Source organism: Dendrobates tinctorius, unplaced genomic scaffold, assembly GCF_039654945.1.
Source record: "Dendrobates tinctorius isolate UK_male_01 unplaced genomic scaffold, ASM3965494v1 ptg000009l, whole genome shotgun sequence".
In the NCBI taxonomy this organism is placed as follows: Eukaryota; Metazoa; Chordata; class Amphibia; order Anura; family Dendrobatidae; genus Dendrobates; species Dendrobates tinctorius.
In genome coordinates, this window is record NW_027361677.1 from 1,312,145 (window position 1) to 1,384,233 (window position 72,089).

The 72,089-nt window shown below is 44.6% G+C and overlaps 1 long non-coding RNA gene across 1 annotated transcript; it reads left to right on the forward strand.

The window, feature by feature from the left end:
• Positions 1 to 21,397: 21,397 nt before the first annotated feature.
• Positions 21,398 to 59,962, forward strand: LOC141095390 (uncharacterized). The gene is made up of 3 exons (XR_012233374.1): positions 21,398 to 21,488; positions 44,832 to 45,363; positions 58,511 to 59,962. It is a non-coding gene; the product is annotated as an uncharacterized lncRNA (long non-coding RNA).
• The last annotated feature ends 12,127 nt before the right edge of the window (positions 59,963 to 72,089 follow it).

Genomic DNA, 72,089 nt, shown 5'->3' on the forward strand with positions numbered 1-72,089 from the left:
TGCATACTTCAGAGCCGCAGGACCTGAAGCATGTGACTGCTGGGGGCGTGGCTGAAACTCCAGAGAGCAAGGAGCTGCAAGAGAACTCCTAGCAGGGTAACTGCGAGACAAAGTTACCAAGGGGCATAGACAGGGAGAATAGTCAGACGTAGCCAATGAGTCAACACACAGAGATAGCTGTAAGGTACAAGAGGGGCGAGCAGAGAGTAGTCAGGTCACAGGCAATGAGTCATACACAGAGGTAATAACGCAGTACAGAATCAGCAGGCAAACTCACAACGGGAAACAGAGCTGGGTCAGAACCATATAAACAAGCTATAGCAACAAACAGGCACAGGCACACAGGGGTCAGCACACTAGGCCAAAGGCAAAAGTATAACTGGCAGGGATTGAAGCTTCCCAGGGGTTTAAGAAGCTCTCCCAGAACCATAAAGAGGCCACAATCATTAATCCCAGGTGTGCAGGTCAAAACCTGCACCGAGCTCCAGACATTAACCCCTGACGTGCAGCTCAAAAACCTGCCCTGGGATCATGACACTATGATGGAATGGTCTGCTGATGTCATGTCGTGTTTGGTGAGCTCTTGATGTGCCTAAACAATGGAACCCCCCACAAGTGACCCCATTTTGGAAACAAGACCCCTCAAGTAATGTATTTAGATGCGTGTTGAGCACAAAGAATCCCCAAGTGCCACACAGAATTTTACAACGTTGATCTGTGAAAATGAAAACAAAATATTTTCCCCTCAAAACTGTTGTTTTAGCCTCATTTTTTGATTTTCACAAGGATAGCAGGAGAAAAGGGACACCAAAATTTGTTGTTCAATTTCTTCAGAGTACACCGATACCCCATATGTGGTCAAAAACTTCATTTGAGGCATAGTGCAAAGTTTAGAATGGATGAAGAGACATATTGGAGTTCAGACTTTGTTGGGATGGCTTGAGAGTGCCATCTCACATTAGCAGAGCCCCTGAGGTGCCAAAACAACAGAAACCCCACATATGTGAGCTCCTTTTACAAACTACACCCCCCTAGTGAATTCATCTAAGGGTGCAGTGATCATATTGACACCACATGAGCGTCACAGGATTTTATACAATTGGGCAGTGAAGAAAGAATAATTACATTTTTACCACTGAAATTATGTTTTGTCCCAAGTATTTAATTTCTCTAAGGGCTAATAGGAAAAAATGTACCTTAGTCTGTTGCAAAAATTTCTCCTGAGTGCACCAATGCCATTCATGTAAACGGGAATTACTTTTCAGGCATAGTGTAAAGCTCAGAAGGGAAGAAGTGCCATATTATTGTGCAGATTTTACTGTTATCGTTTGAGGGAGCCATGACCCCAATGGGCAGTGAAGAAAAAAATAATTACTTTATTACCACCACAAAAAAAATTTTAGCCCCAGATTTTACATTTTATATGTTTTTCCCAAAATATTATCTCAGAGTAGTTACCATTAGCAGCTGACATATCATGGGATCTGAGCTGTGAAGCCAAAATGAGATTCATAAAGCATAGTCAGACTTGCTGAGATCACAGCAGGCAGAGTTCCCACTACATGGTGTTTAAGCAGAAGGTCAGGCAGACTGAGTGCAATCAAAAGACTAGAAGAAGGTCAGGGCAGGAATGAGACAAGAATCAAGTTCAGGGTAAAAGCCTAAACAGAACGACTATGCTGCAAATTGCCTTCATATAGACAAGAACTATAGAAACTCATGATATAGGCATTGGGGCAGGGTGTGACATCTGTCAGAGGCCAAGGGCTTAAAAAGGCTACCCAGGACAGATTTGATACAAGCCACTTCATCTGGCAGATTCCTGAGAAACCCTGACCATCCTTTAACATCTGTAGAGGGATCTGATCTTACCCTGGGGTCCAGAGGATTGCTTCCACTGAAGTGTTGCAGTCTGGAAGATTGAACTAGAGGTGCAGGAAGGGTCGCCAAGCAGGGTCAAAACCAAGAAGTCATGTCAAGAATAAAATCAGGAGACAGGTGAGTAATGAAAATACTATCTGGAGTCACAACATGGGAAATACAAAACAGACCACAGGAGCTAAGTCACAGATCCTAGTGTTTGGCATCAAGTTTCCCCCACTGCACAGGGGGAATCTCAAGCCATGTCCTCTGCAGTCTCCCATTTTTCTGCAGCAGCAGAGGTTCCTGCTCAGCAGAGATGTCAGTCCCAGCGTCTTGGTCAGGCTGATGCTATGTGTTTGGTGGTTGCTGCTGCTGCCCCAGGTTCAGCTATAGCGTCCAGCATTAGTCAGCGGCAAGCAGACACTCCTGGGACTAAGTCCTGCTTTTCCCCACCTGAGCATGCCTGTGAGACGACCGCTCATTGGTGGTCGGAGGTAACTTACTCAGGTCCTCAAGCAGCTAGGATTGAGCCATCAGCAAGGTCCCGGAAGGCTGCAGTTATAATAGGATCGCACGGCCGCACAGGTAGGAGGCAGAGTCATGGCCTAGCTTCAGCGCCAAGTAGTGGCTTTGCCTGTACGCCATTGTGTACTTGGTCTGTACTCCACAGTAGCCAGTATCTATTAGTGGCATTCACAGGTGCGACGCCGTGCACCTAGTGAGTCTAGAGAGGCTCTTACCCCGTGTCCTTGGGGCAGAGTCTTGTGACCGCACACTAGCACTGACTCAGCTATGCCCTGTGATAGTCAACAGGGTACGGCATCTGTGTTATGCGGTACCGTGGCTCTGTGAAGCAACAGAGTCCTTTGCTACGACATACTGGGTGGCTTTATTAAACAAATATACCAAAAATAACACTAAAATTAGTACTGCATTATACACAAAAAAATGAACACCATAGGGAGGTGCCTATCCCTACACTGACCTGTGTACCCCTACCTAGCAGCAGAGGTTGGAGCCCTAGGACCTGCGCATTGGCCCCCCCACTCCTCAACGGCTCTCCCTGCTACCCCTATAAGGCCCTGTGGTGGTAGGGGTGTGATAAGGTGTTAAATAGGTAGGTGAGAAAGAGGAGAAATATTTGAATGGAATATGCTTGTGTTGTCTTCACAGATGATCTTCTATGATAAGCTGCTTTGGATAATTTCAGCTTAAATGGTTAATCCTCTTCTCTAAAGGGGCCTTTACACATAGTGATATCCCTAGCATGCGTTCCATTGTGAAGGCCATTGTACAGTGTGAGGGGTACTGTGAGGGTCATTATACTGTGGGGTTATCGTACTGTATATAACGCAGCTAAGGGCTCACTATAATATGTAGAGAGGAGCTGTGGGCCCACCATACTATGTATAGGGAAGCTGTGGCCCCCATCATACACTATATAGTTGAGCTGTGGGGACATCATACTCTGTATAAGGGAATTGAAGTCTCACCATTTTATGTATAGAGGAGCTGTACATTAGGGGACTGAGTGGACATTATTCAATACTAGCTGAAGAGCCCGGCGCTGCCCGGGCATAGTAACTAACGACGGTTAGTTATAACAAATTATAATGATTATATCTATATATATATAAATCTGAGTGTACAGCCCCACCCACTCAGCATAGCCATATTCACTGCAATATCCCACATCATCCTGTCAGCCAGAGTCACCGGACTACTACCCCTAATATCCCACATCATCCCGTCAGCCAGAGCCACTGGACTACTACCCCTAATATCCCACATCATCCCGTCAGCCAGAGCCACCGGACTACTACCCCTAATATCCCACATCATCCCGTCAGCCAGAGCCACCGGACTACTACAAATAATATCCCACATCACCCCGTCAGCCAGAGCCACCAGACTACTACAAATAATATCCCACATCATCCCATAAAAGCCACCGGACTACTGCCCCTAACATCATACATCATCCCGTCAGCCAGAGCCACCGGACTACTACCACTAAAATCCCACATCATCCCGTCGCCAGAGCCACCGGACTACTACCCCTAATATCCCACATCATCCCGTCAGCCAGAGCCACAGGACTACTACCACTAATATCCCACATCATCCCGTCAGCCAGAGCCACCGGACTACTACCCCTAATATCCCACATCATCCCGTCAGCCAGAGCCACCGGACTACTACCCCTAATATCCCACATCGTCCCGTCAGCCAGAGCCACTGGACTACTACCCCTAATATCCCACATCATCCCGTCAGCCAGAGCCACTGGACTACTACCCCTAATATCCCACATCATCCCGTCAGCCAGAGCCACCGGACTACTACCCCTAATATCCCACATCATCCCGTCAGCCAGAGCCACCGGACTACTACAAATAATATCCCACATCACCCCGTCAGCCAGAGCCACCAGACTACTACAAATAATATCCCACATCATCCCATAAAAGCCACCGGACTACTACCCCTAACATCATACATCATCCCGTCAGCCAGAGCCACCGGACTACTACCACTAAAATCCCACATCATCCCGTCAGCCAGAGCCACCGGACTACTACCCCTAATATCCCACATCATCCCGTCAGCCAGAGCCACAGGACTACTACCACTAATATCCCACATCATCCCGTCAGCCAGAGCCACCGGACTACTACCCCTAATATCCCACATCATCCCGTCAGCCAGAGCCACCGGACTACTACCCCTAATATCCCACATCATCCCGTCAGCCAGAGCCACAGGACTACTACCCCTAATATCCCACATCATCCCGTCAGCCAGAGCCACAGGACTACTACCCCTAATATCCCACATCATCCCGTCAGCCAGAGCCACCGGACTACTACCCCTAATATCCCACATCATCCCGTCAGCCAGAGCCACCGGACTACTACCCCTAATATCCCACATCATCCCGTCAGCCAGAGCCACCGGACTACTACCCCTAATATCCCACATCATCCCGTCAGCCAGAGCCACCGGACTACTACCCCCAATATCCCACATCGTCCCGTCAGCCAGAGCCACCGGACTACTACCCCTAATATCCCACATCATCCCGTCAGCCAGAGCCACCGGACTACTACCCCTAATATCCCACATCATCCCGTCAGCCAGAGCCACCGGACTACTACCCCTAATATCCCACATCATCCCGTCAGCCAGAGCCACCGGACTACTACCCCTAATATCCCACATCATCCCATCAGCCAGAGCCACCGGACTGCTACCACTAATATCCCACATCATCCCATCAAAGCCACCAGACTACTACCCCTAATATCCCACATCATCCCGTCAGCCAGAGCCACCGGACTACTACCACTAATATCCCACATCATCCCGTCACAGCCGCCAGACTATTACCCTTAATATCCCACATCATCCCGTCAGCCAGAGCCACCGGACTACTACCCCTAATATCCAACATCATCCCGTCAGCCAGAGCCACTGGACTACTACCACTAATATCCCACATCATCCCGTCACAGCCACCGGACTACTACCCTTAATATCCCACTTCATCCCATCAGCCAGAGCCATCGGACTACTGCACTTAATATCCCACATCGTAACTTCCATACCGGGTATCCATTTAAGAGGGAAGATGTGCCTATTGGATGGAGGATGTGTGATGGGGATATGGGTAGGGAGGGGATGATTCATTTCTGTTATGTGCCCTCTGCTCCTTTCTGGGGGCAGAAAATGGCTGGGAGCTTATGTTCCCGGGGATATTAGATTTCTCCCAACATGGCAGTGTCTGCTGAGGTGTTGTCGTGGAGTCATAGCAACCAATCACAGCTCAGCTTCTTTTAAACAGCTCTGGTGAAATAAAAGATGCTTTGTGATTGGTTGGTGATATACACACACATACATACATTCACTTTTATATATATATAGATTCAGTGGGCATTTAAGCAGCATTGTTATAGGGACACTCAAAGTTTTGTTGCCTTCAAAGGAGCAAAATATTGACACTCCCTCTAGGACATTTACACAGGGCATTAATATTTTCTAGGGGGCAATTTTACCATCTATAGGGCACAAATGAGGCATTATTACAGTGGTGGGTATTACAATGGACAGCAGTAAGAGCAGCACTGTTTTTATGTCATGCAACAGGTGCAGTAATAGGGACACATACAGTAGCAGCAGCTCAGCATTGGGGTATAAGCAAGATGAATAGATTGTGCAGGTTGAGAATAGATAGGGACAGTGCTGGAAATGTGAGATGTCAAATGTACCTTTGCTGTAATCTCTGCAGTTGAATCCTGGCTGGAAGAAGTTGTCACATTGGTCTTGGTCTGGGCCATATGGAAAAGACGTGAAAAATGAAAGACTCCATCAGAAAGAACGCCATCTGTAAGTTACTATATATAACTGTTCTGTAACCACTTGTATGTTCTCCAGGACTAGTATCTACCAATATCTGGTCTTCGTATGGAAGTAATATCTGCGTTGTTCTTTGTGTAGAGATTTATTTTTAGTAACAGCAAAGTCATCTGCTGAGGTTCCCCTATACTCACGATCAGGGTGTGTTATCATAGTTGTAATCAGAGTTGGGAGCCCAGTGAAATGTTTTGCCACCTGTCATGATCCATGCTGGATCATGACAGATAAAAGCACATGTAAGGGTGGTTTCACATTAGCGCTTTTTAAGCGCACCCACGGCCGGGGGTAGCTCCGCCCCCGAGCCGGCTCTCTGCCCGGCGTGCCCGCCCCTTGCTTGTAGCGCCGCCTCCTAGCGCACAGCGGTGCCTGCGATCGGCGCACCCTATCTTTAGCATAGGGTGCGCAGTTCGTGCGCAGGTCGCGCGCTAGTTGCGCTTTGACCTGCGCTGCGCACTTTTGACGGTGCGCCGTGCGCGCCAAAATCAAACTTTTCAGATTTTGGCGCGCACGGCGCACCGTCAAAAGTGCGCAGCGCCGCAGGTCAAAGCGCAACTAGCGCACGGCCTGCGCACGATCTGCGCACCCTATGCTAAAGATAGGGTGCGCCGATCGCAGGCGCCGCTGTGCGCTAGGAGGCGGCGCTACAAGCAAGGGGCGGGCACGCCGGGCAGAGAGCCGGCTCGGGGGCGGAGCTACCCCCCGCCGTGCGTGCGCTTAAAAAGCGCTAATGTGAAACCACCCTAACCTTTTTTTTTCCCTTAAGCTGTGTGCTTAAGTTTGCTTTTGCCCCCGGTGGCCATTAGGATTATTACACAGTGGTGTCTTTTGTTCTAGTTTGACCCCAGTGGTGGTGAGCGTCATTGCACTCTGGTTTCTTTAGTTTAGTGCATGTGATTATAAAGCAGGTGTGATTGCTCTGGCTCTGCTATAAAAGAGTGTCAGGTGTTGCAATCACTGTTGGTGATAGTGTTCATTTCAACCATCCTTGGTGGAGGAAGGATCTAGAGAGAGGTCCTGGCAGCTCAGTAAGAGCCCTGGTGAGGAAGGAATCAGAGGGGATTTCCTTGCAGCTCTGACAGAGCTTGGTGGCAGCTATTCAGGAGGAAAGCTGCATTCTGGTGGTGGACTGTGTTGCTGGGAGCAAGAGCAACAGAGCAAAGCTAAGTGGTGTTTCCCTGTTTGTATTTTTCCCTGGTGTGTATTAGTACAGTGGTGGGGCCAGTGCCTGCACCTCCCAGCTCCCTAGCAAGGGATAAGTGTAGGGTGTGCTAGGGTGACAGGTATCCTGATCGGCGCCCGGTGCGGAACCGGCCTAGGGAACATTAGGAGTGTGAGGGACACTGACTCAGGGAGTGCAGGAGGTCTCCACATCCTTGTTGCCTATCACAAGGCCCACCATTGTAACTATTTCCCCCTTCCCCCGTGTCTTGTTGTTTTAGTTACCGGCCTGCGGGCCGTGTCACACAGGACAGTTTCACGTGCCGTGTCTTGTTGTTTCAGTTACCGGCCTGCTGGTCGCGTCACACAGGATGGGTCCACGTGACGTTATCACCAACCATAACTTTTTTTTTCCCTCTGGTGAGCCATGGGCCAAGTTCAGACCAGTGAGCAGTTGTTGCTGGCCCTCACTGAGATTAGTGAGGAGTTGAATGATGCGGTTCAGCAGCACCTGCAGCGGAATTATGGGTCTGAGGCCTATCCTCTACCTCAACTAGAGGGTCCATATACGGCTTTGGCAAGGATGTGCCGTGGAGTCCTTGCTGGGGAGCAGGACTTGCTTATACAGGCGGACGTACCCAGGCAGGTGGGTGGAGTCGCTGTCACCCCATGGTGCTGCCTAATGTTTCCCAAGGTGAAGGGGTACGTCCCTGTAGTGAGCAGACTAATGATTTAGTCCTGGGCACTGACGCCGAAAATTTGGTTATATCAGAAAAGCCGTGCCCCCCTGGTCGTGTGGAGGTAAATGACCTGGGAGTTTATATTTCCTCCTCGCCCTCAGAAGGTACTATGTCAGCAGAGGTGATGGTTGGCGAGATACCTGAGGGCATACTGGTGCTTGTTAACAGTGGAGCAGAAGTCAGTCTGGTGGATGCTCAGTTTGTCCAGACTCATGGTCTGAGGTGTGAGACGCCGGACAAACCCTTAAGCGTCCAGGCCATTAACTCTGTCCCACTGAGCCAGGGGGGTTAAACCAAGTCGTAGAGGACATTGTGCTGTATAGTGAGCATCATGACGAGTCCCAGTTATACTGCGTCTTGGAGGGAAATCCAGCACCTATCGTTGTGGGCCCCTCTTGGTCTAAAAAACACACCCCGGTCTTAGATTGGCGGACCAGGGAATAGTCAGCTGGGAGCAGTTGTGTGAGGGCTGCTGCCTAGGGGCTACTGTCCCTGCCGTCTCTCTTCAAGCATCCCCTTCCTGTCCAGTGGGAGCAGCGGAGGTGCTGCAGGAGAGTGGGGGAAAGTCTCAAACCCTCGCCATTAGCCAACCCTGGGAGGCGCAGACCTCGTGGTGGAAGTGGTTGGAGGGTGGTGTACCCCGTGGGGAATTGCGGGGTTGTGAGTGTAGTGACACAGGGGGAAGCCTCTGTTGTCAGTTCCTGAAAGAGTTCACCCTATTTTGACAAACGAATGTGTGGCAATAAACGTTCAGGTCCGGACCTGTGTGTGAACGAGCATGTATGGGTGGCCACCAAAAACATCCAGTGGAAGTGTGTTGCTGGGGTCTGGAATTCTCAGGTGATTGGGCGGTATCTGGTGTCGGCTATCCAGGGCCCAGAGTCTTACCAGCTCGAGTTACTCCCAAACATGCACATACACAACTCGTTCCCTACGTCGGCGTTTTGGAGAAGTGTGGTGCCTCCAGAACATACATTGCCAATACCAGCGGTGCTCGTTTGTAATAAAACTGAAGTTCAGGTAGTGACTGGGGTGAACTCTGGACCTGGGTGTCCCCGCTGTACATGTTCCTGATGAGGAGCGGTCTTGAGGGTCCAGAGGCCCCTCATTAAGGGGAAGGTACTGTCATGATCTATGCTGGATCATGACAGATAAAAGCACATGTACCTTTTTTTTTCCTTAAGCTGTGTGCTTAAGTTTGCTTTTGCCCCCGGTGGCCATTAGGATTATTACACAGTGGTGTCTTTTGTTCTAGTTTGACCCCGGTGGTGGTGAGCGACATTGCACTCTGGTTTCTTTAGTTTAGTGCATGTTATTATAAAGCAGGTGTGATTGCTCTGGCTCTGCTATAAAAGAGTGTCAGGTGTTGCTATCACTGTTGGTGATAGTGTTCATTTCAACCATCCTTGGTGGAGGAAGGATCTGGAGAGGGGTCCTGGCAGCTCAGTCAGAGCCCTGGTGTGGAAGGAGTCAGAGGGGATTTCCTTGCAGCTCTGACAGAGCTTGATGGCAGCCAGAGGCGTAGCTAGGGTTTTGGTTCGAGGGGGGGCAAGACTTCTGAGTGGGCCCCTAACCAGAGAACCTCAGCAGATGACCGTGCTGTTGACAAAAATAATCTATATAATATATATATATTCCATTATTGCGGCGTCAGCGTGGCCCCCTAGTGCGTGCCGTAAAAATGGAAGGGGGAGCGTCACATGACGCTCCCTCTCCCATCATTACCCTATTCCTCTGACATACAGTGGGTGCGCGATGTGTCGCGTCCCCGCTGTGTGCCGGTCTGACTGCAGCGCAGCTCCTGACATCAGAGCAGAGCCGTCGCCGAAATCAGCGTGGGAGCGAGTAGAGGTGAGTATAATTTTTTTTTTAAATTTATATATTGAGTCCTGGTTGCTTGATTATGATACCCCGTATGGGGGGGAGGCAGCATAATACCCGTATGAGGGGGCAGCATGATATACCCCATATGAGGAGGGGGCAGCATGATACCCCGTATGATGGGGGCAGCATGATACCCCATATGAGGGGGGTAGTATGATTCCCTGTATGAGGAGGGGGCAGCATGATACCCCGTATGATGGGGGGCAGCATGATACCCTGTATGAGGGGGGTAGTACGATACCCCACATGAGGGGGGGCAGCATGATACCCCATATAAGGGGGGCAGCATGATACCCCATATAAGGGAGGGCAGCATGATACTCCATGAGGGGTGCAGCATGATACTCTATGAGGGGGGCTGCATTATATTCTGAAGGGGCTACATTATAATCTTTGGGGGGGCTGAATTATACCATATGAAGGGGGATACATTATAGAGAAAAAGAAAGAACAGAGATAGAAAGAACAGAGAGAGAGAAAGAGAGGAAAGAAAGAACAGAGAGAGCGAAAGAAAGAAAGAACAGAGAGAAAGAAAGAGAGAACAGAGAGAGAAAGGAAGAACAGAGAGAGTGAAAGAAATAACAGAGAGGGAAAGAAATAACAGAGAGAGAGAAAGAAAGATTAGAGAGAGAAAGAAAGATTACAGAGAAAGAAAGAGGGGAGAGAAAGAAGGAACAGAGAGAGAGAAAGAACAGAGAAAAAGAAAGAAAGAACAGAGAGAGAAAGAAAGATTAGAGAGAAAGAGGGGAAAGAAAGAAAGAACAGAGCAAAAGAAAGAACAGAGAGAGTAAGGAAGAGGGGAAAGAAAGAACAGAGAGAGAGAAAGAAAGAAAGAATAGAGAGAGAAAGAAACAGAGAGAAAGAAAGAAAGAAAGATTCTATAAAGATACTATAGCAGCCCGGCTCCCATTGTAGTACCCACCTGAGCCTCCCAATGCAGGACATATCATGATCCGCTCATATGCTCGACATCACCGAGTCCAAGGCAATCCCGCTGTCGGAGACGGTGATGGATCTGAAGCATTCCCTGAGGTGCCTCCATGGTTCCGTCACAATCTACTCCCGAAATTACCTCATTTCTGGTCAGCTTCCAGCACGTCACTTCCGGTGGAACGTCACGTGCAAATTTTAAAGTGCTCCTCGGGGCTCTGCCATGTACTCCTGTGTCCGCGAGAAAAGTAAGCTCCAGACCGGGGCAGACTCTCTCCCAAAATCGAGACGGTTGGGAGGTATGAATGCTCCCCACCATACACCTCATACACACATGGTTCCACTTTTCTATGCCTCGTACATACACGGCTCCACTCCATACACTTCGCACACACACGGCTCCACTCAGTACACATATGGTTTCACTCCGTAAACCTTGCACACATGCGGCTCTGCTCCGTACACTTTATACACACGCGGTCACGCTCTGTAAACCTCGTACACACGTGGCTTTGCTCCGTACACCTCATACACACATGGCTCCGCTCCGTACACCTCGTACACACGCGGCTCCACTCCTCCGTACACCTCGCACACACACGGCTCCGCTCCGTACACCTTGCACACACGCAGCTCCGCTCCGTACACCTCGCGAGCATGGCTCCACTCAGTACACACATGGCTTCACTCTGTAAACCTTGTACACATGCGGCTCTGCTCCGTACAGCTTGTACACATGTGGCCATGCTCCATACACCTCATACACACATGGCTCCATAAACCTCGTACACACGCGGCTCTGCTCTATACACCTCGTACACACGCAGCTCTGCTCCATACACCCCATACACACGCGGCTTTGCTCCGTACACCTCGTACACATGCGGCTCTGCTCCGTACACCTCGTACACATGCGGCTCTGCTCCATACACCTCCTACACACACGGCTCTGCTACATCCACCCTGTAAAGTTGTCCTTACCCCACACAGAAACTTCCCTTCATCCAGCACCATGACAACCAGCACGGCAGAGTCCTGCATACAGAGAGCCCCCTGATCATGTGACCTCGACTTCTCCTCTTCTGTGACCTCATCACAGGTCCTGTGGCAGCCGGAGAAGACAACAAACGGTAGCAGTGGCAGAGCAGGGAGATGATCGATTGTCCCTCTCTGCCGCAGATACAGTAATTACAGTGTAAATCTGGGTGGGCCCCCTCAGAGCACGGGGCCCAGGGCGACCGCCCCCTCTGCCCCCCCCCCCGTGTGCTACGCTACTGGTGGCAGCTATTCAGGAGGAAAGCTGCATTCTGGTGGTGGACTCTGTTGCTGGGAGCAAGAGCAACAGAGCAAAGCTAAGTGGTGTTTCCCTGTTTGAATTTTTCCCTGGTGTGTATTAGTACAGTGGTGGTGCCAGTGCCTGCACCACCCAGCTCCCTAGCAAGGGATAAGTGTAGGGTGTGCTAGGGTGACAGGTATCCTGATCGGCGCCTGGTGTGGAACCGGCCTAGGGAACATTAGGAGTGTGAGGGACACTGACTCAGGGGAGTGCAGGAGGTCTCCACGTCCCCGTTCCCTATAGCAGGGCCCACCGCTGTAACTGTTTCCCCTTCCCTCGTGTCATGTTGTTTTAGTTACCGGCCTGCGGGCCGTGTCACACAGGACAGTTTCACGTGCCGTGTCGTCTTATTGTTTCAGTTACAGGCCTGCTGGTCGCGTCACACAGGATGGGTCCACGTGACACCACCCTTGAGCTGAGCTACTAGCTACACCTCTGGACTGTCTTCTGGGATTAATAAATAAGGGAGCCCCAGTCACAGCTCCTAGCCGAAAGCTATTGTCATACCAGCTCACTGCAGCGAAACACAACAATATAGCCACGCGTTCCAGAAGTAACAGTAGGTTTATTGAGGTGCCGCATAGCGGCCAAGATGGGGGTTGCAGCAGTATGTTCAGACATGGATGTGACACAGTCTTTTGAGTATCCTGGATCAGCTGAGCATTGGTTGGGGAATATGTACTGAGAAGCACACTGACTATTTAAGATACCTTGAGTCAACACGCATAAGCCCTAGGGGCAGCACCAGAGGCCGTAACCATCAGGGGAATAACAGCAGTGAGAAAACCACCGCCGAATTGGGAACCAGCAGCAGTGGTCGTAGCCACAGCAGTAACCAGCATGACCCTAGAATTACCATTGGCTCCGTGTACATGAGGCTTTATATTTATTTAACAGTTGTAACACTGTAGCCTTTTATCAGTGGTTTTCATGGCTTTTTCCCTAGTGCTATGTAAATAGACCAAACTCAGAGTTTCGGGAAACTGGCTTTCTTTTTTCTGTTTTTCTTGTTCTCATTTATTTCCCCTAACATTGTAAACTGAAGTCAATGTACAACATGTTAATTGTTGCTTCAGCCTGTCTATGTCTGCCCTTACTGTATCTCTAAGTATAAATGTAACCTAAAATAGTACGGACCATTTTTAGAATTTCTGGTTAACCGAGAACTTTTCTTACACTGTTTTCTTTCATTTTGTATATTTACGCTTCAATATTTCGGTCCCGGTACAGCTATTATTAGTGTCTGGTGGTTTTGTGCCATTTACTTTTTATCTGTTCTACATCGATATATATATTTTTGTTCTTTTTTGCAATTTTAATGTTGTTTTTTCTTTATTTACAAAAGTACGAAAAGTTGATGGAATTTTATTATATGTTTCTTAATTTATAAATGTTTTATATTGATGCTACTGTATATCAAAATCTTAATTTTTTTATCCAACATGTTGTATAAAACAAATATGTGATTAAGGATTCTGGACGAGAACTGTTTATGACTTTTAACACCGGATTGCCCTCTTGCTAAGATGTACAGTTAATGTGTGAGAAATGGGAATGCTTTTCCTTGTTTTAAAACAAGCTCATTAAATATCCTTTTTCTGCCTCCTCGGACAAAAAAAAATAAGTGGCAATTCACACAGTTTAACAACATCCACCCATTGCCTCCCCTTCCAGCCAAAACAGCTATAAAATGATAAAATTAAAGTTTTTTTATTTTTTTTGTGACCACTAGTCAATGGGCTCCTCCGCGTTCAATAATGTCCTCCTCTTAGCATGTCAAAGCTTTCCATAGTTCGCTAATGGCTCAGTGTCACTTCTACTGAAGACCCATTATCACAGAACTGCCCCTTCACACAAGCTTTTCAAACGTCACCGATTCACTTCATTCTTTTGCTCTCTCTAGTTGAAATCCAGTGAAAAGCTTTCACTAGCTGTCAACTCTCGAAAAGGGCCACGGCAGCCTCCAACTGCTATATAATTCAGGAGGACTCTTTCTCATTTTAATTGGCTGCCTAATTGGAATGTTTATGGGTTCGGTTGAAAAGGCCATGGGGGAGACATTATGTGCTTAGCATTCCTGCCTGCTGTAATTGATTGTTAACCCCTCAATTGCTCGGCTTGGTAGTAAAATAGTCTTCTTAACTATATTATATCAACTGCAGTGAGTGGCAATTTGCAATATAATTGAAGAGCCGTTCATTCCCCTCCTACCGGTGTAAGTTTATCCACGAGGCCTGCTCTTCAGATAACTCCAACTTGAGGAGATCACGTAACCTTGTGACAGGAGCTAAAGAAGTACGTAAGATGCAATTATACGTATACACTACATGGGCAATAGTATTAGGATACACACATCTTAATCATTAAATTCAGGTTCTTCACTTAGTCTCGTTGGCACAGGTGTATAAAATCCAGCTTCTCGACATGCCTTCTAACAGAAGTGACACGATGGAGTGCTGTAAAGGAACTTGTCCTGTAATAGGAAGCCACGCTTCTTCTCTACAAAATATTCCACTATCATCTGTGAGTTGTATTATTAAAATCTAGAAGAATTTAGGAACCTCGACAACTTAGCAATGACATGGAGACTATGTAAAGTTTACAGAGCGCAGTCACCGAGCGCTGAGGAGCAAAGGACAGAAAAGTCATCAACGTTCTGTTGCCTTCATAACTGCAGAGCGCATACCTCCTCTGGTATTAACATCAGCACACAAACTGATGGTTAAAAGCTTCATGGCATGGATTTCCATGGCCGAGCAGATTATTGCAAGCCTTACAGTGCCAAGTACATTGCTAAGCATTGGATTGAGTGGTGTAAAGCAGTTGCTACTGGACTCTGGAGCAGCAGAAATGTGTTCTTTGGAGCAACAATTTTTCTGCATGTTTAGGTGCAGACGACCGTTTTTTCTCTATTCGAGAAAATTGTTCTGATTTATGCTAATCACACTCTGGTCAGAGTTTCCAATTTTCTTGGAGGTGGAGAAAAGAATTCTCCATCTTCTCATTATTTGTCAGTCAATGAAAATCAGATGGCACTCAGATGTCAGCCAAGTGTGGTACAATTTTTTTGTCAGACCCATAGATATGAATGGGCGAGTTCCTTCTGAATCTCAGAGGCAAATCGTGCATGCTGCAATTTTTTTCTTGTACCATTCTGTCCAAGGAAAAAATCAGACATGCACAAAGTTGCCTGTGTGCATTTTTTCAGCTGTAAGGCTAAGTGGAGGAGGAAAAATGCTGTGTTGTTCAGGAATTGGCTTAGGCCCCTTAGTTCAAGTAAAAGAAAAATTGTAATTTCCAACTTTGTGGTAACTCTTCGAGGAAGGCCCTTTTCTGGTCAATTATTACTGTGCACAAAGCAAGGTCAATGGTTGGAAGAATATGTATGAAGAACTTGATAGGCTGCACTGAGCCTGAAAGCCAACCCTATCCAACACTTTTGAGATTAATTAAAATGGACATAACTTCTTGATTGCACAAATGTGGAAAAGTGGAAGCTGTTTTAGCTTCAAAGGAGAAACAACTCCATGGAGTATTTATGGGCAATGATGAGCGAACCCATGGCTGATTGGGTTCCCTGGGCTTGGGGGACTTTTTAAAAAGTCCGATTCGGGACCCGAACTTGATCTCAGACTTCGAACCCCATTCAAGTCAATTTGAATCCAAACATCAGTGCTGTAAAATAGTCAGAGTAATGACTAGAGGGCTGCAAAAGGAAGCTAAATGGGGTAAGAGTAGGACAATTGTTCTGCAAACAAAAGGATAGGAAAATGACAAGAAGATTTGCTAGACTGGTTAACAGGAAACTGTACCTAACAGTAAAAATCAGTGTTCAAGGTTGGGTAACAGACACTAGGTGTCAGTATGGACCCGGAACTATTTTGTTCGGGTTCGCTCATCCCTATTTATGAATGGCCATAAAAACTTCTGTAGATAATTTGTGTATACTTTTGTCCATAAAGTGGGTATAAATATATATTGCGTGGGTTTCAGCTCTCTAGTAGCCATTGGATACGGACATGCACAGGGTTTTAACACTAGAACTACCGGAGGGGTCATTTTGACCCTTTTGCTATTTCTTTTTCCTATAATTTCTAAAATTTTAACAAATGAGTTCTGATTTTTTGTGACTTTTATTTATTCATGGTAGTGTATATTTTAGGACACAAAAATGAATTGTAACTTTTTCTGGGGCCCGGATTTTACAATTCATACCTATAAGTACTGAAGGGGTCAATTTGACCCCATACATAAAAGTAGTAGTAGGCAAGTAACCTAATATTACTGAGTGCAGAAAATCACAGTGCTTCTCCCTAGTTGTAGAGTGTAATTGTATCTTTGTATATCAGGGATGATTCAGCATTTTGTTTTGTCTAAACTTGTCTGACCATGTTTGATCCATGTCTCTTGTAGCGATTTCTGTCTGCACTTCAGTAGCAAACATTACAGCTGAAGCTACAACTCTGCATGTTTGTACAGTGTCGTTTTATTACTTCTGCGATCATACAAGTCCCTTTTTGCGACGTATATTTGAAGCATGAGTAAGCAGAGGGGTCTGACAAGTGATGAAATTTTGAAATGTCTTCAGAATTTATCTGAAAATGAATCAGAAGAAGAGGCCCATCATCCGCAATGTCTGAACCACAAACAAAAGGACAAGAAATCCGCAAGCGTCGAAAATGTGGAGTTGGAATATGCAACGAAAACAAAACAACTAAAACTTGCGCAAGCTGTAACAAACCAGTTTGTGGAAAATGCACTGGGAAAGTGGAAGAAAGTACTGTTTGTGTTAACTGTTGGACACCGCATGCTATGACCATGTAAAAGGAAAATGCGTGCTGTACTTGATCTTAACACTGTTCCTACTAAGTTAAAATAAATGTTCTTTAATTTGTTAGCAACAAAAAAGTTATTTTTACTCCAGAGTCAGTACTTTTGAATGGGGGTCAAAATGACCCCTAATGGTAGGTATAGGTATTATGAAACATGCGGTAGTTCTAGTGTTAATATCAAAAACAAAATAAACTTTATTGTCCTTAATAAACCTTTTGGCTCAAAATGGAAACAGCCTTTCTTCAGCAGAAATTAATAACTTTCAGTCCCTTCCTTGGGTAAGGCAAAATAAATCAAATGGTCACACAACTAACCTCTCAGAATATAACACTAGATACATTTCTCCAGCCTCAGCTCAACTACTACACTACTGATCTAGTCCAGCTGCCTATTGTTAAGGCCCCGTCACACACAGCAATCTCACTATCGAGATCGCTGATTTTGTGACACCACAGCGATCTCGCCAGCGAGATCGCTGTGTGTGACGGGGATCAGTGACCGGCCCCCCTGCAGGTTATCGCTGATCGTGCAGCATCAGCCTGGGTCGGTTTTCGATCGCTGTTCTCCCGCTGCCCAGCACACATCGCTGCGTGTGGCAGCGAGAGACCAGAGATCAGCGACACTGGTTTCCGCGCGGCTCCTGGATACCCCCTGTTTACCTTGGAAACCGGCGTACACGCTGGTTTCCAAGGTAAACATCGGGTATCTAGGAGTCACTCGGCTCTTAGATACCCGATGTTTACCTTGGAAACCAGCGTGTACACCGGTTTCCAAGGTAAACAGTGGGTATCCAGGAGTTGCGCGGCTCCTGAATACCCGATGTTTACATTAGAAACCAGCGTCCAGCGTCGCTGGTCCTGATCGCTGGGGCTGTCTTGTGACAGCTCACCAGCGATCAGCCTAACGATGTCCCAGTGATCCCATCATGTTGGATCGCTGGTGCGATCGCTGGGACATCATTATGTGTAACGAGGGCTTTAGGCTTCTAAGACCTGGACTGGAGTATGGGAGTGACCTTTCCCACCCAGGCTCTTTTGGCTCCTCCTATATCCCTGACCCAGAATCCAGTCAAAATAAAACCTTCTTGGTAACCTTTTGATACTGGTGCACCTTCTCCCGTGACTTACATCACTGAGGTAAGCCACCTGGGTGACACAAACCTGCCTTCAAGAACCGTGCTTACTGCATTCTTACAATATTATAGAGAGCAAACCAGCATGTATGTAGATAAATAGATACATAAAATACTCAAATGGAATTGTATATCAATTCATTATGATTTAAATCGGGATTTCCATGGGGTTATATGCACATGACGGACTGCTCACAGATAGCACACTGCCAATGTCCTATTGCACATGAGTGAGCAGTATGCCTTAGTCCTACCAATTTTGAGAATGAGACAGTGCTGGTTATAAGTTTATGGTAGCTGCTTGATACCATGAGAACATTAAAAAAAAATTAGTAATTAATATTCAACATCCTTAATTTCTCTAAAGTTGGGGGGCAGTTGGATACACATGGAATTTTGAGAAAATGTATCTAGTGTCTATGGTTTACTTTAGAAGCAAAGGTAGAATCAATTCCATATTAATGCGCATGATTGTGGAATTCTAGAAAGCTCCTTGTCAATTGATTTATGCTGCCAAAACCTGCCTGTCCGCATGGTTGCAACCAAGTAGGTTCTTCCTTGAAACGCTCTGATGTTTCAGAGAAAACGTTGATTGAAGAGTCAACAGGGGAATATATCGAGAGCCCGGACTAGACTGTTACCCTTCTAGGCCGAATTTTCCCAGCACTTCTCTAGTTGAATGACCGGTCAAGTGCTTCAAACTTTGGTTTCTCTGATATGCTCCAGATTTTCAGAGAAAGCTATACCCAGCAAGTCTCTGATTCATGATGCCCATGGTTTGGGCAACATGAATTGACCAACACGTTCCCTTTAAATTGCATGTGCATTGCACTGCATTCAACATTGTATTTATGTTTTCTTGGAGTGTTACATTTGTGATTTTTCATCACTTTAGTGCTTCTTTCATGTTTCTAAGTTGCAATCAGTAATTCGAATGCAAACACATTTCTTCATGTCATTCACTTGAGCAAAACTCTGTTGCGCTTTTTCGGTAACACGTGGGAGTTTCTGAAAGCTCTTAGAGTAGATGATAGCCTTATGTCCTTTCTTCTCCTCTATTTGGATCTTGTCAGCTATAAAAACATTCACCCTCTTAGGAAAGGAGATAAGGCCTATAAAATCCACTAGTTTGACAGACATGATTCATCCTCTGAACTGAAGGGTTGACTATCATGTGTGGATGAATAGTTTCATTTGACAGGGAAGCAATAAAAATATCTCTCTTGGCAGTGACAGCATGAGCAGGTAAAAATGCTGCTATAGACTTGCGTAACGGAGAGATAGATTTTGTTCTTATATGTATTTTTTTTACGTTTGTGAATTCTATAGAGGAAAATATCATAGCTACATTTACATTCCATTCAAATTTCAATGTGTTTGGATCGATGACACCGACCTTGTGGGAGAGTAGGATTTATTGAGTTTGGACATTGCTGAACTTTAAATCATTCAAAATTTCCTAAAAATAAGAGATATAACAGTCCCTTTCCCACTGATTGCAACCATAGACAGAGAATGCATGCCATAAGCGCTGAGAACATCACCGTCATAGGGCACCAAAAACTGCTCTACGGCCTTGAGTCCTCCTCTTCATTGTTGACTTTTGACCCGTCATCCCTTGCCTACAGAATTAGAACTGCATAAGCAGTGCTTAGTTATTGGGGTTTGATTTACAGTTTGATGGTAGTAGCTGATATGTACCGCTAAAGGTGTCGATCATGAAAAGGTTTGCTGAACCCATACATCTTGGAGAAACTTGACAAGTATACTCTTTTTTCGTCCCCTCCTTCTTCATTAATCATAATCTAACAAAGCAGTTGGGAGCCTACTGTCCAATCTGTGTATGAACATGCTGCTTCTACATCTGCCTTGGTCACTATGAGGAGCCGCACTAATTCAGAAAATGCTGCTGGCGACGACAGTGTGTGGCTGTTAAACTATAGGATTCCTGGAACTGGTTGTCTCTTTCCAGCTCACCTCTGTTTTGGTGCAGTGTGCTATTTTTCTGATGTAAATAGCTCTTTGCCAGCAGCCATTGGTGGGGCTCCACCCGATATAAGCCCCAGCAGGTCTCTGGTTGTCGGTGGTAAGTATTTCCTTATCTGGTCCACACTTCTGTGCACCACTCTTGAGGTTCTTGGCCCATTTACTGACAACTCTTATGACTGATGATTTTGTCCTCTTTCCAAACGTCCTGGTTTTGACCCAGCAACTTGATTTTACTGCCAACCCATTCCATCATCCAGCAGCTACTCTAGAGTCTCAACCCAGGATCCCTGCATAAGTCAAAAACCCTGTTCATTGGTTAAAGACAAAAGGCCAGGGCTTTGTTGGGACCTGACAGCCAGATTATCTAACACAAAACCTGGAAGCACAAATTAGGGCTTCCAAAAGATCAAAGTATGTCCATGGAAGCCTTATTTAGCCTCATAGGTGACAACAGACATAACCACCTTACACCTACATACACATAGGATAGTTGTCCACCCTCCTAATGAGTTGAAAGTTCTAAAATGGAGGTGAGGATTTGCTAAAATGGACTAATTATAGTCAAGAGATTTGGTAGAGGTAAACTTCTCATGTAGTCTTGTGAATAGCAGTTGACCCATGCTTAAGGCCCCCATACATGGTAGATTATTGATGGCCAAACCTTGACAGTTTTTGTGGGACTGGTCAAATACCTAATGTACAGTACATGGTGGCTCATGACTTTTGTCTGGCAGATGATGTCAAAGGAAATAAGGATCAGGCATGTAGAATTTAAAAACCAAAACGTACTTCTCTTCTCTGGGAAAATAAAAGCTGCCTGGTGGCGACTTGCCTCATTCTCCCCAATAAAGCTTATGGGAGGTTAAAAGAGATAGATGTCAGCTGAACAAATATTTAGGTGGCAGTTAGGATCTAGGTGAACATTATTTGCCACTTTCTGCCTGTTTTTTCGCACCTTTCCTCCAATTGTTGTATTCTTCTGGAAATAGAAATATGTTTGCATTAATGGCATTACACACCTGTAAAGAAAGATAAAGGCCATACATAGCAACAATAGGAAAAATGAAAAACTGCAATTACCACATCCTGAGATTTAAAAGTCCTTTTTTCCTAAAAACAGGACATCTATGCTGTATGCAAGGAGTATGCGGGAGAGAGAAATGGATAATGGACGCTTCGCTCTTTCACAGCACTACTATGAGTCCAGGTCAAGTCTATGTTTACTTCTACATCTTCTTTATTGTCCCAAAGCATCTACATTGAAAAATTAAGCATCTTTACCAATGTTTTTCAATCCAAATTTCATATTATTTTGTTACATATGTATGATATAATCGGAGATGTGTCCTTCCGTTTGAAGCTGCCGGCACTTGCCAGGAGGTCGGTTGGAGCAGCGTCAGTTGGAGCAGCAGCTGCTTCACGGGTGTGGGGGGGAGTAGAGACAGCGAGAAAGAGAGAGAGAGATAAAGAGAGACTCTTCCATTTTCTTGAAGTATTCAAACAGACCGTTAACAGTGTGCACTTGCTGGGCATGGTCGTGGCTTGCGCTGACTGAGGCACCATTTAATTCAACTGTCAAATAAATTGTATTGTTAAATGAACTTTATTCTCACCACCAGCATTTGGTTTCAGACACAGGGCAGTGCCAGTTCAGTCACCACTCTGAGTATACAGAGCAGCCGCTGTAACCATGAGCCCCAGCCCTGACTGGCACTGGCTCTACATTAATGCCATTTGGTAAATTCAAAAAAGTTCATTTTTTTCTCATTAATGTACACTCTGCACCCCATCTTGACTAAAAGAAAACAGAAATGAGGAAATTTTTGCAAATTTATTAAAATTTATTATAAAATAAAAACTGAAATCTCACATGGTCTTAAGAATGGTCACAGAGTTGTTCTGAAGCCACTGCTTTGTCATTTTAGCGATGTGCTTAGGGTCATTGTCTTGTAGATCCCTGTAGTCTGATACCCCTAAATAAAATCCTGAGTGACTAATTGCCTCCAGAAGTGACATTATTAGTAAATCGAGTTCACATGTGTATAATTTATTCTCGGTATAACTACATGTGTTCTATGAAGACCTCAGAGGTTGGTTTGAGAAGATTAGGGATCAAACAGCATAATAAGAAAATAAGGAACACACCAGACAGGTCAGGGATAAAGTTGTAGAGAAAAGTAAAGCAGGGTTACTTTACAAAAAAATAGACCAAGCTTTGAAGATCTCACGGAGCACTGTTCAATCACTTATCCAAAAATAGGAGGAGAATGGCACACCTGCAACCCTATGAAAGATTATCTGTGTTCACTTCATAAAATCGACTGTGGGCAGAAGAGCTAAAAAGTTGAGCCCATTTTCTTTTTTCCATTAGTGCACCACACCACATCATCCTAGCTTCCAGATTCCTAGGGATCAGGTGCTCCTGGTTAGTTGACAGTTAAAACCGGCAGCATCATCACATTGTTGACCCAAACTGTGCGCTCACAATGCTGCTATAAGAGGCAACATTGGCACTGGAACATCGGAAACACACTGCAACAGAAGCTACCAGTGATCCTGGCCAACATCATTCCAATGTAGTGCTTACAAGCTCACTTTGAAGGAGCATCTAGGCTCTGAGCATGTTTGATTGGTTAAGCTGGCCACAAGCAGTAGACAATAAAATAAAAAAGGGAACATGTGTGAGGATGGGGAAAAATTTTATTAATAAGTAAATTGAAAATATCAGAATAACAATTTTGGTTCTCGTGTATATTACCGTATATTAAAAATTAAAATCAACCAAACTTGCCAATAATAGCAGGAATGGCCAGCAACCTAATGTGTATGGGAATTTTCCTCACTGAAAATACCAAGCATATACGTTCATTGGGGATCGGGAAAGCTAGTTATCAGCCAAGTGAACATTCAGCCGACAGCTTTCACGTATGTAATGCCATCTCAATTCTTATCTGTGGGGCCTTATTGCAAAATCCATCACAGGGTCTAATATACCATGTGCCATCTAAGATATGTGTGTCTAGAACCATTGTGCCACCTAATTAGTGGTTGGGCTTGCAAGGCACCTGCCATAGGTGCTGGGGATGTAAAAAAATCAAATTATATTCTTATTTCAAGTAAATGAAAGCCAAGTATTACATTTCTCACTGGAGAAGTGTTTGGCTCCATTGAGGAGTGTAGTCTGAGGTATCCCTCAGATCTTTACTCTAAAGTCTTCCAAGCGTTTTTGGCAATTCGTAATCAGAGTCTCAGACTTTAGTCCCTAAAACCGCAATCTGTAAATCTGATTGTGAATAAGTTCCTGATCTCTAGCAAAGTCAAGAACATAGACAATGGCAATCAACAGGATAGAAATTTTTATCCATCAAGCCAAATCATTTGAAGGAAGAGTAGTCAGAAGACAGGTCAAGAATAGACAGATAACAATTTTAAAGAACAAGACAGGAGAGTTATCCAGGAACAAGCATAGGCCAAGCTCAAAATCAAGAACAAGACTGAGGTTCCACCAAACTGGGGCCTGGTTGAGATCAGTAGGAAGTGGCACTAGCTTTAACAATCATAAACAACTGCAGCAGGGAGCCAGAGACCCCTGGCTGAGCTACACTTTGTAGAAGGACATCAAGCTGCTGCTAAAGACATGGTGGCCAAAACTTGTAGAAGAGCATCGAGGCTGCTGTTAATGATGTGGTATCCGAATGCCTAGAAATGCAGCATGAATACCTGCTGTAACTGAGACCAGCAGTGGTAAACCAGTTTAGGAGGAAGGACAGTTAAATTGCGACTGGCTGTGATCCCCAGGAACTAGATCCCAGGTTTGATCAGGGAAATAGATACAGTCAGTGATGGTGCCGGTGACTTTTGGGGCAAAAAATTCTGTTTACCACAAAAGAAGATGCTTTTTTTAAGTTGTAACGCTAGGTGGGGACCTCATTACGAATTCTGTGTTGGCAAGTTGTAAGCTATGGCTATGACTACAGTTCCAATGTTTGGAGGTGTGTTTGAAGGTGCATGATCCTAAAATGTGGCTACATTACACCTATGGCAACCTAGATGTAAAAGAGTTTTCAGAGGATTTAAATATTAATAATCTGATGAAAATATTGTTACCATCATTATCAGATTGATAAGGTTCTGACTTCATCAGTTCATTTAAGAAGGCATGGTGCATTTGAATAGAGGAGAGATGCAGTACCATTCGTGGCCACTACACTATATACTGAGCTGCGTGTGTTCCGGTCCGATACGACCTCTTCAATCAACTGATCGGTGAAGGTGCAGGGATTTGGATCTTAACCAATATGATAGTGAGGATCTAAATTGAGTTTTATTCACTTTCCATATGATGAATTTTGCTAAATGTCAATCATCAATGAGAAAAAGATAATACCGCATCAAATGTTTGGAGAAGTTCAAGGACTAGTAAGGATAGATATCACAAATAAGAAATTAAAGGGCTCAATGACAAAAAAAAACTACACAGAATGCAGTCCTCCATCCTTTCCATGACAGATCGCACAGTTTTACTGAGCGATTTTATTTTCATTCTGTCTTTCATATGGGGCATGAATCATCCCTTCCATTTTTTAATCTCTGATTTTATACCTACCATTCAGATAAGGACAGATGGACTTATTAGCCAAACTGACCCTATAAAGTCGATTGCATTACAGGCAAATGTGAAATAGCTGCCTCTTAACATTGCATTAAGAAATATTCAAAATATAAATCCACATTCATGACTGCAAGTAATTTCCTTCCTAAAATTTATGGCGTTTTAAAATAAGATGATTTCCTTTGTGGACCCACCATAAATTGTCTCTGTCCTAATGGTATTTTTTCCCAGGCTGATAATGATAGTTTGAGTATAAGCAAGCTTCATTGTAATGTATGACCGGCCATCGCTCTTCAAATGTGAATTCACAAATCAGCAGCTGTCACAGATTGATTCATAAATTCACGACCGAAAAGAAGAATTTCTAGCAGAGATGACACTTTATGAAGGAATCTGCACATTGATGGGAAAGTATTTGCACCCTACCTCCCGATGCTCCCCGTTATTTTAGTATTTGTCTCACTGAATATTTATTCTTTATCAACAATATGTAAAATTAGAATCTTAATAATGATATAATATAGTTTTTAAAATATAGTCATTTAAATTCTATATCGGGGTGACTACACTTATTTTTTACAATAGAGTATACTTTTATGGAGCCAGGGATAAGTAACCTGTCACCATATTAAGGGTAGGAAGGTTCGGACTGGCCCACAGGAGAACGGGTGAATTCCCCGGTAGGCCCCTCAGCACCTTATATGAGCAGTACTTGGCACAATACACTTGATTCACTATGTATAGATAAAGGCAGCATCTCATTATTCATTTCTTTTAAAAAAAAAATCTATTCTGCTCATTTTAAAATAAAAATAGAGGTAAATTTGTGAATGGTCATAATTTAATATTTGCATGTAGCTTAACAGTGGGTTGACAAAATCAATGTTACTTGTGGGAATGTGGCACCCTGGGCCGACACTTGGGATAATAGATGTCAATAATCTGGGACAAGGGACAATATCCCATAAGGTTTCATTAGCCTTAAATGGGGAATTTACAGGGAACCTCAGAAAAGTTACAAAGGGTCCCCCTATAAATTCAAACTAGCAAAGGCTAAACAGACAGCTGTGGGTTGACATTAATGGCCTGGGAAGGGGCCAGAGATATTTCCCCCCTTCTCAGGCAACCAACATCAGCTTTCAGCCGCCCCTGAAATGTCGCTACCATAAGATGCGTCAAATCTGGTGCTTAGCCTCGCTCTTCCCACTTGCCCTGTGGACATTGCAAGTGGGGTAATATTTGTGGGGTAGATTTCAGCTTTGTATTGACAGCTGACATCAAGCCCAGGGATAAGTAAAGGAGAGGTGTCTATAAGACACCCCCATTACTAACCCCATAGTAAGTTTCGAAATGAACACACAGCAAGAAAAAAAATCTTTTATTTGAAATAAACAAAACACCCAGTTTTACACATTTATTTAAAAATAAAAAAAAGTTATACTCAGTTATATACCGAATGCATTGAAGCCCATGGCCCCTGTAAAAAAAATAAATAAATAATACACAACCATTTCCCTCACCCATCTGACATGAAGATAATCCTTCAATGCCCATGTCCACTGTAAAAAAAAACAAAAATAATGAACAACCATATCCCTCACCTTTTCAACGTGAAGATAATCCATACTGTCTCGCACCATAATCCATCTCTGTGACATCTGGTTTACAAACTGAATGGTGGCAAGGTGCAACCATACAGACTGAAAACCAGTAGACAATGAGCAGCTGCGATTGCAGCTTCAGTGATGAGCGATGACGTGAGAGATGTTACCAGACAAGAAAAGAGGTAAGTGCAAGATATCTTCATTAAGAACTTCAGGATAACATTCAGTGCGAACTTGAAAACAAGCAACACGGCAGGGTGCGTGCATGGGCATGCCAAGGTCCATAGCATGGTATGGGCCAGGAGGCACGCCTGGTACAGGCAAAGGCACAATGGCATCGGACTCCGGACAGCTGGCAACGATCGACATGATCAGGGCATCAGGCTGCGGACATCAGCTCCGGAGCAGCAGGCCGCAGTCATCAGGCTTACGATCTCTGGCAGTGATTGGCAGGTTCCGGACATCCGGCAGGCAAACCAGGGTTCAGGCAGGTCGGCACAACAGATCTCCAGGCATGGTGCATGTTAGGGAACACGCCGAGGTCCAAGGCTAGGTGCAAGGCAGGGTGCGTGTGTAGGGGACATGCCAGGGTTCAAAGCAAGGTGCAAGGCAAGGTGCATGTGTAGGGGACACGCCAGGGTTCATAGTTCAACAAACAAGACAGGTTTCAAAGTTTAACAAACAAGACAGGGTGCATGTATAGAGACACGCCAAGGCACAAGGTACAAGGCAGAGTGCGTGTGTAGACACACCAAGGTACAAGACAGAGTCCTGCGCGTGCAGAGAGACATACCAGGGACAGGGTTCAAGAAACAAGACAGAGTGCGTGTGTAGAGACACGCCAAGGCACAAGGTACAAGGCAGAGTGCTCAATCCCATATTGGAAAAACAGAACATTTCATTGTGACGAAAAAGAAAAAAGGCAGAGTGCGTGTGTAGACACGCCAGGGTTCAGGGCAGGATGCGTGCTAGGAGCCACGCGGGAGGCACACCTCACTGGCCAGTGCACACGGCTGTAGCACCAGCATGAGGCACGGCTAAGGCACAGGAGGCGGGCAAGGGAACTTTCGTGCTAGGAGTCACACCAGGTTCAAGGCAGGATGCGTGCTAGGAGCCGCGCCAGGGCAGGGTGCATGCTAGGAGGCACGCCAGGGTTCAAGGAAGGGCTGCGTGCTAGGAGCCACGCAAAGGTTCAAGGGGGGATGCGTGCTAGGAGCCATGCCAGGGTTCAAGGCAAGGTGCATGCTAGGAGCCACGCCAAGGTTCAAGGGGGGTGCGTGCTAGGAGCCACGCACAAGACACACCACACTGGCCAGTGCACACGGCTGTACACAAACACGAGGCACGACTCAGGCACAGGAGGTGGCCAGGGGAACCCACGCCGGGGTTCAAGGCAAGGACAAGCAAGGAACAAGGCAAAACGGGGTACAGAAAACGAAGCGGAAACATAGGCAGAAACAGAGCCAGGTCAGAGCGAGGACAGAGTCTAGCAGCGGAGCATAGGCCGAAGTCCAGAGCCGGGCCAAGGGAGCACCTTGACACTAGACATAGAAACGTGCCAGAGAGCACAATTGTAAAGGAGGAGGAGTGGTGCGAGTGCCAGGGGGCACTACAGAGCACAATAGGAAAAGAGCAAGGCAGAACAAGCAAGGACCGAGAACATAAGTAGGACTACAAGTCAAAGAACAGCTAAGGTGAGACATAGCAAAACAGGCTAAGGCAGAGAACAGCAGAAGTACTACAAGGCAAAGCAAGGAAAGGACAAACATGGCACGAGAGACAACACAAGACATGGCAAGAGACAAGAGGCAGAGTACAAGCACAGAGCGTGTGCAGAGATGCACGACAGGGCAGAGTGCAGGGGCACAGAAAACAGGGAGCGACCAAGCAGACCAAGCAGCCATGCAGGGAAGCAACACAATAATCAGGCCCTGACCATAGGGAGGGGCGGTCTGATATAGCACCATAGCACCAGTACTTCTGGGTCAAGACCAGGGGAGAACTTCCAGTTCAGATCCTCCAGGATCACAGAGAATAGTCACATGACCAGGGATTCCAGACATGCAGAGATGATTGCAGAACCAGACAGTACTGGAACCTAGGAAAGGTCACATGATCAGGGGTTCCAGACATGCAGAGATGATTGCAGAATCAGACAGCGCTGGAGCCTAGGAAAGGTCACATGATCAGGGGTTCTTGGAACACAGAGATGATCACAGAAGGCAGAGCAGAAACGCAGGCATCTTGCAGCCCAACAGTCATGAGGTGAGTGTGCACACTGCTCTAGGGAACATGCAGGATAGCAGACATGAGATGCGCGTGCACACCACTCCAGGGGTCATGAGGCAAAACAGACATGGCGGACGTGACAGTGGCATATCATCACATAGGCTGATGCCCTCAGATCACGGGCAAAAAGGCTGAGAGAACCCCCAAGCGCGGACATTCTATACAGGGAGGACGCTGAGGAACCGTGCGATACGATCCAACCCAGGAATGTGCTGAATGACCAGGAGAGAAGTACAGGGAAAAAGAAGGAGATGATGTTGATGCTGAGATGAATATGGATGTGCTGAGTATGAAGACCAGTAAAGTCATGCCTTTAAAAGTTGAAATGGACTGTGCCTCAATTTGTGCAAATCCGGACAGTGGGAACCTCCAGCAATGAAGAGGAGACCCCGACGGTGCAGAAAGTGAATCCACAGGTATGCTGAGTAAAGGACATTCTATATATGTGATGGGAACCCAGGATGCAGATACACAGCCAGCCTCGGTCATGACTACGGCCATGATGCTCCCTCACATCTGTATGAACTTGCAGTTCCATACCTGTCGGCACTTGTGGTTCCCAGTTTTTCCGCACCTGCAGTTTACAGGGAACCTGTCAGCTATTTGGCCGCTATAAGATGCGGCCACTGCCTTTCAGGGCTTATCTGCAGCATTCTATAATGCTGTAGATAAGCCCCCAATCCGACCTGCAAGATAAGAAAAATAAGTTTTATTATACTCACCGGGGGGGGCGGTCCGGTCCGATGGGTGTCGCAGGTCCAGGTCCGGCACCTCCCATCTTCTTGAGACCCATCCTCCTGTTTGCTTCATGCCTCCACGGCATCACGCTCCTGCGCAGTCATACTTCTCTGCCCTGTTGAGGGCAGAGCAAAGTACTGCAGTGCACAGGCGCTGGCTCTCTGCCTTTCCCAGCGCATGCGCACTGCAGTACTTTGCTCTGCCCTCAACAGGGCAGAGGAGTACGCCTGCGCAGGAGCGCGATGCCGGGGAGGCATGAAGCATGAATGAGGGCGGCATCACAAGAAGAGGAGGCGCTGGACCCTGACCTGCGACACCCATAGGACCGGACCGCATAGGACCGCCCCCCGGTGAGTATAATAAAACTTATTTTTCTTATCTTGCAGGTCGGATCGGGGGCTTATCTACAGCATTGAAGAATGCTGTAGATAAGCCCTAAAAGGCGGTGGCCGTATCTTATAACGGTCAAAACAGCTGACAGGTTCGCTTTAAAGTCTGTCTGCATCTGCAATTCCCAGTCTGTCCGCACCTGCAGTTTCCAGTCAGTCCGCACCTGCGGTTCCCAGTCAGTCTGCACTTGCGGTTCCCAGTCAGTCTGCACCTGTGGCTCCTACTCTTTCTGCACCTGTGGTTCCCAGTCTGTCCGCACCTGCGGTTCCCAGTCAGTCTGCACTTGCGGTTCCCAGTCAGTCTGCACTTGCGGCTCCTACTCTTTCTGCACCTGTGGTTCCCAGTCTGTCCGCACCTGTGGTTCCCAGTCTGTCCGAACTTTTGGTTCCCAGTCTCTCCGAACTTTCGGCTTCCAGTCTGTCCACACCTGTGGTTCCTAGTGAGTTCACACTTGCGGTTCCCAGTCTGGTGCACCTGTGGTTACTAGTCTGTCCACACCTGCGATCCTGTACCTCTCCTGCCGTTGACCTAATTGTCTCTGAATCTGTTCCTGTCTGTTCTCTTTGAACTTAACCTATCCATTCTACTGTACCTGTTCTTGAGCCCCTCCTGCTAATACTTAGTCCTGATCTTAATCCTCCCAATCTGCTCCTCTACTGCTACCCTCATCTGTCTGGTCTGAAGCAGCACTTGTGTTCCTTAACCTATTCTGTCTGTGCCTGATACAGCATCCATTCCTTTCGTTAACCAGTTCCTGTCTGGCTGGTTACTCCGGCCTGCTTTCCTACCCCTCTGGTGTCAGTAGCTGCGGCTTCACGGTCTGCCTTGGAGTAGCGCCTGGCGACCACCTACGTTCAAGTCTAAACACACCATCAGGGACTATAGTAAAGAACCAGGTGTACACTTAGGACTGTGGCACCACAATCTACGCAAGAGCATTACAATATGTAACACAAAAACCTGATTTAAACAATCATTTTCTGATGACACATTCCTGATAACCTGGAGGAGAGGTGTGAAATTAGATTAGTTGTCATTCCATTTGCATTGTGCTTACAAAAGTCAAACCCTCATTTTACTTTAGAAACATCAACACATGTCTAAGAGGGCACCCTATTGTTTCAAATGGAATAACGTACACTCCTGCCTTGTAATAGAAGTTCATGATACAAAAACAATATTTTTCACAAAATGACTCCAGGATTCTATGGGGTACTGTGAGCACTCCATTTTTTTCATTTATTAGCATGGTTTATTGAAAAGCACACCATGTACTGTAGACATGTGAAATTTTCCTGCCTCACAAAACTCCTTGAAAAGTTGTCATTTAGATATAATTTGGGAATTGGGATCCTATGCCTTAATGCTACTGACTTACTAAATTTGCAGCATGCCTTTTTATGTGACATCTCATCCAACATGGCTTCAGGGACAATTTGTCCCAGAGCACCATTATAGGAGAGATGTTGCACAGCCAGCATGAGGATGCAAGTGATGCTTTTCATCGTTGTGAGACTGGGGGAAGTAAATATATATATAAAAGTCACGTTCACATTTGAAGCATTCCTGGTTTTGTTGAGATAGTCCAGCTGAAGAGACTTTTTAGAGTTGACCAGACTGATACTCGCACCCAGAATGACAGCCCAGCCATGAGTGAAAATGATGAGAAGCTTCTGTTCCCAGCATGAATCTGGGGGTGCATCTGTCAAGGGTTGCACTTGTAAGTGCAGCATACTAAGAAGATGTAATCTGTGTCTGAACAACAACTACAGACAAATTGATGGAACTTCTGTCACTTGTTGACTGAATTCTTACGATTCTGCACCTCGTCTGAACAGCTACGAATCTTGCAACTTTTTGTATGGGAAGCTTTTGCGTTGGAACCTTAGAACCACCAACACATTCAGGAAATGGCAAAGAGTTTTCCCCCATGTCCATGGGGAACCCATACAAAGATAAGCACATGCATTGTAAATGAAGATATCCAATATGTCAAGGTTGGCCCTACTCCCAACATAACTGGAAGAAGGATTCTAAAAAGATGTAATTTCCTTGTAAACTGCCTGTGTGAGCTGCAAATTATGAGTATACAAAAAAAAACAAATTGTAAAAATTAGGTGCACATACAACATCCAATTTTAAAAAAATTCAAAAAATTGTTTTCCAAAAGAAAATATTTAAAAAGCCACTTAAAACCATTCAATGGAAACACGTGATCTTCATAATAATAATATACAGACCAACAAGTAGTTGACGCTGAATATAATTGATGCAGAAACTTAATAAATATTCAGCACTTTATTTCATTGGTTTTTGGATTTGCATCTAATCGTTCTCTATAGCTTCCCCCTTTTTCTTTTTTCTCCAGCTGTAACTTCCATTCTTAGTGTCTCTCCCTCGAAAACATTTCTCTCTTGTCCGCCCCGATCTTGTTTCACTGTGACACTGTTTATTTGATATTCTATTTGACATTTTTACCCCATTTCAGTTGACTTATGTATTATTGTATCTCTCTTTTATCTGTACTTTTTAACTTTTGTACATATGCCATCATTTTCGAAACATTATGTTGATTTGCATTTTGGCATTAGTCTTCTAAACCCACAGAAAGGATAGTCCTTTGACAATCTTTACCGAGAGCTTTCCTTTACACGAGGTTTTTGGTCTTCTCAGTTCTGAAGGATGACTCTTTATGATTTGGGGGTTTTAGTGCATTTTTGAAATATTTGTCTGATTTTATTTGGAAATTTAAATTTCACACCATTAAAAAAAAAAAAATTCAAATGTGTCTATTAATGTTACAGCGGTGATACAGCAGTTGGGGAGCCAGGTGAAAGTTGGCTGAGAGTTATGGTGGACTCACTTTTTTTAATGGAAGCTGTTAAGCAATGGTGGTGAATAGGTTGAAAATTGGTTGTCAGCCAAAAGGCGGTAATAATAGTATTGTCATCTAGGGCGGCTTAGCAATTAAACATAGGAATGACTATCGTTGCTAGTTTCATTGGAACCATTGAAGTGGATTGGCTTTGCTAGTGTGGCAATTTCAAGTCATGCCACACCTGTTTGCTGTAGATTGGGCAGCTGGGGGACCTCACAAATTTGTGAATCTCAATATATATGTTAGCGTGGCTGGTCTGGAGCCTGTGATAAAACACTCTGGGATCGCCTTTGCTGGGGTCAAAGGTCACGTGCGTTCAGCATAAAACTCAGGCGCAGAGCTGGGATTCGGGTATAACTGACTCTGGGTCAGGTTTATTAATGGTGAAAGCAATGCATAAAGAAATAAAACATAAAACAAAACCTTGCCTGTCCGGCACTAACTAAACAAAGTACAACCTAACTACCAACTGGCGAGCTTCTCCCGTCCAGCCAAACCACAGTTGCCGTGGGCACTGCTTCCACTCACGTGTGTCTCTCACACAGACAGGCTCTCTGTGTTCCCAGGCTGAGACACTCACACAACCACCTGGCATCCTTTTATATCCACCTCCCATTATTCATTAGCAAGCAGGTGCGATACTGACCAGACTAGGCCACATAGGAAAGGAATCTGGGCGAGATATACCTGCCCTCATCCACTATTCCCACATGATTCTCACATATCCCCCCCCCTCTGCTCAGACCACTCCGGTCGAGCAATGACACCCGCCAAACAGTGCACTCGGGACAGGGCATCTGCATTTCCCATCTGTACCCCGGGGCGGTGCTCCACCGTAAAAGTGTAGGCCTGCAGGGCAAGGAACCACCGGGTCACCCAGCTATTCCATTCCTTGTTCAAGTGCATCCACTTGAGAGGGGCATGGTCAGTGATCAGCCTGAACTTTCGGCCCACCAGGTAATATTTGAGGGCCTCTAGAGCCCACTTAATGGCGAGGCACTCTTTTTCTACGACTGCATATCTTTGCTCGTGTTTATTCAGCTTCCTGCTGAGATAGAGGACTGGGTGTTCCACTCCGTCTCTCACTTGTGAGAGTACGGCCCCGATACCAGTATCAGAGGCATCCGTTTGTACCACAAACTCACTGCGGAAGTCCGGAGTCACCAGTACGAGCTGAGAGCAAAGTGCCCGTTTTAGGCTATGGAAGGCTTCTTCAGCCGCTAAACTCCATTTAATCATGACGGAGTCTTTCCCTTTTGTAAGATCCGACAGTAGGGTAGCGATGGCTGCAAAATTGGGTATGAACCGGCGATAATAACCGGCGATCCCCAGGAAGGCTTGCACCTGCTTCTTGTTGACAGGTTGTGGCCAGTCCTGAACCGCCTGAATCTTATCAACCTGGGGTTTAACAACACCCCTTCCAATTACATACCGCAAATACCGGGCTTCTTCTAGCCCGATGTGACATTTCTTGGGGTTCGCGGTTAGACCTGCCTCCCACAGGTCGTCAATCACAGCTTGTACTTTCTGGAGATGAGTCTCCCAGTCCAAGCTGTAAATGACAATGTCGTCCAAATAGGCCGAAGCGTACTGCCTATGTGGCCTCAGGACTCGATCCATCAGTCTCTGGAAGGTCGCCGGTGCTCCGTGCAGTCCAAACGGCATATACACATACTAAAATAGACCTTCTGGGGTAGCAAATGCTGTCTTTTCTCTGGCAGCCTCCATCAGAGGGATCTGCCAATACCCCTTTGTTAGGTCTAGGGTCGTAATATACCGGGCTTATCCTAACCGATCTATTAACTCGTCGACCCGGGGCATGGGGTAGGCATCAAATTTTGAGACCGCAATTAGTTTCCTGAAGTCATTGCAGAACCGGATGGTGCCGTCCGGTTTAGGAATTAGCACAATCGGGCTGGACCAAGCACTGTGCGATTCCTCAATGACACCTAACTCTAACATGGCCTTCACTTCTCGGGAAACGGCTTCACGGCGCGCTTCCGGGATTCGGTAGGGCTTGACGTGAACTGTGACACCAGGTTCCGTTACGATGTCATGTTTTATTAGCGTAGTCTGCCCGGGTTTTTCTGAGAAAAACTTTGGGTTGTGAAGTAGAAACTGCCTGACCTCAGTCTTTTGCCGCTCCGAGAGAGTCTCTGCAACCCATACCTCCGGTACGGTATGCGAGCAGACAGGACGGGCCAGCTCCGCTGACAAGGCAGACCGATCCTTCCAGGGCTTTATCAGATTTACATGATAGATCTGTTCAGGTTTCCGTTTACCTGCCTGGTATACTTTGTAGTTTACTTCACCAACTCTTTCCTTGATCTCAAAGGGGCCCTGCCACTTTGCCAGGAACTTACTGTCCACGTGGGGACCAGGATCAACACCCTATCTCCGGGTGCAAATGTACGGATCTTGGCGCCCCTATTATAGATTCGTTTTTGGGCTCCTTGAGCCTGTATCATGTGTTCTTTGACGATAGGCATAACAGCCGCAATACGGTCCTGCATTTGTGTGACGTGATCTATCACTGTTTTAAACGGAGTGACCTGACCCTCCCAGGTTTCTTTCGCAACGTCTATCAGTCCGCGAGGACGTCGGACGTACAATAACTCGAAAGGCGAGAATCCCGTGGAAGACTGGGGTACTTCCCTGATGGCAAAAAGCAAATACGGAAGTAAATAGTCCCAGTTTTTCCCATCCTTGTCTATCACCTTTCTCAGCATCTGCTTCAGAGTTTTATTGAACCGTTCGACCAACCCGTCTGTTTGAGGGTGATACACGGATGTGCGTAACGGTTCGATTTGTAACAATCGGCAGAGCTCCTTCATTACCCTGGACATAAAGGGGGTCCCCTGGTCGGTGAGTATCTGTTTTGGTATACCGACCCGACTAAACACATGCACCAGTTCCTTGGCAATCGTCTTGGTGGCCGTGTTACGCAAAGGGATGGCCTCCGGGTAACGAATGGCATAATCCAAGATGACCAGGATATGTTGGTGTCCACGTGCAGACCGTGGAAGGGGCCCAACTAAATCCATCCCAATCCTCTCAAACGGGACTTCAATAATAGGTAGGGGTACCAAAGGGCTACAGAACCGGGGCTTAGGTGCAGAGGCTTGGCAGTCAGGACAAGACTCACAATATACACGGATATCGTGATGCATGCCTGGCCAAACAAAACAGTGTAATATCCTTTCGGTGGTTTTCTGGACTCCCAGGTGACCTCCCATCACATGTCCGTGGGCCAGGTCCAGCACCTGCCGCCGGTAGGGTTTTGGCACGACTAATAGTTGCACCGTATCTTCCCCCTTTTTCTCTATCTGATAGAGTAAATCATTCTCCAGGACCATGTAAGGATATGCCAGCCTAGAGCCAGGTTCTACAGGTACCCCATTTATCACTTTTACATTTGTCCTAGCCTGAGAAAGGGTAGGATCCTTTATTTGCTCGCTTTGGAAGTCATCGTTCTGAACTTCTAAATCTGGCAAACGGGGAGGTGGACGGCTGTCAGCCTCCTCCTCTTCCCCGGTCTCCTCCGTATCACCCGCCATGACTGAAAACGGGAACTGCAGGTCATTTCCCGCAGACTCTTCCCCCGAGTCTTCCGGGGAGACCTCTTCCCGGGGTTCGGGACCCACACGCGCCCTGGGAGAAGAATCATGTACACTATTACCCGAAGGCATCAACTGATTCTCCCACAATTGCCAGAAGTGGGGAAAATCCCGGCCCAGGATAACATCATGCAATAACGCCGGAACGAGTCCCACTTTATGTTTCACAGAGCCATAGGAAGTTGTAATGCATATGACCGTGGTGAGGTACGAACAGGTGTCTCCATGCACACACGTTACAGAAAATTTGTCTGCTGGTCCAGTCGGGGCTGACACCAGACTGGCCTTCACCAGAGTCACCACACTTCCCGAGTCTAACAATGCCACCACATTTTTGCCATCAACAGTTAAATCACACAAGTGTTTTTCCACATCCTTTTGACCGGCATTCACACTCACTACCCGTGCAACCATACACATGCGGTTTTTAGAGTCTGTGACGTCGCACTTCATGGGTTCAGTAGTGACCGGACAGTTCGCAGCAATATGTCCCATCTCTTGGCAGCGGAAACACCTAACGGGCCCCTTCCTTAGACCATAGTTCGCTACTCTCGGCCTCGCAGTGCGGGCAGTCCCGTTTTCCTCCCCCACTGTCTTAGGGATTTTTCCATCTCCCCTACTCCCTGGAACAGTCTTACCGGTTCCACGTGGAGATGATGAAGAACGAGGTGGGGTAGCGTCGTCTCGGAGTCCTTCCGCCACGGAGTAACGTTCAACCAGATCCACCAGTTGATCTGCCGTCGTAGGATTTCCATGGCTTACCCACTTCCTCAGGGCTGGCGGTAGAGCTCTCAGGTACTTGTCCATGACGACTCTCTGGATTATCTCTGGCGCTGTCAACACCTCGGGTTGTAGCCACTTGCTCGTCACGTGGATCAGGTCGAACATCTGTGACCGCGGTGGTTTATCCGGCTGATAAGTCCATTGATGCACTCTCTGTGCACGGACAGCGGTCGTCACTCCCAGCCGGGCCAAGATCTTGGCTTTCAATTTGTCAAAGTCCTGCGCAGCTTCAGGTTCCAAGTCATAATACGCCTTTTGGGCCTCACCGGAAAGAAACGGGGCAATCAGGCCGGCCCATCGTGCCTTCGGCCATTTTTCTCGCACTGCCGTCCGTTCAAACGTGGTCAGGTATGCCTCGACGTCATCTTCGGTCGTCATCTTCTGCCAGTACCGACTCACGTGAATCACTCTCGACTCTGCTTCCAGGTTAACCTCAGGTAAGTTTGCCAGGCGCTGCGCCACCTGCTGGAGAAGTGATCGATCGGTAGTTGTCATGTCCACCAACTCCTTCAGCTGGGCCATCATCACCCGATTAGCTTCTTGCTGGACGGCGGTGGACTGTACCAGCGCTTTCACCACATCCTCCATGCTCATGCTTGCAACGTGATGCCCGCGTTCTCCACCACAATGTGATAAAACACTCCGGGATCGCCTTTGCTGAGGTCAAAGGTCACGTGCGTTCAGCAGTAAACTCAGGCGCAAAGCAGGGATTCGGGTATAACTGACTCTGGGTCAGGTTTATTAATGGTGAAAGCAATGCATAAAGAAATAAAACATAAAACAAAACCTTGCCTGTCCGGCACTAACTAAACAAAGTACAACCTAACTACCAACTGGCGGGCTTCTCCCGTCCAGCCAAACCACAGTTGCCGTGGGCACTGCTTCCACTCACGTGTGTCTCTCACACAGACAGGCTCTCTGTGTTCCCAGGCTGAGACACTCACACAACCACCTGGCATCCTTTTATATCCACCTCCCATTATTCATTAGCAAGCAGGTGCGATACTGACCAGACTAGGCCACATAGGAAAGGAATCTGGGCGAGATATACCTGCCCTCATCCACTATTCCCACATGATTCTCACAAGCCGGAATCTCCAGGAGTGGACCCTCTGGGCCGTGGCACCGAGGGGCCCCGGGCGAGCTGCTTGGTGGAACCGACCCCTATACAGGGACCGTTAGGATCAGGCCCAGGGGTTCGACTACCACAGTAGCCGGTACCGAGTGGGGCGGCTCGGAATGGACTGGAGTAGGAGTGTGGGACTGAAGTGTAGATGACAGGACAGAGCTGGAATACAGGAGACAGGAGTGGAGTAAGGCTGTAGACTGAAACGTGGAGGGTCTGAAGTGTAGATGACAGGACAGAGCTGGAACACAGGAGACAGGAGTGGAGTAAGACAGTAGACTGGAACGTGCAGGGATGGCTGGAGCAGGAACACTGGAGACAGGATGAGAGGAGGACGGAATGACTGGAGCAGGATGGAACAGGAACACTGGAGACAGGACTGGAGTAGAATGGGAGGACTGGAGCAGGATGGAACAGGAACACCGGAGGCAGGACTTTAGTAGGACGGAAGGACTGGAGCAGGATTTAACAGGAACATCAGAGGCAAGACTGGAGTAGGACGGAAGGACTGGAGCAGGATGGAACAAGAGCACCAGAGGCAGGACTGGAGTAGGACGGCAGGACTGGAGCAGGATGGAACAGGAACACCGAAGGTAGGACTGGAGTAGGACAGCAGGACTGGAGAAGGATGGAACAGGAACACAGAAGGCAGGACTGGAGTAGCATGACAGGACTGGAGCAGGATGGAACACCAACATCGGAGGCAGGACTGGAGTAGGACGGCAGGACTGGAGCAGGATGGAACAGGAACAACGGAGGCAGGACTGGAGTAGGACAGAGTACAGCAGGGGACACTGATAGCAGGACTGCGAGGCTGCTGCAGGGAGCACACGAGAACGGGACTGTGAGACTGCAGAAAACACACGAAGAAGCAGGGCCCAGTGTGCTAGGATACACAACGATCAGGCGCCTCCCTCAGGGGAAAGTGGCCTGATATGCCCCTGTCTGGTCTGCCATTGGTCAGGGGGAGCTTCCGGGTCAGGGCATAGCCGGAGCACAAGAAGCAGAAGGGAGGCGCAGCCGCAGCCTATGGCGCATGCGCATTGCATGCAAAAGACGCCGTCAGCCGCGCGCCTGTGAGAGGTGACCGCCGTGGCTGTCAGGTGGCGAGGGGCTGTGGCGTGGGAGCAATGGCCGGGTGAGTATGCAGAGACGGCGTGGGAGCGTAGGCCGGGTGAGTATGTCAGAACGGCGTGACAATATATTTGCCTAAAATTTCACCTGACTCTTACTGTGATTGTATTAATCACAAGTATGGCTTTATATTGGTCATTTAAAGGGCAACTGTCAGTAGGATCAACCACTGTAAGCTGTCTATATGGGTATGTAGGTCATAAGAAGTTGAATAAAATGATACCTTAATATCCAAAATCTGATGTTTTATTCCAAAGTAATCCAAATTTTTCTTTGTAAGTTAACGAGCTGTTAAGATCTATGGTGCGGACGTAGATCTTATCTGATAATCTGCCACCCAAAGCTCAATTTAAATTAAAGGGGGCTTTACCAGTGTGAGACATTTAATAACTGACAGTCGCTCTCCTGATCTACATGTCTCACACTGGTAATGTCTCCTTTCAATTAAAATAAACTCTGGAGGCAGATTCTCAGTGAGATCTATGTCCGGCCCAAAGATCTAAACAGCTCATTTACATATTAAGAAAAACATGGATTTCTCAGAAATAATCAGGTCTTGGATATCAAGGTATCATTTTGTTCAACTTTCTTTGACCTACATGCCCATGTAGACAGCTTAGAAGGGTTGATTCTACTGACTGGTACCCTTTAACATAAAAATACGGTAAATTATTATGTATTTGAATTTATTCCATATTTATTCCGGTCATATAGGTACAGTAACTTGGGTCATGTGCTAATGAATGATGGTCCATGCCATATCCGTAGTCATTCATCTTTATTTCTGATGTGTGGGAGAGTCGGAGATGTATCTGCAAAGCATCTGCCACTTATGACTATAATAACCCGAGAGTCATTATCTAATTATGATTTTTCACAATACCCGTACTATAAATATGTTTAAGAAAAAACTCTGACTTTGCAGGGGCTCCAAAATAATTGTTAGGGAAGTATTTAGTTGTTTTATATGGTCACATGATCTGGTAGAAAATATCATCATTAAAGTTTATGTGACGGTAATTGCATCTCGACATAACTTCCCAGTTACCACATACAAATACGCTACGCTAGCACATGCATTTCTCTTCCCTACAATGAATTAATGAGCTACAGTTCAGTACAATTTACTACACTTTCTGACCTTTATGTGTTAACACCCAGCTGTTGCCCATCACAATGTATCGCATTGATGAGCTGTGATAAGTTTGTAACCACGGGTGCTCATTCACACAGACATACTGTATCTGAAGTTCTTAATTTGCTTCCAAAAATTTCGTTAAAGCAAGTTTTCTTATTGTCTTTACTGGGATCCAATCCAATTTTCGGCTGGTAAAGTAAAAGTTGTAACAGAATACTTGTTTGCTCATCAGAGGTTGTTTAATAGCCTGTTTACATGCGCAGACCATGCTTCAGCTATGCACTGAACAAACTCTAAGGGTCCCGTCACACTAAATGATGTACCAGCGATCCCGACAACGATACGACTTTGTCAGGATCGCTGGTGCCTTGCTACATGATCGCTGGTGAGCTGTCAAACAGGCAGATCTCACCAGAGATCAGGACCAGCGAGGACGCTGGTATCCAAGGTAAATATCGGGTAACTAAGCACGCACGTCACTTAGTTACCCGCTGTGTACCTTGGATACCAGCTCCCAGTGAGAGCACGCGGTTATCTAAGGTACACAGCGGGTAACTAAGCGGCGCGCTCGCTTAGTTACCCGATATTTTCCTTGGATACCAGCTCCCAGCATCTGCTTACAGTGCTGGGAGCTCGCTGATCGTTGGTCTCCTGCTTCCACACACAGCAATGCGCGCTGGCCAGCGGGAGACCAACGATCAAAAAATGGCCCAGGACGTTCAAGCACGATCAGCGATACCCGGCGGGTGCGGGCCAGTCGCTGATGCGTGTCACACACAGCGAGATCGCTGTTGCATCACAAAATCAGCGATCTCGCTAGCGATCTCATTGTGTGTGACGGGGCCTTAATAGATCATCCGGTGAGCATCGTTCTCGGCAGCACAGGTTCTGTTTACAAACAACAGCACGCTGCCGAGGATGATGATCATTTCTGTAAACCACAAGATTTGAGATGATTGAGTCTGGCAGATTCGAATCGCAGAGAAGTTATAAGATGCAAATTGAACGCTCCTAATTATGCTCTGAGGTCTCTCTGTACTCCAGAACAAAACAAACGTAAAATGGGAAAAAAATATAAAATAATGTTCATGTCACCACTCGCTCGGCTGACTGATCCTACACCAGCTGTCTGGAACTCCGTGCCTCTTGTGCCACACAAAAGTCTTTGTCAATGCATCAGACCTGTGCCGCCAAGAACAATGACAGCCAATGATATTACTGTCCATTCGGTGCACATTTGAAGAGTAGTCAACCTGTGTGAAAAGGCCACTAAATGACCGCCAACCAGGAAACAAGCAGCTGATTGATGGAAATTTAGTGCTGGAGGTTGGTTTGTGTAAGCAAACCTTTCGTTTGCTAGGTGACCCTAAAAGCTAAATTTTGCTATTAAAAATTTGCCAATAGATTCACTTTCACTTTTACTAAAAGTCTGAATTACATAAGAGTGGAATCTGGGATGGAGGCTGTCATTTTTACAGAGCTCTCACATTTTGTCGAAGGCAGACACTGCTACATTTTTATAGGCAACCTGTTGTTATCTGATTCCTGCTGCCCAAACTGTGTCTTTCTCTGAAACGCTCCAGCTTTTCAGAAAAAAGGATGTTTTAATATACTTAAAAACAGGCCATAGCAGGAGGCAAGACTACTCCAGCTCAACCCTGGCTGGCTCTTCCCAGCACCACAAGAGATGATTAACAGGTCTCTCCCTATAAGAAGAGGGAACAACATGCGCAATAGGATCTTAGCTGGTCGACAAATTTGTCAAGGTGAGGAATATAAGATCTGTTCACCTTTTTGAGTTGTTTAACCCACAACTGAGGACTCAAGGATTAACAGCTACAGCAGTGCTCTCAAGTCGGGAGTCTGCGCCTCGTAGAACGAGCAGTAGCAGGATAGTAGGGTCAGTCTGCATTGCTGATGTTAGAAATACAGAGGATGATGAATGGGATTTGACCAGTTTGTTCCCTACTCGTTTCGAAGTTGGATCAACTTCTTCTTCAGGGGAAAGACAATATACAGCATGGAGGCACAGTGGTTACCAATGCAGCCTTGCAGTGCTGGGGTCCTGGGTTCAAATCCCACCAAGGACAACACCTGCAAGCAGTTTGTATGCTCTCCTTGTTTTTTCCAAAGACATACTGATAGGGAATCTAGATTGTGAGCCCCATTGGTGATAATAATGTCTGTAGAGTGCTGTGAAATAAGACAGCGCTATATAAGCAATGCATAATAAATATACTCGTGGAGAATAAACCGAAAGGTCATATGCCATACAACGTCCTTTGGATTTCTTGACTGTAACATCAGCAGTGCAGAATAGCACTTCTATCCTCCTATTACTATGCAAGAGAACTCTTATATACCTGCAGCTATGCTGGGGAGAGTCGGACTAGCCGGCTCTGGTCACTTTAAAATATGTCAAAGTATGTTTTTTCTGAAAAGCCGGAGGGTTTAATAGAAATACCTACCTGGCTATAATCATGCAAGCAAGGCTCTAATTCATGCTGCTCTCAGTTTTCATGTTCACTTTATTGAAATCCAACTGCAAAAAAATTTGTTTAGCTCCAAACACGTGCATTTATGTTAAAAATAATGTCCCCAAAGGTGGTCAAACTCTTTAAAGGTAAAACTTTTGGTATGCCTGACCCATTCCTAAAGAATGACCAAACATTTGGTGACAACCACATTTGGGCTAAGTTTATGCTCAAGTGGAAGACATAGTTGAAGAACGAAGAAGTGCTCTCTAGTAGTGACGAGCAAACGTGCTCGAATAAGTTATCCGACCATGTCCGTGTGGTAACCGAGTGTCTTCGGCTTGCTCATAAAATATGTTTGAGTCCCCGTGGCTGCGTGTCTCGCGGCTATTCGACAGGGCCAACACATGCAGGGATTTCCTGTTTGTTAGGCACTCCCTGTATGTGTTGCAGCTGACGAACAGTCTCGAGACATGCTCCCGCGGGACTGAAACATATTGTTTGAGTATCTCAAAGACACGCCGCATGCTCACTCATCACTACTCACTAGGTGACCAATGGGCATATATCTTAATATGAGCTTAAATTGAGGACAGTTACTTTATGTCCCTGGACAGGAGAAGTCTGAAGAAGACAGTTGAACATGCAAAGAAAAAACGGCAACGAGGATTTAGGAGCACAGTTAGCTTTTCACATATGGCTAGAGGTATATCTAACAAACAACATACTAAGGAACTAATTAAAAATGTCAGCCTACAGCAACAATTAATATGGTTTAAGTTAGCTTGCAAACTGCCCCATAGCAAAATGATCACAGCATTCCTTTTTACAATGCATTATTTCATAGCTTTGATCATCTTATAAAATAAATTGATCTGTCTTATCTATTACGGTTTTAAACCTAATTTTAAATGAGGGTATTAGCACGAATAATGGTTCCAGCCAGGGCACTTATCTGCAGACAGCAATTTCAGCAGCGAAACCTCCATCTTTATTAAAAACAATCTTAAGCACTGCTCTTAAGGAAATCTACATTTCATTCCCCTCTAGCCATGTCTGATTTACTCATGCTGAAGTCCTAAAGGATATGAAAAAAATCAAAAAATCTCTTCTTCCTGTGCTAAATTTTAATTACACTTGTTAAATCAGATAGGCTGATAGTGACATCTACTTAATTAAACAGAATAAAATCCATTGTTTGAGTGACAAATTGCCGCATGCGCACAAACACACTCGGCAACATCGGCATATTAAAATTACATTTTAACTGTGCCCTAATATTCCTTCCTCCACATGGGGCATAAATCCAGTTCCCAATCCTTGTACCTAGTGACTTGTTGACACCCTCATTCTTCACTGCACGCAAGAACTTGAACAAATGTCCCAGTTGCCCCAACCTTACCAATTGAGTTATTTTTTTTCCATCATGGGAAAAAGGCAATTGGGTCTTCAATTATGTAGGGTTTCCAATAAATCACACAAATATTTTAATCCATCAGTTAATTTACTTGTTTGATAATAGGAAAAATAAGTCCAATGGTTCATGTTACACATTGTGCCTAGGCTTGGTGGTACTTTCAGCCCCCTGCCCCTTTCTACTGGCTGGTTGCTATCCAATGGTGAGGTCAAATTACATCATCACACCCAACCCACAAGCTTAGCCTGAGTCGACGGCTAGCATTCCTTGACTTCCTTTAGTTTCGTCTTGTATTTTTGTTTTTTTAATCTTCATTTTAAAGTGTTTAATATTTACCCATTCTCTTTTAGATTTACATCTGGTACCTTCTTTGTTGGACATGCTCATATTATTGACCTTGGCTGCATCGTATAACTACATCTCAAATCTTCCTTGGAACACTCAGTCAAAGTCAGGCTTACTGATTTGAACTCTATACTATCATAATCTGGTTATGTTTTACCTTAAACAAACCTTATCACATACTTCCTGCAGCTGTAAGTGATATGTCCGAGGGTGGGAAGAGTGATTGGCAGCATCTCCTGAGATCTTGGTGCCGAGATCTCCATCTGTGCATGCGCCACCCCTGGCCGGCAGCCATTTTCCTGGAGTCCAATCCACCGCATAGGAAACCATGTAACTGCGGAGGCTCTGGGCTTTCACAAAATGTTGGCAGAAACCCCGAAGCACTGAACACCCGCAGCACTGAACACCCGAAGTGGCGTGCTGCGCCACACATCCGAAAACACCCCTCATCCCAGGCAGTGGCCTGCAGCAACGCTCCACTCTTGCCTCCTTCAGTGGCGACCTTGGGACTCCGCTTCACTGCAGTCACTACACCTGGTAAGCAATAAAACACATGAATTATTAGAAGCACCACCATTTTATTAAGAAAAGTTTTTTCTATTTTTCTCCTCAAAATTTGGGGTGCATCTTATAATCCGCAAAATATGGTAGATACTCATGTTGAATATCCACAGTGGGGACTAGTACTCCTGTACTCCTTCAAAACTGCATTAAAGGGTTTGTCTGGTCTTATGCTACAAGTCTGCAGTTACTGTACATGACTGCAGACTTGTAAATCTTCAAAGTGTGGCAACCACACACTGTGAGATTTCTCCGGTGCCGGCACCTGAAGCAGGCAGACAATGGACAGCTAATACTGGATTTGCATACATCCTGTTACTTTCCATCTAGAATGTTTCTGGCCTTGCACAATACATTTGCATTGAGTGAGACTATAGCCGCCTAGTCATCATATGACCACATGTATGTAAATCACATACTTCCGGTCACCCTCCCGCCTATCCCGCCGCTGACACCAGAGAATCTTCACAGAGCAGAGTGTGCCTGATGTGAGTATTCCCAAGTCTGCAGTCACATAGAGTGATTGTAGACTTGTAGCCTGAGTCCAGAAAACCCTTTTAAGCATCTAATTTAGCCAATTAAAAAATACCCCCATGCTTTGTGCTAATGAGGGCAAACAATGCTGGAAACAGTTGTCTACAAATGGGTTTGTGATCCAGCTAAAATGATATGGGTTTCTTCCTTTTGAAGGAGGGCTAATTAACATACTTATTTCCCATTAACCATTGCCTGGCAGCAAGTCTTCATACACAAGCAGGATCTTTTCATAGAGAACCAGTACTTCCTAAAGGCCTAAAGTCAGAATAGTAAGGGCAAGTACTCTAAAAAATCATTTTTTTAAAAAGAACAGTCCCCTTTATCAATAAGATGAAACTCTCTTGAAAATAAAGACTTGGCCCTGTACTAAATCCTGAGATTTCAAAATGAGAAAAAAGGGTAGTCAATAGTGATGAGTGAGTATACTCGTTGCTCGGGTTTTCTCGAGCATGCTCGGGTGTCCTCCGAGTATTTTGGCATGCTCGGAGATTTAGTTTTCGTCGTCTAATCTGCATGATTTGCGACTTGTAGACAGGCTGAATACATGTGGGAATTCCCTAACAAACAGGCATTCCACAAATGTATTCAGTCTAGCAGTCGCAAATCATGCAGATGAGACGACGAAATCTTAATCTCCGAGCATGCCAAAATACTCAGAGGACACCCTAGCAGGCTCGGGAAAACCCGAGCAACGAGTATACTCTCTCATCACTAGTAGTGAACTGTCAAATTCAACATAAAGATTAAGTAAAAGTATGAAGAAATTACTGCCTTTGGCTGCAAAGACGATATTTAGGTTCTCCGCGCCAAGACTTCTGAAGGAGTTGGATGAAGTGGTGATCTTTTAACTTTCTAGAAAATAAATGTAGGAAAATACCATGTATCTACACTTACTTATATTCTTGTTTCATCGCTTAAAACCAAAATACTAAGTCTTCTGAAACTCATTGACTCGTATCTTTTTCTGCAAATTCATATCAAGGAAAGAGGTTAACCCGAAAGGTGAATGTAGTAGGTCCATCTCAGGGAGCTGAGGGGAGTAATTCCTGCTGTAATCCTCTACAGCTGTAGTCTGAAGATTTCATTCTCTGCGTACATAAGGTCGATTGTAGAAGAGAACATTTTCTGAAGGGTACGGCATGCACTCTCAAATCACTGCCGAGCCTGATAGATACTGAAGGGTCAGCTGAGTTATTTGACAAGTGTTATATCTGGTATAACAGGCAGAGACACAACCTTAACACTCATTTCTGCTGTGCCATTTTGAACCTCTCTCTTGTGGCAAATCCGTATATTTCTGTAATGTGAAGCATGATGGGTCCCTGCAGAAATATAAATTTCAAGTTGTGGAATAACAGTGAGGAAAAGGGATCAGTTGCCATCCTAAACACTTAGATAATCCCTCACTGAGCTCCGCTCTCTTGGGGATTAACGACTCAGTGGGTGGGTAAAATGGGAATTAATAGAATAATATTAATATTTATATACCCTGCTGCTTTATATCAGCAATTGTCATTTCCAGGAAAAGCTTGTATTGTCTTGTTCCTGGTAGTTTTGGTATTAGGAACACGTGAAAAAACAATTTAAGGGTTCTTTGAAAAACACGGTCTTAAAAGTAAGAGCATTATTATTATAATTAATTGGTACGTGGTATCATTTCACAAAAATATAAAGTTAGTCCTAATGCCTAAATGCCTTATTCATTAAGGCATCTGTTAATGTTACCTTTAATCTTCTTCATATTAACTCTTGGGATTCAGATAAATATTGCAAAATTAAAAATAAAATCAAAATGTGGCTTAGCTCCTAGGTTTTAAAAAGTACTAGAAAAAATATCTTTATTGCACTGTGATATTTGAAATGCATTGTTAAATACAGTATTTTGAGGATTATAAGACGCACCGGTGGTGCATCTCATAGTCCGCTTTTACATTAGTGCATTTTATAACCTGAAAAATACGGTAATTTCCATAACTTCTTTCTTTGTATACATTTTTTAAATTTTTTTATGCAACCTAATAAATTGTAAAGGAAATAATGACATGAAAAACACAGATTTATAACATATCATAACATGAAGTCTCGAGAAAAATATTAAGGCTTGGGTGCTCCTGATTGGGGAAATCCAGATTGGGATACAAAGAAGATCGAGCGGGAAGTAAACTAACTGAGTAATAAAAAAAAACAAAAACAAAGAGGCATAAAGTTAAAGGCATAAAGTCAATGCAAACATCGATTTGGGATGGACATCGGTTGAAATGGGAGATGTAGTGGCGAGATCACTTCCACTGATTGCATGACCAAATCAATATATAATGACCAAATGAAAAAGTTTGTGCACCTGGAATGAAGACCAGAGAGGTCAGTCAATACATTATGACATCCCATATCTTAATCCTAGGAGCAGGACTGGTGAGAAATTCCTTTGTGAAGGTTTCTTCATAGTGTAGATCAATTGGTCTCCAGACCAATCTCTGGCTATCATTGCATACAAGAAAAAGTGGGACCCATCTCTGAAGAGCACAGATCGACATTTCGGCTTCCATTGCAGTCTTGTTTTGCACCATGATAGCCTTTAAGAGTAGTGCTCTGAGGTCAATGGAACATCTGTAGCCAAATGTCATGGAAAAAATCTCCTCCTTCCAGGATTATATTGTGGGGTGACTTAAGGTATGGTAGCACCCTTCTAGTCTTCATTCCAGGTACACTAATAGCTTGACATTACATTGGTTTGGCTGTAGGACCAGTGGTACGACCATTCCTGAAAAGTGTCCCAGGAAACATTTTTCAGCATGACAACCCAGAATGCATGCTGTTTGTGCTACTGTGAGCAGCGTGAATGGCTTAAGTGTGCTACTATGGCCTACAGCGTCTTTGGATTTGTCTTCCATCAAGCACAATTAGTCAACAATTGTTAACATGTCTATCGATCCTGTGATTTTCATAACTCAATGCCTTTTCTTCATGGTGTTCTTTACTTTATGTATCCTCAGAGATCAAATATTTAACCCATTCTCCTTTCCACAATCCTGTGTCTTACTATACTCATCCGATTATTAAAGGAGTTTCCTTTATTGTTTTCGTTACGTTAGGAGACTTAGAATGTCCCCCATCCTTTAAGCCAGTGACACCCAACATCAATTCTCAAGAGCCAGTTCATGTCTTTAGGATGTCCTCAGTTTTGCACAGGTGATAATTACATTACCTGTGCAAAACTAAGGAAATCCTGAAAACATGATCTGTTTGTGGCTCTTGAGGATTGGATTTGAGGAACACTACTTTATGCAAAGAGAAAACCCCAAACACTGATGACAGCTTAAAAGAAAGTGTTCAGAAGGAAGTTAAAGGGATTGTCCAGGCTTGGGGCTTAAGACTACAGTCACCTTATGGGACTGCAGACTTGTGAATCTTCACAGCACGTACAGTGCACGTTATCAGGATTCTCTGGTGTCAAGTGTGAGGGATAATGTAACGGCATGTATGCAATTTACATACTTCCAGACACAGTTCAACTATATATGTCCAACCTCACCCAAAACACTTGTATTGAGAGAGGCCAAGCACATCTAGTCTGCATGTAACCTCATGTATGCAAATCGCATACTTGCGATTACACATTGCCCACTCCTTGCACTGTAGAATCGTGAAAGTGCACACTGTGAGGATTCACAAGTCTAAAGTCTCATAAAGTGACAGCAGATGTGAGTCCCAAGCCTGGACAACCCTTTTATCATCTATATTCTCAATACTTTATTTTCATTTTTTTAATGTTACATAGTGTGACAAAGACACTGGGAAAGTATGGGAGGGGAGATATGTTTCACTAAGGTTTATAGCTTCAGTGATATGAACCTAGAAAAATGCTACAGCAGACTAAGTGCTGAGAAGGGTTAATTGGCCATGTTTAGGGCTAGGTTTACTGAACAGTGAAATGTTGGTGTTTACCATAACTCCAACCCTAGGGTGGAGTCCAGAGGATAAATACACAGCCTTCTGACTCATTCAGTGTTGGGTCTGCCTGGAGATGGGTGCTTCAAAGCTGTACTTTAGGACAAGGAAAGTTGAACTTTTTTATGTTTGCTTCCTGAGCGGATCCCCGCTTCAACACAGACTGTGCCATGTGTTTTTGCTTTGTTTTCCCGTTAGGCCAGAAAGGCAGTGTTTATGTTGCCCTGGTTTATGCTGTACCTCAATAAACCAGTGTAAAATTTAAAGATACAGCATTTCTGTGTCTACTTCTATGAGCAGCCGAGAGAGCTGAACTACCACAGTTGGTGCTAGAAGTTCAGGCAAAATACCCAGGAAGCAAATGGGATGACTGTGGACAAACTGCATATCCTGGGTGAGGTGGCTATAGGGATGGATCAATGGTCAGACAAAATGGAGGAGCTGATCAAGCACCTGATACTAATCCAGCACCAAGTTCAGCAGGAGATAAATAAACTCTTGATGCAGCAGATCCAACAGAAGATGGAACTCCTGGCAGGATATGTCCGCAGCAGAAAAAACATCCCTTCCCCAAGTTCAGGTGATGTTTCATACGTTCGGAAGATGGGAAGAGAGGTTCAATGACTGATTTTCTTACTTAGTGTTTGGTTGGGGTTTCAGGATCCCACTTAGTAAAGCTTTCAATGAGCTGGCCAACCTCCACCTACTTAAGAAATAAAATGCTAAAAAAAAAGTTGCAACCCACTCTACCATGTCCCAATGACCTATCAGAAGCTTTCAATGTTAGGTATATATGAGTGATAACTATATATGACGTGACTTGTAAAAATGTAAAACTTGTGAAAGAAAAATACATTGACGTACAAAGTTTCTTTTGTAACTTTGGTTTATTATGATTGGCTTGTTATGACTTGTAATTCTTTATTAAATTCTCATTTTAATGTGAACTGAGCTACTTCATAAGGGACCTTAATCAAACTCAGTAGATTTCTTTAATTATAAAATGCTTAAAATAGGAATGAAAAATGTAAAACATTTTTTTTTTTAATCTAACTATTCAAAACACTGAAACTTGGTCAAACTGCAAATTTCTTGCCCCCTCTAGTAAGAACTCTCTGTGCTACATTTGCTAGTCCTAATATTGGCAACATGAATTTTTCCCTCCGGCACATTGATGGCAACCAGTGCAAGGAATCCTTGACAAAAAAAAATGTGAATATTTATGCACATTTCAGTGCAAATTTACTTAACTGCTTTTCCCTGGTGAGGTTGAATAGTTGAAGCTTGGAAAATGTCACACTTGAGCTGTGATAATCACTTCAATTAAACTAAAAAAAAAAATGTTTCAGGGGAGAGCCTATGAATATGATGAGAATGTTCAGAGCGGGAGTTTGGGTCAACGTATTTCTAATGACGGATTGGAAATTGTGAACACACATACAAATATTTTAAGCTTTCATATATGCCATAAAAGAGGTAAAATGAAAGATATATTAAGTAAAACAAAAAATTAAAAAAAACATAAATTAATTTTAATAGGTTTCTAAGGCAAAACATTTTAGGTTGTATACTATATATTTAACTTGTTTTTACCTATCTATACTATGTTTATTGGATGACTTAAATATTGCTCATGTTTAACATTTTTATAAGTACACATAGAACAGATACCAAAGATGCAAATGGACTGCCAATTTTGGTATAACCAAGGTTTTTCCATCCTGGACAAAAAGGGTCTTGTTTTGTGTCTTTTTAACTCTTTATGCGGTAAGCCATGGCTTTAAGAATACATGTTCTATATACATGATAGTTACTAATAATGAGCAAATCTGGCAAAATTCAAATTCGGCAATTTGTTCAAATTTGGCCAGGAACTTTAATTTATATGTCATTTTTGTGAATCGATTGAACATTACTGAGCTGTAACATCACTTCTGTGACTGGTTGAGCCTGTGTTATCTACTGTATGTAGAGGTGTTACCTTTCATTGTAATGCTGTCTGTGATGATATCGAGACTGCTGAAAATCGTCTACATATTACAGGAACTGTGAGTCTAGCATAAGGCTTAGAGTGCAGTAAGAAAATTGCAAGATTTCAATTTTTTTTAAATATAGTTATATTGAAAATAATATATATATATATATACCATATATATATATATATCTATATCTATATAGATAGATAGATAGATAGATAGAGATATATATATGTATATATATCTCAAAATTAAAAAAATAATTTTAGTAAAAAATATTATTTAAACTGTAGGTGAATTTCTAATGACATTCCCTTTAATGGTTTGTTCAGTAAGGAAGACATCTTTTAAAGGGAACCTGTCACCCCCCAGGACGTTTTTAAGTAAAAGAGCCACCTTCAGCAGCACGAAGGCTGCATTCTGTGAAGGTGGCTCTTCTGTTTCTGATCCCCAGGAATGCCGAAATATTAACTTTTATAAATATGTCCCCATACCTGTAATGTCTCCCATAGGTATGGTGCGTCCCCCTGTAGCAGCCAACTCCCCGCCCTCAATCATGCCCACCCTGCGCCGCCTCCTCCTGCCTTGCTGTCGCCGTTACATGGCACAGCGCAGGCGCCCGCCGGCAACAGTTCTCGGGCGTGTGCAGTGCGCGCTGCCTGGGAACTGACATCAGGCTATCGCACCTGCGTGTTTCGCAGGCGCCAGAACTCGCCCCGCAGTGTGTTATGATGTATTCACACTGCAGGGCTGGGAATCTGGAGGCTGCAAAACGCGCATTTGCAATAGCCTGATGTCAGTTCCCGGGCAGCGCGCACTGCGCATGCCCGACAACTGTTGCCAGCGGGAGCCTGCGCTGGGGCATGTAACGGCGGCAGCAAGGCAGGAGGACGTGGCGCATGGCGGGCATGAGTGACGGCGGGGGGAGGCTGCTACAGGGAGACGCACCATACCTATGGGATGTATTACAGGTATGGGGACATATTTATAAAAGTCAATATTTTTGCATTCCTGGGGAAAAGAAACAAAAGAGCCACCTTCACAGAATGCAGTCTTTGTGCTGCTGAAGGTGGCTCTTTTACTTAAAAACGCCCAGGGGGGGGTGGCAGGTTCCCTTTAAAGGCAGCTCAGAATAGTGCACAATAAAAATTAAAAATTAAAAAAACATACTTCATCAATCCAGCTGAAGCTTCTTTTCCTGAGACTACCCAGTCTTGAACTTCTGCTGCATGACGTGTCAACTTAGAAACATATGACTGCTTTGGTCAATTATTGGAAATACTAGATAGTTACTTTCAAGTCTTATCATAGCCAAACCTAGTAATTTCAGTTTGAGCCACTGACATAGAAAAAAAGCAGATTGGACATGTGGAATTTTGACATGCCCATCCTTTTATTTAAAGGGAGATAAGCTACAGAAAGTAGTGCTGGGCAGCAACTTATTCTCAATATCCAGCCATTTGAAGGTGTGTAGTAACTTGGGTGTATTGACATTGTAAAAACATGTGAAATAGAGTGTTCCAATTTTCTGTCTTCAGGATTGCACTGCTCCACTGCTTCCCGGCTTCCTGGTTTCACAGGGTGTTGTGCTCTTTGAAATTGCCAGTTTGGACCATGACTACTCCGCAGCTCCAAATTGAGCACTCTCCCATGCTGCTCGCAGGCAGATTGGCCTATGCAACACTTGAGAAGGAGTGTTGCAATTGAAGAGTGTTGCAATTTTCTGTCTCCAGGATTGCACTGCTCCACTGCTTTCCGACTTTCTGGTTCCCTGCTTTCCAACTTCCTGGTTTCAAGGGGTGATGCGCTCCTCAAGATTGCCAGTTTGGACCATGACTACTCCGCAGGTCCAAATGGAGCACTCTCCCATGCTGCTCGCAGACAGATTGGCCTCTGCAACACTTGAGAAGCACAAGAGGAATGAAACCCTGGGTAGGTCCACCGATTCGGCCAACTTCACAGTGGCACTTGCAGGCTCTGTAACATAGAACCTATGAGCCGCAAGCGCTCCTTGCCTAGGTAACCGGCTACTATGAGACCTAAGAGGTGGTTGGTAACCTAGGTAATGGGCAGTAACTATAAAATTAATAATCCCTTCATTCTTGAGATCATAGAGGATTTTTCATAAAGGAATGGCCCAACTATCTTCTAAGGTTTATAGTAAATTTCCACCCATTATAGGCAAAGTAAGATGGCGAAGCCCATAACCATAAAGAAAACAAAATGAAATCAGAAAATGAAATTAAAAAAATTGAAAAAAAAATTATTTTGGCATAAATTTTAAATTCCATTATGGACTGCAGTAAAACTATACCGCTCATGATTCCCACCTTGTTGAGTTGTGATGATGGGCACATCTCTCATACTCTCATACCTCCTAATCTAGATTTTCTATCGTTGTGATTTTAATGAATTTATAATGGTTTATTCTTCAATTTTAAAAAAAAGTCTTACTATTAAGGGATATAGCGATATCCTGCAATATATCCCTATTACTGTAACAGCGCCCCTTCTGGAGACGTTAATATTGTCATGGGCACATGAAGACTGGAGAGACGCAATGATATCAGTATCTAAAAATATGGGTTAAAGAAAATATAAAGTTACATTTGTGCATATCATAGAAAAAAATCAGCCAGTATCCAGATGACATCTTGTGGAATTTTTAATAAAATCATAATATATAATGTCAATTTGCTTAAAAATACTACTTAATAAAAATTATATAGGTTATAAATAGAAAAATAATGTTACGATTAGAGTTGAGCAGATCTGCCAAAATTCTAATTCATCAAATTCCAAGGATTTTACCTTTACCAGCTATAAAAAAGGAAGCCACATGTCATGGGAGCTGGGAAAAGTAAGAAAACTCAATTATTTTTTTTAAATCTGTTGGAAAAGAGTGGCAGAAGGGGGATATTATTACAGGAAGGAGTCCACCAAGGACGACATTATTACAGGAAGTGGCCAAGGATGGGATACATTATTATAAGAAGGGGTCCAGGATGGGGGACATTATTATGGGAAAGGGTCCAGGATGGGAGACCTTATTAAAGAAAGGGGCCTAATACAGGTGATATTATTCCAGGAAGGGACTCAGGATATGGGTCATTATGAATGGAAGGGTCCAGGATGGGGGACATTATTACAGGAAGGGTCCAGGATGGCGGACATTATGAAATGATGATGTCAGAATGGGGGACATTATTGAATAGAGAGGTCAAGATGGGGGATATTACTACAGAAAGGAGCCAGGATTGGGGATAACATTATAATATGGAGCCCATCATGGGGAACATTATTATAGAAAGAGATTCATGATGGGGGACATTATTACAGAAAGGGGCAAGGCTGGTGGACAATATTACTGAACGGAACCCAGTATGAGGGACATTATTACAGGAAGGGTCCCAGGATGAGGGACATTATTGCAAAAAGAGATGAGGATATGGGACATTATATCAGAAAGGGGCCAGGATGGATGACATTATTACAGAAAAGAGCCTAAGATGAGGGACATTCTTACAGGAAGGCTCCTAGGATGGGAGAGATTAGTACAGAAAGGGGCCAGGATGTGTGACATTATTATAGGAAGGGGTCAAAGATGGTTGACATTATAAAAGGATGAGGGCGCATTATTACAGGACGGGTCCAAGATCAGTGACATTATTACAGGAAGGGGCCCATGATGGGGACATTACTACAGAAAGTGGCCAGGAGGAGGCTATTATTACAGTAAGGGGTCATGATGGTGGATCCAGAATAAGGGACGTTATTACACGGGGTGAACAGAACACATATACCTTAATTAGACATAGAATGCTATAATGTCCCATACATCTGACCAACATCCAGGTAGGGTTCCAGGTCCAAATTTTGCATCTGGGCCCATCAGACTCTAGTTACTGCCCTATAGCATAAAAAGGGACTCCAGATAGATCTGGAGAGACCCCATTGCATAATAAATGTAACATGCCGAAAAAGAAAACAAAACAATGACTGAAATGAAGCCATTTTCACACTCACATCTCACACACTCGCTAGACTTTTACATACTGTTTTGTACATATGACTTTTAAGAGTCAAAATTGTTAAAAGTAGGAAAAATCTCTATAAATAAGTGATGGTCACAGCTCACCCCCTCATCCTTCACAATGACCTTTGCCCAAATCAGTGCAAGTCTTGGAATGGCTGTTGGGGATTCTAGCAGCACTTCTTGTCATCTACATATTACTTGGGATGTCCAAAGCGAAAAAACTCTATCTAATCTAATAATTTGGAGAGAAACAGAGAGAAATATATATTTATATAACTTTAGAGAAATAATGGCCGCCATGTTGCTGAATCTGCATGGAAGCAAATTACTAAAAATCAGCATTTTGGCAAATGTGGTATTTTTGTGAACTTCAAGTAGAATTCAATGCCACTCATTTTTTTGATCTCTAGCTTTCAAATCATATTTTTATTTAAACTTTATAACTGTTATAATTTCATACACCTATTGTCTCAATTTGTCATAGGATGGAGATCACACGATTTTATATTACAGGGGTTGTCCAGTAAAATAAAATGCCTATACTTACCTCTCGTGCTGGCGCTTTTCCAGCAGTGTCCCAGGGATCACATGACATTATGTCAAGTAATCACTGTGGCCAATCAGCACTGGCTTCACTCACTTCTTCGTCAGACAAATCAAGACATCCCAAAGAAGTGAGAGAAGCAGCACCTCTCACTGTTTCCTGATGTCAATTAGGACAGGAGAGTGAATCTAGCGCTGATTGGCTGCATTATAATGTCAAGCAATCTCCGGGAGAGTCAGTGCTGACACTGTTGAAAGTAAGTCAGCACTGGAGGTGAATATCAGTGTTTTTTATTTTGCACTGGGATTCAGAAGGTTTTGTCAGAGTAGTCGATTAACCCTTTAACCAATAATCTCCATATGTGGAATTTAGATCTTTCCTTCCTTTGCACCCCATCAATCAACTAAAAAATTAGCAAATACCAGATCATTGGCTGATTGCAATTTATTTGCAACTCACATATTGACTTGTTACATTGCTGATTGCTGCTTCATAGGCTAGGGTCACACAGGCATATTTTTTCTCATCTGAGAAAATTGGGCTGTTTAGGCAAATCACACACTGATCTGAGTGTGATCATAGTGTGTTACAGTTGTGTGAGAGGCTGCAGACAGTCACACTGCATCTGGCTGCAGAAGGTCTCAGTAGTTGGCCTTGCAGACTAGTGGCCACCTTCCCCGTCCTTAATGCTGTCACCTGGATCTAGGTATTTATAACTCCCAACTTCCTGTTGGGAGTTGCTGTTGTTATTTTCTATCTGCTTTTCCCTGTTGAGGCTTGGAGCAGCAGCTGTTGGGTATCGTCCTTTTTGGCGTTTGGAGGAAGTTGGTTTTTCTCCCTGAGTCTTCTCAAGCTAAGTGTTCCTTTTTTAATTTGTCTATACCAGTTGTCTTTAGCTGTAGTGAGGATTGACTAGTGCTCATCCTGTCCTCCCGGGAGCAGAGCCTATTGCCAGGATCAGGCAGGGATTAGGTATCCTGCTCGGCGATAGGTGTGGAATCTATATAGGGATGATAGGACAGACAGGATGACGTTAGACTGGTCTAGGGGTCTCCACTCCCCCCTTCCCTAGTGTTTGGTTCCCTTTCCCTTATCCCTTTGTGTTGCACTTAGTTTGTCCTATATTGTGCGTGACATAGTGTGACCCCATTTTCTAGGATAAGGAAAAGATGTGGGGAAAAAAATTCTCCATCTTCTCCATTCTGTCAGTCCTTGAAAATTGGACTGAGCTCAAATATCAGTCCAATTATTTCCTTGCTCTCGTTGACTTACTTGGCCAAGTGTGATCCAAATATAGGATGCAAATCGGGTTTACTGTGATTCTTTTCCTCCGACAGATTCTGCCCTAGGAAAAAATCTGGCATGTGCATGGCCTCACTAAATAACTTTGGTCTAAGCGCGATGCAAAATTTTATCAGATCGCAGTTGGACGGTAAATATGGCCATCTTCTGGGAGGAAATATTTTGGGTAAAATGACCTCTAAATACACTAACAGTTTGGAACAAATTTTTAAAAGACACCAACATAGCTCGGGATTTCATAATTCTAATGGAGTCATGATCAAAGTGGTGGATCCGTTCCCCAACTGTTCTAAATGGACACCGATGGTATTTATTGGCTGTAATTGGGTCCAACAATATTCTATTATTTTCGACGATAAGAATAGGTCATGCTTTAAGATGATAAAGCGCACATGTTTTATTTTGGAGTTACAATATGACACAAATTTGGAAGTGAAATGTTTTCATTCCGCCGAGATTGTAAGTCCCAATCAAATTAAGGAACATTATATTTTTTCAAGGAAGAAGAATCTGACATATTTGTGAGTAATTGATTTTCCTTACTTTGTACAATTTATGATCTATCTCTAACTTAGAAGCTCAGGCACTCGAGGGAAGCAGAGCGACCGGTAAGTCTTGGTGTTGGGTCTTATCTTGTTAGTGTTGATATTTGTTTCTCATAGTCCCAAATTGTATTATGTTAACACGAGCCGCTATGATACCATGTTTCTAAGTAAACCCATAAAAAAAAGAATGCAATTGAACAATTACAGAAGAAAACAAATTCTTTTTTTTTTCCAGACTGTGTAAGGTATCTGATACAGCAAATCTCCAAGGGACCTTTGATATAGCTCTGTGCGCTCTACGCCGGCAGATAAGGGAGACAGCCCATCACATTTCAACAGGAGAGGTCTTATTCCGACAGATGAAAGGAGAACAAGAAACATGCAAAACAGAGGACACAGCACAAAGGAATTAACTTTTACAATTTTACTCTAATGAAGAGAAGTGTCAATTTTCTGTGCATTAAAACACTTGAAATCCTTCCAAAATACCAAAGATGACACTACGTCAAATATTGGATGTCTATTGTTTAGCTTTGCCCAATTACCTTTCTGTAAAATTCTAGATCTTTATCGCAATCACTCAGAGGCCCAGCTTTCAAGTGTTGAATGGGTGTCATAATTATGTAATGTAACCAGTCTGGAAACCAGATTAGTAATTAACTGAACCAAACTGATTGCTGTGACTCCCAGAATACGTCCCTTTAATGTTGAACATTTACTGCGAGCTTGAAGGATTTGTTTGCTCGCCCCTCGTGTGTGATGAGAGTTTTTCTCTAATTAGTTCCTAGGGGACTGCATATTCGAACAGGAGAAGAATAATTGCAAGCCTATGAAATGTGAAATGGCTTCGGCTGCTTCGAGTAGCTGCTTAATTGTAGGCAACAAATTCCAGCATCATTTTCTTCTGCATCAAGATAGTTAAGACGTTGCTTTCATACGGCAAGAGTGAAATTCTCTAAGAAGTGGCAGCAGCTCCGACAACTCTGTAAAAGAAGCAAAAACAACCAGTTACAAGTAAAACAAATAGAAAACAAAGACTCCTGGGGATGTGTTCAAGGATTAATATCTAATGTTTATGCATGAACTTATTACAACACTTTGTATTTACAGGTCACACACGCCTTGCTCATTTCGAGAAGGTCATACACCTTAGATAGATGCCGTGTTCAAACTACAGCAGCCTCGGTCTGTAAAGAACATGCAGAATGATCAATAGAAATATGCAAATCCAGAGCAGAAAAAGAAAAAAAAACACATAATAAACTTTTTTTTTCCCTTTTCCTCCTATTAGCTTGTTCGTCTACTCAAGAGAGTTGGGTGATACTAAACACTGTATGTGTTTTATAGACCGAATGCTTCAAAGAGTTTTCCCCTTCGAGTAATCTTTACGTCTTAGTAAGGTCATTTGGCAATGAGCTGATCACGAAGTGTTGAGCTGCCGGCGTCGATCAGTTGGAAGTGTTCATTTTCTCTGCAGTGCCACCACAGGGGAAACAATGCATAACACAAAGCTCAACGAAACCTATGAGTTGTTTGTAATGCAGGATAGGGCAGGTCCTTCAAAGGGAGAGATGATCCTCGAAACTATAGATAAGCAGATCGATCCGCAGAGGGTCGAGTTTGATTTGAGTTCCATGAAATTTGTGGTTTCATGTAAATTTGAACACTTTGAGATTCGATTTGTGATTCAGAGAAAAAATTTTCCGGTACCATTTCCCACACTGCCGAAGCATCAGAGAGTGGACTAATATGTTTTTGTATGTCCGCACGGTTTTCCCCATACTGGCCTGCAGCTATAGCATGTAGCAGATTATCACATCTTGTACAATGGTGATATGTACTCTCTTTGCTGTAGAATGTAAGCTCTTATGGTCAGTGGGGTCCTCTCTCCTGTAGAGTGTAAGCTCTTATGATCAGCGGGGTCCACTCTCCTGTAGAGTGTAATCTCTTATGGTTAGCAGGGTCCTCTCTTTCTCTCCTGTAGAGTGTAAGCTCTTATGGTCAGCGGGGTCCTCTCTCTCTCCTGTAGAGTGTAAGCTCTTATGGTCAGTAGTGTCCTCTCTCTCCTGTAGAGTGGAAAGTCTGATGGTCAGTGGGGTCCTCTCTCTCTCTCCTGTAGAGTGTAAGTTCTTATGGTCAGTGGGATCCTCTCTCTCTTGTAGACTATAAGCTCTTATGGTCAGCAGGGTCCTCTCTCTCTCTTTCCTGTAGAGTGTAAGGTCTTATGGTCAGTGGGGTCCTCTCTCTTTCCTGTAGAGTGTAAGCTCGTATGGTCAGTGGGGTCCTCTCTCTCTTCTGTAGAGTGTGAGCTCTTATGATCAGTAGGGTCCTCTCTCTCTACTGTAGAGTGTAAGTTCTTATGGTCAGCAGGGTCCTCTCTCTCTCTTTCCTGTAGAGTGTAAGGTCTTATGGTCAGTGGGGTCCTCTCTCTTTCCTGTAGAGTGTAAGCTCTTATGGTCAGTGGGGTCCTCTCTCTCTCTCTCCGGTAGAGTGTAAAATCTTATGATCAGTGGGGTCTTCTCTCTCTCTTTCTTGTAGAGTGTAAGCTCTTATGATCAGTGCAGTCCTCTCCCTCTCCTGAAGAGTGTAAGCTCTTATGGTCGGTGGGGTCCTCTCTCCTTTATAGTGTAAGCTTCTATTTTAAGTAACTTAAATCCGAGCACCAAATCCTACAAATAAAACCTGGAGAAAACCTTTACTAAAAAGATGATTTAATAAAAAGATTTAGATGAACAACCATTTACTTCCAATTTTATCTTTTAAAAAAATTAGTCATTTATTAATCATTTAATGTAGAGTATGCAGCAAAACATATAATAATAAAGATTATCGCTAGAAAAAAATCTAAAATGTTTCCATGAATATAATGCCAAAAACGGTTGAAAAATCTAGATATCTGAGCCTACATCTTCAAGTGTTTGATCTTTATTTTGCATTCTACGTCCAAATTCTATTATTATCAGTAGACCTAAGAGTATTTCAGTTTCTAAGTATTGATTTCTCTTGGGGATGGAAGCGACTATTAGTCAATCTGCAACCACAACCGTTTTATAACCCACTTTAATGCTCTGGTTGTTTAATCAAAATCTGAATACCGGTCAAACACCAGCAAACAGCGCACAGGAATTTGGGTTTGGCTACCTATTGTCAAGCAATCACCAAGCAATATATTTGTACCCAACCACTAAATAACAAAGTGTTGGCAAATAATGAAAAGTCAATTACAGCACAGCTTTATTCACATTACTGTACTTATTCTTTAAACTCTGTAATTACTGCCAGGACTGAAGGTTTACTGTAGCATGGCAGTGGCATCGGGGTGGAAAATAGGGTGGTACGAAGCATGGAAGATTCTAAATGTCATCGTTATATTCATATGGTCTTGTTAAAGTTAGATTTCTGCAGATCAAAGAGACCATCAAAGAAGAAAACAAAGAGAAGTCAATGGAGACAGTCATCAGTAACATCTTATCTTTGACACTTTTGTGACCAAGGTCACCAATGTCTTAAGGCCCCGTCTCACTAAGCAATCTCGGTAGCGACATCGCTGCTGAGTCACAACTTTTGTGACGTAACAGCGATCTCACCAGCGAGATCGCTATGTGTGACAGCGATCAGCGAGCGGCACCCCTGCCGGTATCGCTGATCGCTGCAAGAAATCTCTGGACATTTCTTTGGTCGCTGGTCTCCCGCTGGCCAGCACGCATCACTGTGTGTGACAGGCGGGAGACCAGCGATCAGCTGTAAAAAATAATAAAAAAAATAAAAAATATAGTTATTCTCACCTTCCGACGTCCCGCGCAGCCATCCTGCCTCTCTCCACGCTCCGGTCCCAGTGATCCTTTGCATGAATGACCGCGAGACTTTGTTATCCCGCGAGACCGTGACATCTCGCGGTCATTCATGCAAAGGATCACTGGGACCGGAGCGTGGAGAGAGGCAGGATGGCTGCGCGGGACGTCGGAAGGTGAGAATAACTATATTTTTTATTTTGATTCTATTTTTTACAGGGATGGCCAGCGATGCCGGGCACTCGGCATCGCTGTGCTGATCGCTGGTGAAGCTGTCTGTGTGACAGCTCACCAGCGATCACATAGCGACTTACTAGCGATCCTGACACCTTCATATTGGTGTCGGGATCACTGGTAAGTCGCTTAGTGAGACGGGGCCTTTAATGTCCAGACCCCAAAATGTCAACATTCTGGAATTTCTTTTTTAAATTTTTTTTAAAAACAAAGTATATAGTATCATAGACAAATATTAAGATGACCTTTGTAGGTTCCAACATTCCGTAAATATGTAAATGTAAGCACAAAGTATATGAAACTGCAACTTACTTATAGAAAAAGGGCAACAAAAAAAGAAAACTCTATTCACTAAAGTATACTTAAAAAATTCATGATGCTTTGCCCAAAGTAGACATTACTTTTGGAATTCATGGGTTACTTTGTTCTTCACTATATTCCAGTTAACAATAAGGTTTATCATATGTAAACTCTCCGGTTAGGAACTCGAAGACGTCTTTAAGCTCATTGTATGAATTCTCCTGACATGCTTGAAAAGATCATGAAGAAACATACTGTGTACAAATCTCCAGTCCAGACAGACCTCTTGAACCAGGCTCATTAATAGGACTATACTGACAGTACGCTGCCCAGAAGTGGTCACGTCAAAGTGCAGGAGGAAATATGTTTTACAATGCCTAACTGTCAAGCACTAAAGATCAAGCTAAACTACGCCGTATGCTCCACGTATGACACAATGGAGGAAAAAAAAAAAGGGACGCTACCCGGGAAAACATCTCCAATCACTTGTATGAAATGGACCTTTAGCAAAGGGACATAAATTGCTGTGACATATTCTACCATATTTGTCACACGGAACGCCTCCTCATCTTAAGATAAAAGGTAACCATGGATGATAAATAACGAGTGACAACTAAAGCTAAATATATATACATATATATATATATATATATATATATATATATATATATATATATGACTCTAACTGACTCCTAAAAATGAAATGTATGAGATAAGAAAAAAAAAGGGTGTACTTTTTCTAAAACAATCCATATGAAGTAAAACAGCGGATGGCACTCACCATTCAAATATAAAAAGGCTTTATTCCAGAATAACAGGCATCAGCACAGGAGACATGTGAAAAGTACGGACTACGGCTGTTTTGCACTCCTGGACCCGTTGAAGTGCAGGAGCGCGAAACGGCCATAGTCCGTACTTTTCACATGTCTCCTGTGCCGATGCCTGGTATTCTGGAATAAAGCCTTTTTATATTTGAAAGGTAAGTGCCATCCGTTGTTTTTCTTCATATGGATTGGACTGCATGTTCCTTCTTGTGGATTGAGCACCCGTTCATGGAGGGATTATATGGCGATATAATTGCTACGCGTGTTTTTGCCTCTTGATATTCAGATTGAGGGAAAGGTGGGAGCAGTGGTGCTTACTTAGTGCTTTCTATTTTTTCTAAAACAGTGATCCTTTTATCTGTGGGCTGCGCCTAGTCTAGGCTATGAGAACAAGCTGCGACACGAGGCAAAGCTCATTAAAATATGCTTTTTCCTGTAATCTCAAACTATTCTTTTTTTCATTAGCTATAACAAAATAACATATTTTTTGATCAGTCTTTCAGATCACTTACAGCTTTTTGGCTGGCCAAGAATCAAAGAATACTTACTCCTGATCTTCAGTCCATGCAAACTTGCCGGTTACCCAACAAATGAGGAATATGTTTATTGATAGTGTGATTGGATCATTTATGCCAGCATAAAGATCATAGATATCAGCAGGACATAAAGCCATGTAATCAGTGGATGGGAGACTGATAACATGACTGAACAATTGTATTAATGATCAATTTATTCCTATCAGTACTCATCAACCTAGACAGGATGGGAATGATCACCAGTCGACTTGTATAGAGTTAATTGTCGCTCACCAATGGACTGGAATTGGCTCCTTTAAATGAGAAATTAATCTCATTGCTTACTGAATCATACTGTGGGGGGACAAATAGTGATCAGAATAGTACTTGTAAAGTGTTGGTGCAACTTGCTGGGGATGCAAAAGGGCACCCCAAGTGTCACATGCCATTTGAAGGACTGCTTTATATTTTACGATGATTTTTAAGTCCCAAGGGAACTATTCCCCACAAAACCTCACCACTGGTATGCCCCAAAATTTCTTCACAAAAACTTCAAAATATTAAATTAGGGACTTCAAAACAGGAAAGTTTAGACAGTTTTTTAGGAAAATTGTAGCGTTCGAGGTGTGCTCGCCCTCAGGTAGACCCATTTCATACTTCCAAATCAACTATAATTCTCAGAGTGAAAAAAGGGAAGGCAGCACACCTATAGAAGTTGCAGATTATAAGTAAAGCCCAACTCGTCACCTTCTACAAGCCATGATACCCATGAGTATTAGTTCAACTGTTTGGGTTGCCTAGTCTTAAATCTGTGACACAAAACCGTGGACTAAACTAAGATTCTCTTTGAATCCATAATGGATTTTTTTTACATGTGAAGTCTATGATGTGAATATAGCATAATAAAATCCAACCTATACATTCATGAGGTGTACTAAGTTAGACAATGGATAGTTTGAAAATGGGGATAAAATGTACAACTCTGTAGTCTGAAATATGTGTTTTTTGTTTTAATTAGTATGGTCAATTGTCATCAAAGTTAGAGATGAGCAGATGTTTTGAAATTCAAATTTGACAGCTTTGACAAATTTTTAACAAAAATTTGACTTGTGGCGAAACACAGAAAAATCAGTTGTCCTGAAAAGACATGTATAATACTGTGGCGCCCCCAGGAGTATGGTCACCACAGTGGCATTACCTTCCTCCAGGGAGGGTGATGTCAGGCTTGGAGGCAATGAAGGGTCTGTCTAACAGTTAACCATGTCATGCAACACAGTTCCCACTTCAGGCCAGCAGAGGGAGCTCTGAACCAGGATTGGGGGAGGAGTTCTCTCTGAGGGCCAGGAAGGGAAATGAGGAGTTAGTGTGAGGAGGGCAAAGAGTGTAGGCGTGTGGAGAGAAGCTGGAGGTAGAGCTGAGGATAGAGAGCTCCCTCCCAGTGATCGCACATGATCTGGAGCCTGGTCTCCATGGTTGTATGGATACTGAAGGTCCTGCAACAGAAACCAGAGGAATAGGAAGCTGTAAACGCTCTATTCCCAACTAAGACTCAGAGGCACAACAGCGATGGGTGAGCAAAGAGAGATAGAAGGCTACAGCCGTCTGCCATACGAGGTAGTTCTAAGAGAAGATAAGAAGGAGGAACTTCAGTGTAACACTGTACTGGATGTACCTTAAGCCAGCGCTAGGAAGGAGACTACACAACCCATCTGATAGAGAGATCCCTGAGTTGCTTCCAGGCTAGCCTGCTCCTGTGCCATCTGTAACCAGGATACTGGACTGCGTTTGCAAAGTAAAGGTAAAGAAATTGCACCCTGCTGTGTCCTTGCCTCCTTCCTGCAACATCCTCAGCACTGCTACATCTCTGTGCCAAACACTGCACCCTCTTCCTAAACATTCCGCTACACTGCCCTGGGACCAACAGCCCTACCTGTGGAGGGCTACAACATCATTGCTGCACTACACCATCAGTTCCAGAGGACCTGCTTGCAGCGTCGGCTTAACACCTCCCTTACCGAACACCACAGGTGGCGTCACGAATCACTTATAAACTTTATTCCCAACTCAACCCCTTTTACATGGGCGCCCAGGGACATGGTCACGAACAGGATTAACGGAGCCCAGTATCGACGGGTCCTGTGTGCCAGAGACTGTGTTGTGTGCTATAGACTGTGTGCGAAATTGGCGCCATTGCTGCCAATATCCCACTGATTGGCGCGCGTGGGAAGAAAAGGGGGCAGGCCTTCATGGGCGAAGCCAGCCGAGAAGCGCGAAAGGAGAAGAGAGCGCGGGAAGTGAGAAGCTGAGGCCTGCAGTTCCGGCGTCCCCTGATCCCGCTGAGGAGCAGCATCCAGTAAGCCAGCGCAACCCAGCGGCCTGGCCCACGTTAACTAGGGGGGAGAGAAAATGTCTGAGGACAACGCCAATGCAACGGTGGACGCCCCCGCAGCCCCCACAGCACCGCTGAATCCAGCAGCCAGTGTTGCTTCCAGGGCACCGCAAGAAACAGCGCCTGCCGCAGTGGTCCCCATAATGCCGCTGTCTACAGTCATGGCCAAAAGTTTTGAGAATGACACAAATATTAATTTTTACAAAGTCTACTGCTTCATTTTTTCTAATGGCAATTTGCATATACTCCAGAATGTTATAAAGAGTGATCAGCTTAACAGCAATTACTTGCAAAGTCAATATTTGCCTAAAAAATGAACTTTATCCCCCAAAACACATTTCAACATCATTGCAGCCCTGCCTTAAAAGGACCAGCTAACATCGTTTCAGTGATTGCTCCATTAACACAGGTGTGGGTGTTGATGAGGACAGGGCTGGAGATCAATCTGTCATGATTAAGTAAGAATGACACCACTGGACACTTTAAAAGGAGGCTGGTGCTTGGCATCATTGTTTCTCTTCTGTTAACCATGGTTATCTCTAAAGAAACACGTGCAGTCATCATTGCACTGCACAAAAATGGCCTAACAGGGAAGAGTATCGCAGCTAGAAAGATTGCACCTCAGTCAACAATCTATCGCATCATCAAGAACTTCAAGGAGAGAGGCTCCCTTGTTGCCAAAAAGGCTCCAGGGCGCCCAACAAAGACCAGCAAGCGCCAGGACCGTCTCTTAAAAGTGTTTCAGCTGCGGGATCGGGCTACCAGCAGTGCAGAGCTTGCTCAGGAACGGCAGCAGGCAGGTGTGAGTGCATCTGCACGCGCTGTGAGGCGGAGACTCTTGGAGCAAGGCCTGGTCTCAAGGAGGGCAGCAAAGAAGCCACTTCTCTCCAGAAAAAACATCATGGACAGACTGATATTCTGTAAGAGGTACAGGGAGTGGACTGCTGAGGACTGGGGTAAAGTAATTTTCTCTGATGAATCCCCTTTTCGATTGTTTGGGACATCTGGAAAACGGCTTATTCGGAGAAGACCAGGTGAGCGCTACCACCAGTCTTGTCTCATGCCAACTGTCAAGCATCCTGAAACCATTCATGTGTGGGGTTGCTTCTCAGCCAAGGGAATGGGCTCTCTCTCAGTCTTGCCTAAAAACACAGCCATGAATTAAGAATGGTACCAGAATGTCCTCCAAGAGCAACTTCTCCCAACCGTCCAAGAGCAGTTTGGCGATCAACAATGCCTTTTTCAACATGATGGAGCACCTTGCCATAAAGCAAAGGTGATAACTAAATGGCTCAGGGAACAAAACATAGAGATTTTGGGACCATGGCTTGGAAACTCCCCAGATCTTAATCCCATTGAGAACTTGTGGTCAATCATCAAGAGACGGGTGGACAAACAAAAACCTTCAAATTCAGACAAAATAAAAGCATTGATTTTGCAAGAATGGACTGCTATCAGTCAGGACTTGATCCAGAAGTTGATTGAGAGCATGCCAGGGAGAATTGCTGAGGTCCTGAAGAAGAAGGGTCAACACTGCAAATATTGACTTGCTGCATTAACTCATTCTAACTGTCAATATAACCTTTTGTTACTCATAATATGATTGCAATTATATTTCTGTATGTGATAAAAACATCTGACAAACACACATAAAAACCAGAGGGCAGCAGGTCATGTGAAAATATAATATTTGTGTCATTCTCTAAACTTTTGGCCATGACTGTATGCCATACATACCGGGAGCAGCCTGGCTACCGCAGTATTCAGGGGAGTCACATACCCTGAGTGAATTTAAAGAGAGATTGTGCGGTTTGTTTGAGGTGTATCCTCTATGTGAAAGCCAGAAGGTGAACACCTGATTGGGCAGCTAACAGGTGCAGCACAGAGAGAAGTAAAAGCCTGGCAGGACACTGACAAAGAGACTGTTAAAAAGAATTTGGCCAAGCTAAGAAGCACCTTTGACAACCGCACTGCAGCTGAAATAAAGATGTGATTCTTTGGATGTAAGCAGAGAGCACAGGACAATATAAGGGACTATGCTCTTAACCTGCAGGAGGCGCTGCGAGCCATCAAGCAGATTGACCCTGACATTGTGAAAGATGGAGACGGACTGTTAAAGGAGCAAGTTATTGAAGGACTCTTATCCAGCACCCACAGAGCACAGCTACGCATCATAGCCCTACAGAACCCTAATCTAGACTTTGCTGATTTCAAGGACAGGGCTATCCGGGTACTGCAGGAACTAACTGTCAGCCATCCAGCTCCCCCTAGGCGCCCAGCGATCACCTACCACCAGGAAGCAACATCTTTCCCTTCCATCCCTGTGGAGGCTGATGCACAGACTCTGGATAAAGATCCCAAAGAAGAGCTGCGTCTTCAGGTCCAGGAGTTGACCAAAGGTATGGCTGCACTTACGAAAACCATGCAGTCCCTGCAGGTGTCCTCCAAGGAGAAGATCCAGCTTGCTTCCAGTCCAGAGGATGTCCCGTGGCTCCGGAAGAGGAGAACCCCGCCACTCCGAGGGAGGAACAACGATTGCTATGACCAGAACGGACGTCCCATCTGCGTCACTGCCACAAGGCAGGCCACCACGCAAGATTCTGTCCTTTAAACGAGCAACCCCTGGGGCAGAGGGCCAACCCCCAGGAGTAGGACCACAAGGCCCAAGGAACTGGCGAGCCAAGTATGTTGGAGGGAGACCGATCCTTCCAGTGGTGATTGACGGCATCCCCATGAACGCTTTGCTGGACACTGGCTCCCAGGTGACCACTATGCCCTATATCCTCTACAAGCGGTATTGGGCTGACTCTGAACTCACCCGTGGCCCAACTGATGAACTAACAGTTGTTGCCAGTAATGGTCAGTCTTTACCACAAGTGGGATGTAAAGAAATTACTGTTAAAGCGGGGAGGGTGGAGTTAAAATCTCAAGGTCTGATAGTTGTGGATATTGATCGACGAGAATGTAATCCCTTGATGACTCTTGGTACAAATGTAATTGAAAATTGTCTTTCCGAGGTTCTTGTCTTGTTGCAACAGGTGGCTGAGACTGCTGGTTCCAGTGAACAACGAGTCCTGCAGAAGGAGATCAAGGTCCTGATGCAAAGACAGCAGGTAGAACTCTCTGGCGGAGAAATTGGCAGTGTCAGAGTGAGTGATGCTTTCCCCATTGCAATACCCCCAGATGTGAAATGTTGATTTGGTGTCGGGCAGCCATAGGCCTCAGAGGAAAAGATTACCAAGCAATGGTAAACCAGTGTACTCTGATAGCAGGCCCACTGTCCTGACAGCCAGAGGGGTAGCTGATGTACGAAAGGGGGGAGTACCTGTACGCCTTTTGAATTGTGGGGAGGAGGAGGCCACAATACCTCGGTATGCCACAGTTGCTAAGCTGCTCACTGTCAGTAATAATGCAATGCAGACAGCAGAGCCCTTGGTCTCATCCGACCAGGTGGAGGACAATGGCTCTGTAAAGCAGCTGGAGGAGTGGTGCCAGCAACTGCAGGTGGGGACTGACTCTACACCTTCATACCAGAAAAATGGGGTTTACAGGGTGACCCAGGAATATGAACGGGTATTTAGTAAACACCCTCTAGATTTTGGGAAGGCAAAAGGGGTTCAACACCATATCCCCACTGGAGATCATCCACCCATTAAAGAATGGTACCGGCCTATACCCCCCACACAATACCAATGTGCTAAAGGTATGTTGAGAGAGATGAAGGAAGCTGTGGTTATCAGAGACAGTTGTAGCCCCTGGGCAGCTCCAATAGTTTTTGTAAAGAAATAGGATGGTACCTTCAGAATGTGTGTTGATTACAGGAAAATTAACAGCATTACACATAAAGATGCCTACCCATTACCCAGAATTGAAGAATCATTAGCTGCACTTAAAACTGCTAACTACTTTTCCACCTTAGATCTCACTAGTGGGTATTGGCAGGTTCCCGTAGCAGAGGCAGACAAGGAGAAAACAGCATTTACCACCCCAATGGGTCTCTGTGAGGTCAACCATATGCCATTCGGGCTCTGCACTGCCCAAGGAACATTTCAACGGCTGATTGAGTGCTGCCTGGGACACATGAACTTTGAGACAGTCCTGTTGTACTTTGATGATGTCATTGTTTTCTCCAAGACTTATGAAGACCATCTGAAGCACCTGGCTAAGGTGTTTGAAGCCTTGTCCAACTTTGGCCTGAGGGTGAATCTTTCCAAATGCCACCTCCTGAAGCCCAAGGTACAGTACCTCGGTCATGTAGTGAGTGCAAAAGGTGTGGCACCAGATCCGGAAAAAGTTACGGTTATCCGGGACTGGCCGAAGCCCAGCAACCTCCATAAAGTACGCCAATTCCTCGGGTTGGTTGGCTACTACCGAAGGTTCATCAAAGGCTTCACTGAAATAGCCACTCCTATGCAAAATCTTCTGGTGGGGCAGTCCAAGAAAACCAAACAGAAGAATTCCCCATTTGAATGGACTGAGGAGTTGGAGAGGTCCTTCAGCCGACTGAAGATGGCTCTCACAGGAGATGAAGTTCTGGCCTACCCAGATTATGACCAGCCCTTTGTGTTGTATACTGATGCCAGCAACGTGGGACTAGCAGCAGTACTGTTACAGGTACAGAATGGCAAAGAAAGAGTGATCTCCTATGCCAGCAGGAAGCTTTGTCCCTCTGAAAGGAACTCTGACAACTACAGTTCCTTCAAGCTGGAGTTTCTCGCCATAGTCTGGGCTGTGACAGAAAGATTCAAGCATTACCTAGCTTCAGCCAAGTTTACCATGTTCACGGACACCAACCTGTTGACTCACTTGGAAACTGCAAAACTAGGTGCACTGAAGCAGCGATGGATGGCTCGGCTGTCTAACTATGAATTTACCATCAAGTACCGAGCAGGGCACAAGAATGCCAATGCTGATGCGCTGTCCAGGATGCCTAATCTTCCAGATGCAGGAGAAGACCCTGAGGCTCTTGAAGAAATAGAGTTACCTCCCTTCTACCGGCCAATTGCAGCCCAACGTGCTCAAGGAGTGAGAAACAGACGGTCTGGCTTGAAAGAGGTCACCCTAAATCCATTGCCCCATCATGACTGGCAGAAACTCAGGATAATGACCCCGCAGTTCGCCTGGTGAAGGAGCTACTGTCACAAGCTGACTCACGCCCAGAGTCGGATGCTCCTGAGGAAACCCAGCAGTTGTGGAGGAAAGAGGTTGGCTGTTCATTTATGAAGGAAAGCTGTGTCGGAGGAGTATCAATGCCAGCACTCATGAGCTGGTCTGGCAGGTAGTAGTCCCAAAGAGAGGCATCAATGGTTTTGGAAGCATACCACAATGGAGCTGGACACTTCAGATGGAAGAAGTTGGAAGCATTGCTCCGGGAGAGATTCTACTGGGCTGGTATGAGGAAGACCATTGAAAGGTGGTGCCGGGAGTGTGGACAATGTAACGTGCGCAGAAAGGACCGAAACAGCCAGACAGCTCCTCTACAGCCAATAATAACCAAACTGCCACTTGAGTTGGTCACCCTAGACCATGTGAAGCTGGTCCCAAGCCGCTCAGGCTACATCTATGCTCTTACGATCGTGGACTACTACTCAAGATTCCTGGTAGTTGTGCCTGTCAAAGATCAAACAGCCAGGACAGCAGCCAGAGCATTCCAACAGCACTTCTGTAGACCACATGGATATCCTGAGCGAGTGCTTACAGATCAAGGTTCCGCCTTTGAGGCAGAAGTGTTCCAGGAATTCTGTAACTTGTATGGTTGTAA